Below are 72089 nucleotides of genomic sequence, written 5' to 3' on the forward strand. Positions count from 1 at the left end.
ATATAGTGCCTATAAGTTACGGATATTCGACATTACCATGCATATTTTGGTTGGCTGTCTCTATTTTAAATCATTTTCGTAGGTTATGAAGCCAGGATATTCTTCTTCTTCCTGGACCTCGTTTTTTATGCACCTTCAGTGGTGGATCCAGAAATTTTTGTCGGGGGCGGGGGGTAGTCATGGATCTTGAGGGTGATTTTGATATAGAATTTAGATTTTTGCACCTTTACGATTGATAAGATTTGTGCCTCATGGGTGCAAGGGCGTAAGGGAACCATTTTCTCAATAATTATTTTAAGCGATATATTAAACCAATGAGAAGTTTTAAAACCCAAATATCTTACGGGTGCAAAGAAGGGTACAAAATTAAGGAGTCTTATACTGAAACCAAAAAAATAATAATTTAATCCACATACTCTATAACAGTAAAATCAAGTGTACAAGACTATTAAACCAAAGGAAAGTTATTAAAATATAAATACTGAAAAATCAAGGACTGTCACTTGATGCCACACCTAGATTCTCCCTTATATATTCATTCTTAATTTTTCCTCACCCATACATCTAAGCATTCTCATTTCCGCCATATGCGTTCGTTGCTCCTCTTTTTTTTAACTGGCCCATCATAGCTGGTCTTATTGCAGAATTTTTCTTTCAGTTTTTTTTTGCACAACAAAACCACTTGCTTCCTTCCACATAACCCATCCCACCCTGACTCTATTGCGTGTAACTCCGTCTATTTTTAGTCGTTTTAGATACTGCTGATCTTAGGTGCTTATAACTATTTCTTTTCACAATCATTTTACTATAAACGGTTATTATTTATTTTATTTATACTTACTTCATTTTTAAATAAACATTCCGAAAACTCTGTTTTATCTCGCTCAGTTTCTTTAGAGCTTGTCTCCACTGTTCCAGCATCTGTTCTAAATTCCTCTTAGCATCATTATCAGCATACACTAAGCATCAGGAAATGTTACCCTGCAGTTTGCTATTATCAGATCACACACTATTGGATAAATAAAAACTAAGCAACGAGTTCAGGCGTATTCCTATTTTTACATAAAATGTATCAGACTCTTCCACTATTATATATAATGCTATAATTCTATTAAATAAACCTGTTAGTCAACTTGTTCCCATCACTTCTAAAGCCGTTCATACTTCTCCAGAATTATTATCTGTTTTTGTGCTACCACTCTTTATTATTGTAATTGCTTGAAACAGTTTGTTTTTTGTTACCAAAATAACGAACCCCGTTTGATATTTTGGTGACCATTGCTGTTACTGCCTCGGTTAGCTCAACTGGTTTTCTGTCAAATTCTTGATTTAATAAACTAAAAAAATACTTTTTTCATCGCTTTTTGATATTCTTTTTGTGAACTAATATTTCATTATTTTTATCTCAGATACATCTAATACATCCTTCTACATACGACAATATCTCGTTATTTTAACTCCTGTCTAGTTTTTCTTGAACGGTTCTTTGAGCAGACAATTATTTTAGGGTAGTTAGTAATACATATAGATACAATCAAGAAGCTACTAAGAGTCCTGACATTATTAAGGATATAGATCCTATTGAATGAACACTGTAATTCTACAACCATATTTAGCTGATGGCTATATTACTGTGAAAGCATATAATAGATATAGCAAATACTGCTACTACTTCTAACTACTCCGTTCTCTGCCATTTGACTTATTGTTCCATTATCCTTTTTTTCCTTGCACCCATTAATTAATGTGGTTTATTCTGCATAGGTCTCTAATCTGACTACTGGTTGTTCTATCTAGAAGTGTTTTTCCCGGTTATTCTTCTTAGGATCATTATTTACTTTGTCTCCAAACACCTTCTTGTCGTGTTTGTGTCTGGTATTGTTTCTGCCATATATGTTACGACAGGTAGGATTACAGACTTGTATATGCACGCTTTTGTTTCCGGTTTTATTTTCATGTGTCTGTTTCTTCGTATTGAGTTTCTTCGTCGTTAAGACAACTTATTGCTCTGCTTGTTTTGCTACTTGTTTCCTCATTTTTTCTCCAATATTATTGTTGCTCGATAAGTTTATTTCCGGATATTTACATTTCATTACTTGGTGTGTCATTTGCTTTTCAATTTAAATCTTGCTTCTTACTGGCTCCTTTGATTTTTCTAACCTTTTTGTTTTATGTGACGAAATTTTAAATGTAACTCACAATCTACTCTTTTAAATCATTTTCATTCTCTGCTATTAGAACTGCGTCGTCAGCGTAGCATATTATCTTTATCTTTTTGTTTCCTGTTTGGTATCTTTTTTTTGCTTTTACTTGTTTTACAACCTCGTAAAGTACGAGATTCAATTTAAGTGATCTCAATGAATCCCCTTGTCTGATTCCAGTACTAATGTTTATTGGTTCCGTCGTTTCTTTTTGAATTTTTACTTCGCTTGTTTCTTGCGTAAATATTCTCTATTATTTTTGTGATAGCCAATGGCATTTTCTTGTTGTATAATAGGTGTATCGCAACCGATAGCCTCACTATATCAAAAGTCTTTTCTAAATCTTTCTTTCTGCCATTTGGTTGAATACTAATATCGTTACAGGATCTTCCGCTAAGGAGACCTTATTGTTCGTCCGATATACATTTTTGTTAGCTTATGTGTTATTATTTTTATTAATAATTGTTGTCGTTTCCCTTATCATAGTTTTTGTTATTTGCATTAATTCATTTAATGATATTTCTGGAGTTCCAATATTCCGTCCCTAGTATATCTATACAACCCACTTATCATTGTTATTCAAATGTATTAAATCTTTTTTTGTATGTCTTCGTTAAAAACCATGTTTCAGCGGATCACCCTCTGTAACAGATAATGGGAGTAACCGAACAAAATTTGATAGAAGGAAGCAATAACTGGCAACGGAGCAACCGGCGCTTATATAAAAATAATCTCGCGAATACTCAAATGTTTATAAATAGATGACTAACGTATTTTTGTTCGTACGTCGTTATAGAATACGTTCATTCAATTGCAACAGTTTTCAATTAACGTCTATTCGTGTTTGGAATTCTTATTTTATGCACTCATAGGTGAAATACGTCCTTATACTTTCTTGAATATCTTTAAAAACTTTTAACCTTATAAGAATTAATGCAAGTGATATACCGTACAACCAAATAATATAAGATTGTGTAAAATGATTATACTTTGAGTGCAAATGGAATATTTTATAATCAGCTTAAATTTAACTTTTTGAAGCCCTTTTAAATGAAAATATTGACATAAATAAATGAATTGGTTGCATAATATGTAAGTCCATTTCAAACAGGTTTGTAGAAATAAATTTACTCAATCTATTTTATTTAGCTAGGGCGATCGGTTTGGATCACTACAATTTTCTGGCTGTCTTTAAATCTCCGTAAAAGTTAAACTAAATTGCCGAAACAATTACATAGCTATCATAACTAAAAGAGTTCTATCAGGTGTGTTGCAAAAAGTGCCAATATTAGTTATGTATTATGTATTGTAGGGTTTTTCTCTTGTCTAGGGTTTAATAATTATAGGCCACGGGTCCATTCGAATTATAACCTTAATAGCAAAAATATGAATACAGCCTTCAGCCTTCGTGGTACGTCGTCTAGAGATAAGATGCCGTCATACGCATATCAACTCTTCGTCTTGCGTGCTCTACTTATATTACAAGTACTCGACGTGACTCGACCGTCGCGTCGAGCCCCCTTCGACCTATTATCTACAGCGTTTGCAGCGTTTTATCACAGAATACTCATGGAGTATTCTGTGGTTTTATGTTTATTCAGCAATGCTACTTAACTCTGACCTTCGGCTCGCGTTTCGTGATAAATGGAAGTTATTGGTAACGGAAATAATATTTTGTAATAAGTTTATTTGATGACGAATGCAATCCTACACAATCCTATAGTATGGTTTAAGGAACTACATGAATAGTACGTACATGCCTGTGCAGGAATTATTGTAAAAAGGGTTGTACCTATAACCTCTTTACACGCCCTTTTTTGCCGAGTTGTTCTTTTAAAGTTATTCTCTTCCTTTTGTTTTCTTTTGTAGATATCTATTCTTTTTTGTGTTTCTCACCTTTATGAACGACACCGCCCATAATCTTTCAGTAAAGAGCAACGGAGCTTTCGAGTCGAGCCAATTGTGTACCGGTGTTCTAAGACCAATTCATCAGATTCTACATCACTAGCTATGGTACACAATATAAAATCCATTTTTCGAAAATTTAAAAAGTTCGAAAAATACTTTGAAGCAGATAATTTAATTTTAAATATTTTTAGCCCATTCAGCGCTGACTTTTTTTCAAAGGTAAAATTTTTCTGTTGATATTTTCTCTAATTGGACACCTAGGGTAAACCATACAGTTATTGGACACTTAAGAAAATTTCAACTTTAAAAATTCGTAATTCACATTGTTCTCTGCAGATTGAATTGAAATTTATACAAAAGGTAGTCTAAACAGTTTATTACAATATGGATAAAAGGATTTAAAGAAGGTGTTAAATATTTTTTGTCAATATATATTTATTAAAAATAGTTACAAAAATTATAGTTATTGGACAGTTTATTTAGTTACAGGACACTCAAAATTAGTTATTGGACGACTGCTTTAACACAATAAAAAACTAGAAACAAATGAAAATTACAGGAAAAACCCAAGATTTCTGTGCGGTATGGGGTACCTATATACAGTTGACACAATTAAATTTTATAAATGCTTTTGTGCTTCTTTGTATTGAGTGAAAAGTTCGTCAATGTCTTCATCCTCACTGTCTTGGTTACTGTTATTAGCATCAGAATCACTATTCTGGAGATTGAAACAGTTGTGACATATAAATAGATCACCATCGTTAGGTATATGCTGTCTATGATTAACAGGAATACAAGATTCGTGATAATAAAGATTACAGTCATCGCATTTTAATTTGTTCAATTGAATATCATTTGAAGAAATAAAACATTTGACTTTTTTTGAATTTTTTTTCTTGCTACACTGGTTTATGGTTAATTTTTCTTCTCTTTTCCGTTTCCTTTCTTGTTTTTGTTTTTCCTGCTCTTCTTTTATCTCCTCCTTTTTCCGTAACATTTCTTGATATCGTGCAGATGTAATAGCAAAAGGAAGTCGTTCCGTGTTACGTTTATTTTTTCTTTCCGGTACAGTAGGAGAAGTTAAAAAGTTACCCAACAATTCGTGTTTAACAATAATTTTACTTGTAGAGGGTAAGTCATAAACATTAGTTTTATATTGTTGAAAATGGATATCATTGGTACTGCTACTCTCAGAAATATTTACATTTTCAATACCACTCTGTTCTGATGTTTTTATTTCAGTATTTTTAACGGGAGATATGATAACCACATTTTGAATAATATTAATGTTTGTGTCTCTATTTTTTAGAACCATTGGGTTATCCGAATGTTTTGGATCATGTTCAAAAAAATTCCAAATTTTGAACAACAAATTCAAATTATCATCGCTAGGTAGATTATTCTTTGGATTTTCTTTTAAATTCTCTAAGCTATGAACTTTTTCAGGACCTAAGATATTTACAAAAGTATTATAGTCCATCTTGGGTTTCTTTTGATGATCTGAAATGATTAAATTTTTTACTACTTCTTTGCCTAAACATTTTGTGTAGTCAATAGCATCTGCATTAAATGGAAACAATCCGCAAGCCTTGAAACCATTTACTACTGTTTCAGTTTTACAGCTTTTTTTTATAGCTTGCTCCAATATAGAAGCAAATACAACTTTATTCACTACCCCTCCTGGATGCTGTTCTTCGTATTCTCTCACTGATTGCCGCCAAGCTTCTTTTAATGGACGGAAAATATAAACGTCACAGGGTTGTAAAATCCTTGTGGCGTTAGGATAAAGTGCAATCACTTCAATCTGCAGTTCATTACACAATAGACTTAATTGGTAACTTAAGTGACTCTTGTGCCCATCTACAAAAAGAATAACTGGAAGCTTAATATTATTTTCAATTAAGTGTGGGTAAAAAACATTCGCAATATACTGATAGAATGTCTCTGCCGTCATCCAACCATTATCGCTTCTGCCCACACCCCATTTAGGATTAATACCTTTAGCAACCTTTTCAGGAATACGTTGATAAGGATAAATAACCATAGGCACGCAAATTTTACCGTCTGCTGAAAACGTAAACATCACAGTGACGTTTTCTTTTGAAGAGCTTTTTTCAACGTTATAAACATTTTTGAAACCTTTCATAGCAAATACTTTTCCAGTAGATGGGCATATTTGAAATCCTGACTCATCTCCATTGAAAATTCTTGATGGATCAGTTAGAACTTCTTCTAAATGTTTTTCTTTAACATAGGTTTCAATATTTTTAAACCAGTTTTTGATGTCTCGTTCAGATACACAAGCGCTAGCTGCCGTCACACCTTCACTTGTCCTTCTAGAAACCCCTGGATGTCGCTTCAAAAGTCCCTAAAAAAAATCAAACGATGAATACAGATTAAAATACATTTTTTTGGTGACTTACTTTTAACCATCCATCTCCAGGTCGATTATCTTTAAAGTTATTGGGGCGCGGATTTTCGATTAAAAATTTTTGCACGCTGCTTTTTAAATCGTTAGCCTTTTTGGGGAAACCTTTTGAAGCAGTTTCTTGTATCCATCTGGAATATTGAATGTAAAATAAAATAATGCTATGGGTTAACCCTTTCGGTCACATTTTTTTTTAGTGTAATGAAATATATTTTGTTAATAATTCCAAATTATTCCCAGTTATGGTACTCTTTTGTAAGGTAATGTCTTTTAGTAGGAATATTAGCATTTTTTTTTTTAATAAAATAGGGTCTGTTTTTGATGTTGTCAATTGACAAAATTGTGACTAACTGTAATATTTACTTAAACGAAGTTAAAATCCTTGTGTCGTCAATTGACGACACAGTGACTGAAAGGGTTAAGATAAATTAAATGAATTTACCTAACCAGAGTATTCTCCTCCTCGCAAGCTAAAATAGGAGACGGTCCAAGTGTATCTTTATGTTCCGGATGTTTTAATTTAAATTCTATAGTGGACTTCGGAATTCCATATTTTTTTTCAGCTGTTCTATATGATGCAGTGCCATTTTGGACATCCTTAACAGCTTCTATAAGTTTCATCTTATAATATTTTCTAAGTTTAGGCATTTTACTACAATCCTAAAAAATCCATTTTTAGTGATTGGACGGTCAAATTTAGTTATTGGACAGCTGTCCAATAACTGTCAAATCAATTACTAAATTTTTGAATAAAATCCTTTATAAAAAGGTTGCTTCAGAGCAAGCAGAGTTGCTTTGACAAAGTCCTCGTAGACATACCGTCTCAGGACTCGCAACTAATGTAGAGTCATATGTCGCCCTGTTACCAATCCAACGGTAACTTTAACATCTTAACTGTAAATTAGACATAATGTAGATCAAATCTTATTTAATAATTTTTAAAGGGTTTTTACCCACATATTTAGTGGCTACATCCATGTATTAACTTGACACTGATGATGGAATATTTATTCCGAAAACGTTTTGTCAATGCAACATAGCCCAACTGGGTTTTTTATATACCTTTTTATAAAGGATTTTATTCAAAATTTTTAATATATGGTATACAGCCAAATACAGGAACTTTGTTTCCTTGTGAATTACTAAATTAATTTTACTGCTATCTTCAGTTAATTATACGTAAATCCGTTGAAAATTGTAGAAATATGTGGTAAGTGTAGTTCTCTAGTGATTGGACAGGTGTCCCATAATAGAATTAAGCAAGTTTTCTAGTTTAGTTATTGGACAGATGTAATTAAATCTGAATTAAAATCCCTATTACTGTACCAGATCTACCTTAGGGACTATAAGTGCCTTTACTACACCCTTTTAAATAAAAATACAATCTTACCTTAAAAATACCACGTAGTTTTAAAAAAAAGTCAGAGCAGTTGCTTAACACAATGCTTAAATGTCACTTCACTCACATAACCTAAAAATATTTACCGCCAAAATCACAGAACCCGTTAAAGGCAGAACATAGACATAAGAATGAACGTAATATAGAAACGAGTAGTGCCACCTAGTGAAATATACTCTTGTTGGCACCTGCGGACATCTTATTCTCGTAAGTTAACACTGTAATGTCCAATAACTGTCTCGTGTCCAATAACTGGCATTTTACCCTAAATAATACTGAAAATACTTTTTATAAAATTTTTGACCCCCGACTTTTCATTTTACAAATTGGTGGCTGCCATCAAGAGGTTAGTAAGGCATAAATAAACATAAAATTATAAATATTTTATTACAGAATAAGCATGTATAAAATGTATTGATTTATTGACGTCTTGTATGATAACTTTTGAAACAATTTCTGTCTTTCAACAAGCACAGAAAGACGTTACACTTTTCACACATCGTGCGTGATCTTTCGCTGCATCCTTGAAAAGCGTAACGCTGTTCGTGACCTTTTGTAGGAATTGGCCAGTGATAAATTTCATCATATCTCACTTCGCTGACAGGTTGTTGCTGTTTCATTCGTTTGGAAGGTTATAAGTTTGGAGGGTTATATTCCCCTGGTCCTCCAGGGGAATCTCTCGGAGAACTCCCATAAAGGACGACCTCTTTTCGGTGTTCTCAGTAGAGCTTTAGAGAAAGCTAAAGCTTCTGAAACGTAAAACGTGAATTCCAATAAATCTATTTTTTTATTTTTAGGTTTTTTTATTTTTTAATTTTGTGGATCCTTTGCTTCATTATAGGAGTATAACGAATGAAGAAAAAAATTGATGTGTCCTTCCAAAAAAGGAAACCGAGAACTGCAAAAGATTGGGAATCTCTTTTGTATTACCTACCTGATCGTGTTTGTTTTACAGTAATGAAAATCTCTCATATTAAATAAATAATATATAGGAAAGCACAAAATATACTCTAGTAGCAAAATTTAGAAGTTTTATATTTTTTATTAAAATATTTACAGTGTTAATTACAAACTTAAAAATAGTTATAAGTTTTTTAAATTAAGATATATGATTTATACTAATTTATTTTCTTAAACCAATTTTTGCAGATGTCATAAACTTAATATGTTAAAAATAAACAACATATTTTCATATATTCTATGTTAAGCTACTATATTCCACGGTGTATAACTTTCAGGTTCTGGTTCTTGAATCTGTAAAAGATAAAATTTATGAATATTCAGACAAAGATTAAAACTTATACTTTTTTTATTGATGATTGTATTGATGTTTATTCAGTACAAGCTTATTTATTACAATAAACAATAAAAATTGTTTCTGACTTAAATGGCACCGAGTGACTTATTGAAATGAACCGAGTTTACACCACAAGAAGACCACTATACTGTGTACTGCCTTTAGTTAAATGATGTTCTCTTAGTAATATCTAGACCCTTCCTGTCGAAAAATACATATTGTGACTATAGTTTAGCTAGAAGCTCTTATGACATACGCTGTCCGGCTCACAGCAACTCCTTTCTAATGACAACTATTAAAAAATAAACTAAATTTTACATAATACTCAACATACGGTCCACCAACAAATCCATCTCAACAAATGGCAAATTGAATATTGAATTGAATTGAATATTATATAAAATATAATAATGATCCTGGATCGACTTGGAACTGGACCACCACAAGCATGATTGCATCAGTTTAAATGGCTGTGGTACTGCGATGGGAAAGGCAACGGGAAATTACCCCATTAATATTCCGTAGTTCATTTACTATGGCACTGAGATATGATAAGAAAATATATACTGATCATGGTCCTCCGACACCAGGATTCGTCAGGATAAGACAAGCTTCCCAAGCCGTTATCTAACGAAATCCCTGTGATAACAAAAAAGAATAAAATCAGGCATCAGAATAGGCTATGGAATGTGAGAAGTTTTTACGATCTCAGTAAGACACAAAACACCATACGTGAGATGATCATCACCATCATCACTGGCTCGACAACTCTTTTTGAGTCTTGGTCTGTTCCAGGATTCTTCTTTATTTTGATCTGTTTCGTGCTTTTTTTCCAATTTTTTATTTTTATTGTTTTTATATCATTTTCTGTTTGTTCTATATAGCTGTTTCGGTCTTCCTGTAGTTCTTTGTCCTTCTGGCACTTTTGCTTATCTTGTTTGGTATTTCGCCTTCTTCCATTTTTTCCACATGTTCCATCCAACGCAGCAGTACTATTTGAATGGATGTTACGATATCCTGATCGTTGTATATTTTGGGTAGTTTAAAGTTGTATCGTCAAATTTCATTTTCTTGTGTGTCTTAGTATATATGTCTCAAAATTTTTTATCTGTTCTTAGGTACGTAATTAAGCCATGATAATATTTATTGATAATAAATATTCTCTGCCTCACTTCCTCTGCAACGTTATTGGCAGACGTTGGGATCCTAAATATGCAAAGTTTTTTATTACCTCAATGTTGTATCTTCCTATTGTTTAATTGTGTAGCTGCCTTATTTCTGCACTTTTACTTGCATGCATAAATATGTAATGGTACAATAATACCGCTATTCCACTCCGCTGGTACCTGCTTATTCAACCATATATTTGTTATTAGCTAATATATGTATGTCTGTCTCTAGTAGTCTATCTGTTCCTTCCTATAGTAGCTCCAATGTTAATTGACCAGATCCAAGTGATTTATTGTTCTTTAATTTTTCTACAGCTGTTATTGGTAAACTCTTTTCCCTGTTCTCTGCTTGGTCTATATCAGGGTATACCAGGATTCCCTTCTCTCCTATGTCCCTTAAGCTTTTTCTTAAAATGTTCTGTCCAACTTATTAGTCTTTCTTGCTCTTCTGTAAATATATTACCTTTTTTCTCTTTACACACCGTTGTTTTCAATTTGAATGCTTTCTGCTTTTGTTCGGTTACTGGTAAAATTTTCTTGTCGCTATTGGCTTACTTAATTCTTGTAAATCTTGATCTTTTGACGTGACAACGTCTTAAATTAGGTTGTGGCTCGGAGTCACTCATGAAAAAGTGTAACGCCCGCTCACGTCTGTTACGATGAGTCACCGAACGAGAGAGAGGCCCGCCGGACCGGCGAATGCCTTGCGTCTCTCTCCCACTCAAACATGATCGGTCCGCTGCGCGCGCAGCACTAGAGAATTAGGCGCGTTGAATCGGTGCGTGCTTCACACACACACACACGCAGTGATCAACCCTGCCCCTAGGAACATGTGTATACCAATGTAAGAATGGGATCCACATGTCCGAAGATCAAACCGGTCACACCTCGCTAGTCGAAGTGGTACCTATCTGACCCCCAGGCTTTTCCACCACCCCTCCTCATCGTGTGACTTACGTGAGGAGGCTTATGATCTGAAATTTACTTAAGATGCCCTGGGTAATAGGACATCCTCGGTTTTTAGTGAATGTGGTTATGCCACCTAAATGTAGGGGTAGCCACATCTAGGCTTTTCTCCCTATTTACTTTACTGACTCAATTGATTTTACTCTAGCTTTACGTCGGGACTTGAGTCCCTAAAAAAAGAAAAAGGAGCGTGTGTTCCGACCATAGAGCCATCAGCCTGAGCTGATGACTCTATGTCCGGAAAAGAGTGTGTGCTCGGTCACTCAGCCGCCGATTTGGCAAAATAAATTTTGTTCTCCTCGCCGGCTGAGCACCCGAGAGGGGTCCGGCCACCAAGCCCATGCATGCCGCACATGACCTCAGTGCTCGGATTTCGCGAGTAGATCTTTCATTTCGATCTGCCTTAAGGGCCTAGTCCGCGGAGCGGTATATAGAAGGCCTGGCGGGCCCCTTCTATATTTGCTATATAAGGTAAATTTACGTTAAACGGTTTAATGAAAAGTATGAATGTATCAATATGAATTTACGTTATTTAATCAGAAAACACTTTTTTTTTTTTTTTTTTTTTTTTTTTTTTTTTTTGTGGACTTCCTTGTGGCGTCGGGACTATAAAATGCCTGGGCAACAATTCTTTCCTTTTTTCCTTAATCCTATTTGTGTGCGTGTATTGGGGTGTGCATTCCCAAGTGTATAATGCTCTCACACACCCCGGTGTATATTGGACTTATAATTACCTAAAAACCTAAAAAAGAAAAGCGTACCCTCTCGCCAGAGTTTTTTTTTTTGGTGTGTTTTCTGATTGACTGCATTTCTTTGTTCGTTCTTCTTGCAACCATCTCATTCTTTATTTATTCGTTCGGGTTCTCCCTATATCGAGCTATCTGTTGTTTTGGTCTTCTGTGTACCGTCCTTGTGTTTTCATTGTAGTTAGTCAGCTCTCTTAACCTTCTGCTGGGGTGGTTTCTTAGTCCGTTAAAAATTTCATATGCTCTCTCGTCTAGCGTGCGTAGGATTCTTGTTTGTCCTGAGTCTCTATATACATATCTCAAGGGTACGTACCTTGGTATCTTAAGGGCATCTCTGACTATTTGATTTTGAGTAGTCTGTATCTTTTTCCTGTTTGTTTTACAGGTGTGTCCCCACGCAGCGGATGCATATGTTAGGACTGGCAGGATAATACTATTCGCAACCCTGATTTTGGTTTTAAATCGTAGTTTACTTTTCCTTCCAATAAGTGTTGAGAGCTGACTTTTCAACGCTTTGGCTTTGCGTATTTGCTGATTGATGTGCTCAGTGAACGTTAGCTTCTTATCTAGATGTACCCCTAGGTATTTAGCCTGGTTGGTCCAGTCTACTGGGGTGTTTTCGATTGTAATTTCGCGATTTGGTACACTTCTTCTGTGACTAAACATTACAGCCTGTGTTTTATCTGGATTTAGGGCTATTTTCCATTTTATGCACCATCTTTGGAATCTGTTTAGTGCTCTTTGCAGATGATTAGCTGCATGATCCGGGTTTCTCCAGCTAACAGCTATTGCTGTGTCGTCAGCGTAAAGACTCAATAGAGAGCCTGGCTCTTTTGGCGTGTCGGCCGTATAGATGGTGTACAGGTACGGCGACAGCACCGCTCCCTGAGGCACACCCGCCTCCAGGGTCCCGACTTCGGATAGGGTTGCCCCTATTCGAACTCTGAACCTCCTGTTGGCAAGATATGACGCAAGGAGGCATGTCATCGCCTCACTGTAACCAAATTCATTCATTTTATAGATGAGTCCATGGTGCCAGACTCTGTCGAAGGCTTTGCTGACGTCCAGAAAAGCTGTAGCTGTGTACATTTTTTCATTAAATCCTTTGGTGATGAATTCTGTAAGTCGTAGTACCTGTAATTCACAGGAGTGTTCGCTTCTGAACCCGAATTGAGCCTCTGGTATGGTTCCTAGCATTTGTGATTCTTCATTGAGTCTTTTTAGTATAACTCTTTCCGCTATCTTGCTTATAGATGATAATAAGCTGATAGGTCTGTAATTTTGCGGAAATGTGCCGTTTTTACCAGGTTTTGCAATCATTATTACGTGTGCCTCTTTCCACCTATCTGGGAAATATCGTAGTTTTAGCATGTTGTTTATTATGTTAGTGATATAAACAATAGCTTTTGTTGGTAGATTTTTCAGCGCCCTATTTGTGATGTTGTCGGGTCCTGGGGCTTTTTTGGCATTTGTCATTTTTATAAGTTCCTTTATTTCTTCGGGAGATGTATGTGTAATACCTATTCTGCCCTTTTTCCTTCTAAGTCTTCTCGCTGTTCTTTCTACCTCTTCTTCAAAGTCTATGTCATCGTCGGGGTCTTCGTTGTTTCTACACGCCCTTTCTAGTTCGTCCTTCATGACTTCGGCTTTGTCGATTTCCGTATGGACAATCCCGTTTACTCCGTGTAGGGGAGGTATGGGTTTCTTGTCCTTTCGAAGGATTTTAGATAACTTCCAGAAGGCGGATTTGTTAGGATTTAGCTCATCGATATAGGAGTCCCAGCTTTCATTTCTATGATTTTGAAGTTGTTTTTTCACTTCCCTGTCTAGCTCATTTGCAATCCTTTTGTCTTCTACCATTCTTGTGCGGTAGGCTCTTCTTCTTTTCCGGTTTTTCTCTTTGATTAGGTTTTGAAGTTCTATACTTATATCCCTGAATCTTCCTTTTTGTCTTGTGATTGTTTCGGTTTTGGAGCTGGCATCGATAGCATTGTTTATTGCTTGTTCTAGTTTTATTACACTGTCTTCTAGTTCTGTAATATTATTAATTGTTGGGATGTTACCGATGTTCTCGCTCACAATTCTTCTAAAGTTTGGCCAACTTGTTTTCTTTCTGTTGTGGGGCTGCAAATAGTTCAATTCTGTTGCGCCCAGGGTCAGGACGATTAGGTTATGTGTCGAATCGCCTTCATTTAGAGAGTGTATCTCGTATTGTTGACCCACGTTGTGTAGGATTGCAATGTCGAGATACGTAGGGAGTTCTCCGTGGAAACATGTCGGTTCTGTTGGTCCGATGACATATGTGTTCGGTCTGTTCTCGAGATGGTTGCAGAGATATCTTCCGTTTCGGTTGGTCGTCCTGTCAAACCAATTGGGAGATCTAGCATTTAGGTCTCCAATAATTATAGTTGGCTCTTCTGAGTTCAGTATTAGGCTCAAATCTTCGTTGAAAATCGGATCATGTGGTCTAACGTAAGCTGACACTATTTTTAGTGTTTCGTTGTTGGCCTTAAGTCGAATAATTGTGGCTTCCATTGTCACCAGTCCGTCTGGTGTTAGGATGTGCTCGTGTTCGAGTCCCCTTTTGACTAATATAGCTGTTCCTCCTGATAATGCTCTATGATCCGTTCTATAGATATCGTAGCCTGGAAATTTTGTTTTTTTCCTTTCCACTAGTTTGGTTTCTTGAAGAGCTACGATATCGAGCTCTAATCTGTTTATTATTTCATCCAGAAGGTTGATCTTTTTGAATATTCCGCCGGAATTCCATGACCCAATGCGTAGATCTTCGTTTTGGTTTGCTAACATTTTCGGACGGCTTCTCCAAATGCAGTCATCATTTTTGTTGCTTTGTCCATCATGGACATCATTTCCATCATTTTGTTATTATACTCTGTATGGAAGTTTGCGATGAGGGTAGCTGCGTCCTGTACCGACACTTCTTGTGGTTGTGCTGGAGATTCTGAGGTGGTTTCAGCGGATTTTTTCGCTGCCTGTGCGTAGCTGACTCCTTTGTGTTTGGAGCGCTGTTTATGGGTCTTCCTACCGGTCTTGTTGGGGCAGGTGTTTTCTTTTTGGGGGCCTTAGAGCATCCTCTATAATTTGCTGTGTGCGCTTCACCACAGTTTGCACATTTGGGGTCGGTTTCCCGGCTTTTCTCACAGTCGTTACTGATGTGGTTTTCTCCGCATTTTACACATCTGGATCCGCAATGGCAAGCCTTTGAGCTGTGATAGAACCCTTGACAGTTATAACACTGTAGGGTGTCTTTTGTGATTTTGAATTCATCCTCCACATAGATTCGCATGTAGCATATATCAGATATTTTTTTAATTTTTGCAACGTCTTCCTCTTTGAGGGTGACGATGAAATGTGGCAGTACTTTTTTATCAGCTTTTTTGGAGATCATATTGATCACCCTTGTTGCTTCTATTCCTTTATTGTATAGTTCGTCTTTAATTGCTACTGTGCTAGTAGTAGCAGATAGCCCTTTTATAATGACTCTTTTTAGTTTATCGCTATCTATGGGATATGCGATGAATTCTATTTTTGGACTGTGTTCTTCTAGGATGTGTACCATTCCTAGGTAATCTTTTCTGGTTTTTGTGTTAATAACAATCGATCTGCCTGATCGTGCAAACTTATTGACTGATATTATGCCTTGGTTGGCTGCTCTCTGCAGGATTTTTTGGTGTTCTCCTACAGTTTTTAGGATTATCGCCGGTGGTTTCGGCTCTTTTACTATAGGCTCCTCGCTTGTTTGCGGTGAGTCTTTTGGTACGTCGTTTTCTTTTTCAACTTGGCTATTTTTGCTCAAGTTATTTTGGGCAGTTTTCTTTTTCTGGCTTCTTTCATGAGCCTCTTTCGCAGCCTTGTTAAATTCGATTTCTTTCCGCTGATTTATTATCTGCGTCTGCTTTTCGGCGACGCTTATTTTTGTTTTCACACTACTGTCTGATTTCTCAGTAGTGGTGCCTGTCTTTTTTCCTTTTTTGTTTTGGACTTGTGTCCAACCTGCAGGTTCTTTGGTTGTTATGATTCTTTCCGGCTCTTTAGGCTTGCCTTTGCTACCGGATGGCTTTACGGGGGGAGGTGAACCGATTCCTAGTTCCACTAGCTTTACAACGTCATTATCGAGGGAGGCTTTCCACGGGTCGATTTCCATTATTGACTCTTCTTTCTCCTTGGCTGCTGTTAATGCCATTATATGTTGTACAAGTTTTTGTATCTCCTTGTCCTTTTCTTTGTTTTCGTTTCTCAGCTCAGTCATCTGAGCGAGAAGGTCTTGGATTTGTTTATTTGCCTTTTCCTCGCGGATACGGCTTTCTTCTTTAAGGGATTTGATCTGTTCCGTCAGTACATTGACCGACCTTAAAAGCTCATTGGCTTTTTCCCTTTCCGCCATTTCTCTGGCCTTTTTCTTTACTTCTTCGTCTTCCGAAGAGTCTTCTTTGGGCCTTAGCCTTTTCATTTTCTTGCCGATTTCGGGCTCGGCTTCATTTTTGGAGACGTTGTCCACGGCGGGTTGTGTCTCTACTACAGTTGGGGGTGGGGCTTCGCGCGATTCTGCAGCTGGGCTCGGCTCTTCGTCGATGGCGTCCATCGTATTGATATCGTCATCGGTGTCGATTTCGCTTTTTTCTTCCTCCGACTCGGGCAGATAGGAGTCATCGTCAGATATTACGATTTCTATGTCGTCGATCGCGGGATTAGTCGATTTAATAAATTTATTATATAGCTCGACCGAGCTGTCAACAGAGGGGTTTAATGATTCGGCTAAATCATTCTCTTCTTCTTCTTGTGTTGTCACCTGCGTGACAACACTTTCTGGGGGGGGGGGGGGAATATCACTCATATTGCCGTAAGGCAGTGAACAAATAGTTCATAAGATATAAGAAAATTCTACTTAGACGACTCTGTTTTTTTTCCACCGACTGACCGCTGTCAGTACGGCTTACTGGGTGCCGTCCCAGGTACCTCGCGGTAGTTCACTCCCTGTATTCACAGTGAGGGATCCTCTTCCTGTTTCTCACACCTCAGGAGCAGGGGCCGTTTCTGTCCGACCTTGTCAAATGTCAAGGCCTTACAGTGTCATCCCTGACGACACACTGAGGTGATCCCGAATTCTTCGCAAACGCGAAGCTATTATAGCCTCCGCGAGGAGCCTATAAAAAAAGCTCCTCGACGGTTTAACTAGTAACAACCTCGCATCCGCTTTTCGCTAATATGTAGGACAAGTGCCTATGCCACACTCGGTGTCTTACCCACCGGGAGCTGAAAAGCTCCGTTGACAATAGGTCAGTCGCCCCCACCTAAGCACGCTTCTCTCTCACGTCCGTACTGTTCGGCTGCTCGAGTCGAACTCGGTGCGTGCTTGTCAACTACGTTAAAAGGAACAACCATCGACTTGACTTTCGCAAGACACATTACAGCAGAAACACTTCCTTTCATTTCATATTTCTCCTATCATCGTCCTATCCTCAACAAAATCACTCAAATAGAAATTAGGTAAGTTTAAGTTTACATGTACAATGTTTTAGTAAACAAAATATATTTCTATAGTTAAAATTTGTGCAATTCTTATTTTCATTCAATTCCTTGTTCCTATTGTGCAATTTAATAATATTCATATCAATAAATATTCTACCGAGAAAAAGACGTTGTCACGTAAAATCTTCGCCCGTAAAACCGACTTTACAGGCAACCGATTTTTTTGTTCCTATTTTCTCTCTTATTTCTTCAATGAATTTTCTTTTCTTTTTCACGTAGTTGTTTGTTGTACTCTGAGTTCTAGCGTATCGAGTAGAAACATTGACCCTTACCAGAAAAATAATCAATAAGATTAAAGACAAAATCTTAAATCAAATAGTTAGGAAAACTGGTTTTACGGACGCTGTTAAAAGAATTACAATGCTGAAACGGAACTGGGTATAACATGTTGCCAGATTCACTGGCAATTGATGCAATGGAATTATTTACGGGAGGCCCATGTTCAGCAGTGGACACAAAACTTCCAATGATGATGATAAATGTACTTTAATTTTTATTTTTAGTTTTAGTTAAGTCATTGCTGTAATCTTACCTTAGACGTTATTTCATCTAAACATGCCATCCTAATTTTGGCTGCAGTCACTGGGGGATCTAATCTAAAATACTCAGACGGTACATTATTTTCTTCTCTTGCTGCTTTTATTGCATCTTTAATAGCGAACATCACAGAACTTGCTAAGAAGAGAGGTGGTTCTCCAACAGCCTAAAATAAAAATTTACATATGGATATAAAATAATATGAATACTTAAAAAAAATAATAGGTGATTAAAATGACCCACAACGTCCAATTGTTCTCATGTAGGTGCCGTTTTAAAGAAATTCTAAAAATATTGAAGTTCACATCTAGCAAAACGTGGCTTTTGTATGTTGCAGAAGAAATTTGAATTATTATTAAGGCAAAAAGAATAACATAATTGACAAAATATCACCTTTTAAGAATTCGTATTTAAAGATCATTCTTAGACCACGAAGGAAATCTTTCACATCGCCTTTTACAACATCGTCTGTCGGGTGAACATAGGATAAATTTGTATTCCTCATAGAAGTGAATTCGCCCAAAAGAATGGTAAAGCAACTTTTAACATTCTCGTTAAAATACCAAATTTTTAAATAAAAATATTGAAACTATGTGCCAATACATAAAAGTTATTAAATTTGTAATTTAGCTGGCTATCTAATTAGCTACTGAAATTTTGCAACGAAGAATAATTAACTTTACACAGTTCAATTTAATTTCACATCATTATTCACAATTTTTATGTTTTAATTTAAAATACACCATAATTAAACTGTTTCTGATGTTAATTTCATGTTTTTATTTACAAATCAATAATAATAATAAGGAATTTTTAATAATTTTTACAGCTGCTGGCTGCTGTGAAGAATTTGATTGTAATTAAATATTTGATTACAATCAAGTTTTGATTAGAGTTCGAACAATCGGCCATTAATCGTCGAAGAAACGTCTTGATAAATTCTCATTTTTGTGATCTATGAATCTGGATCGTTCGCGCAGTAATTAGGTGTGAACAAAAATAAAAAACTGACTTTTTAATCTGGAGATAATCCAAAATACCAGATTTTCGATTTCCTTCATAAGAAAGCCATAAACACACCATTAAGGTTAATTAACTACCATACTTGTTATTTTGACAATAAACTTCTTCTTCTTTTTTTTTATGTAGACATGTCTCTGTCTGTTTTTCAATGTGCCTTCAGTAAGTTGTCGTTCTATCGTTTTGTGGTCTTCCTTCTGATTGTCTTCCTATTGGGGAACAGTCTCTTGCCATCTTTACTACTCTATTTATTGACGTTTCAATCTCCACTTCGAAAATCATTCTCAAAATAAAAACATTAGTATATAGTAATAACTTTAAAATGCCACAAGAAAATAGCTTCAGAACAATATTAAGAAACCAGTTCTTGATGTTGTCCACCTTGCATCTACGACGTATATCTGTACTTCTAGCTCTATCCCATAGTGTCTTGCCATCAATTTTTCTAAGTGTTTTCATCTCTGCTGTCTCTAACTTTATCTTCACTTTGAGATGGTAGTATTGCGTCGTCTGCATAGATTATTTTAAGTTGTATTTTTCCATTTGGTATCCTTTTTTAGTTCTTCTTTTTTTATTATTTTATCCATAAGCAAGTTGAACAATAGAAGAATCTAGGGAATCTCCCTGGCTTATCTCATCACCAGCTTCACCAGGGGCAGTAAGTTCTTCTTCTACTTTTAGTTTTATTTTGTTGTTTTGGTAGATATTTTCAATCGTTTTAAATATTTCTATAGGTATAGGTTTCTTTCTCTATTCCTTGCGTACAATAAGTGGATTACGTACTTTAATTTGACCCGATTAAATGCCTTCTTAAGATCCACGAAACATAGATATGCCGGTTTTTTGTATTCTAATGATTTCTCCTGCACTTGCCTCTTCATATACATAGCGTCAGTGCATGGTCTTCTCGACCTAAAACCTTGTTGTTCTTCTGCTAGTGTTATAATTTGATTCAGTTTATTTATTATCACTTTGGTTGTTAATTTTAGTGTTTAATAAATTAATTCCTCTGTACCTCTCCGGGTTCATTTTGTCTCCCTTTTGAAGAGAGGTATTATGATGCTTAATCTCCATTCTTGAGGAATTCTTTTTTACTAGTTGATTGGTCAGATCTGGTCTTCCGTACTTTAGGAGTTCGTCCGATATTCTGTCCTCTGCTGGTGATTTTTTAATTTTTAATTTCCTTATTGCTTCGTTTACATCTTCCTTCTCAATATTTGTTTCTTCGTTTGTTGTCACCTCTGGTGTTGGTGGTGCAGTAATGCCACCTTTAGCAAATAGGGATCGTAAGTAGTCTGCCCATGTCTCGTTCAGAATGTGTTTCTATTTAATAAACTTCTATGCAATAATTTTTCTAAAATTAATGATTACACCATAAACAAAATTATGTTATGTGTATTTAATTTAAAAAATTATAATTCCAAGTAAAAGAGAAGAGGAGAAAGCAAGAAAGAGAGCGACAAAATATTTTTACAGAAGATAATAAGAATTTACCTTGGAAGAATATACTGCTCGTGGATTTCCAACGCCTTTCAGCAATGAGACATTAAATTCTACAGGGATATTTCCGAAACTCGGTATTTTATAGGTACCTGGGCCTCTGGTTAAAGTATCTCCATTGGATGAATATACCATTTCTTCGAGAACGAACAAACCATAACCTTGCATAAACGCTCCTTCAATTTGTCCTATATCAATAGCTGGGTTTATACTTTGACCTAGAAGGGAAAATAATTTTCTGGTAATTAATATATAATAATATTTTATCGATTTTTTAAATTATTATATAAAAATAAAAAGATTTTTTCCTTGGTGTTACTTTAAAAAATATTCAAATTTTTTGTAGTTTTGCAATGTTTGATATAATACGGGAACTATTGTAAGCTTTAACGCTCCATGTTATCGAGAGAATTTTATAAAACTTCTGCCTTATTTATGTAGTAGTGTGGTGAGTAGTGAACAGTATAGTGAATTGCGTTCCAGAAGACTAAGACCCCAGATGCACTGAAGAAGACATCAGAGACAATTTTTCGAAAGCTCGGCGTAGTGAATATATTAAGGAGGTTTGATATTAATTTTTGTAGTAATATTAATTCTACCTTTAGTAATATATATATATATATATATATATATATATATATATATATATATATATATATATATATACATCCCGCTATCCTTTAGAACTCTTTTCACGTTGCAGTAATTTAACATCACCAAGAATTGCTATCATTTTCTATTTATAAATTGTGTATGTTCGTTTAGGGCACCTTTGTAGGCTTGGCACTGTTGTCGGTTTTTTAATATTCCGATTTTTTTTATATATTTAATTTTTACATCAAACCTACGTTTTAACATCGAGCGGTAAAATCACTGTATTTGGCATCATTTTAGAGCCAGTAGATGTTGCCGGTATTAATCCTTAAAATAATATTTTAGATACCTAAATATCGATCGCTTTGGGTTCAAGTTCAAAGAACGACATTGAAACTACCTGCTCACAAGTTGCAGTCTCAACAGGTTTTTTTCTTGGTTTAGATGTTATATTTATTTAACCTAGATATTTTTGCCCAGAGAATCGTGTAGGGGAATATTTTACATAAATTTTAATTTACAACCTGTTTATTCGAAGCTATCGATGAATAGTTTGAGATAAATATTATGGTTTTATGGGATTAAGGCCTTTATTATTGGTTGTGATTGTGATAATGTTTGAAATTTTGATTTCCATTCCGGAAATCGTTCTCAAACAACGTTTTTCTGTACAAAATGTGTATACACATGTTTACATAATTAGTACAATAAACAAAGCTATTGTAAAATAATAGTGGAATTTAAAAAAATTAAATATTAGTTAATTAAAAATGTAATTTTCATCTTAATAACGACCAATAATTGTGGCTTAATCACATAAAAAAATAATATTTGACTTTGACCATGCCATAAGAAAGTAGTTCACGGAACCTCGCTAAATAATTTAAAAAAATCTTATACAGAAATTTAAATTCTAAATAGTATGAGGGGTAGCTGACGAAAAATTCGTAAAGACGTACAGTTGATTTTGCTTTGTTTTTTTAAACAATCTTAAAAGGCAAAAAAAAATAATTTTTTGCTTATAAAACGTTTTGTATACATTCTAAAGAAAAATAATTCAAATAATAGTTGTAGACCATAAAAAGTTTTTTATGTAGAGAAATACCAAATTTAAATACATAAATAATTGATATAATTCCAAAAAACCGTAAACTCTATGATATTATGTTTGTAGTAATTTATAAATAATGTTAATAACTTTGTTTTTGGCCTAACGACAGGCAATTATGGCAATTGATGAGTTATTAAAGTGTGCTAAATATCAAGCAGATCAAAAAATATTTTACAATTTATTCAATTTGTTTATGACAGAAAGCGATTATTTAAACAACTGTACTTGTCCAAACAGTATGACTCTACAAGTATTTTGTAACTTGCAATCGATTCTTTTCGCTTTTAGTTTTAGGGTATATTAAAAAAACTTTAACATATTATTAATTTTTTTATTAAAAACTAGTTTGAATAGGGGACTTTTTAGTTTTTAGACCACTTCACGTTTTTTCAGTTTCTTTGACAAGTGAGGATTATCTATTCGCTTATTTCTTAATATGGGCTATGAGCAATTATCTAGTCAAGTCAACACTATTATAGAAGTTACCCATACTTTTTTAGTAGTCATTCAGACGGTTCATCTTAATTGTCCCCATATGGAACATAAGTCCGAGAAAAGTCTTAAATTCTGTTTGTGTTGTTTCTTTCCAAAACGCAATTCTCGATTTTTCTGAACGACTTTGTGCAAATATTTCGTCAGAGTCAATCGGAGTCACTTCCACCATTCATTTAATCTACATCGTCCTCGCCAGATGCTTCTAACAATGATTGTAATTCAGCAGTGGTCAATCTACGTTTATATTCACATTTAGATTTTTTAGATGTCGAAGGCATATTATTTACATCCATCTTTTTATAAATACTATAACTCACTTTTACGGAGGTAATTAACAATTAAAATGTTCTACTAAAACTATCAACTTACGACTTCCAATACTATAAGGCCACTTGAGGTATAATACGTTTTTACTCAATAATAGTTCCTGTATAAGTAAAATTGTTTTTTAATGTGCTCCATTGAAGCACACTATAATTGGTTTCAAATGAGTGTAGAGTAATAAATTATGAAGTGTCATAAAATTTGCCTGAATTTCGGTGTCGTCATGGGCGTAGGCAAATGGACGGATGTCAACTTCGTCGTCAAAAATTGATGTACCTCAAAATATCATATTTTGGATATTTTGTGATAACCAATTTTATTTAATTTTTCGATTAACTTATTCTTCAAACTCGTATTCCATTATATGGTCATTAAAGCTAATTACATTTTTATTTATAAAAACAAATTCACTTCCTTACTGAACGAATAAAAGCATTAGAAGAAACTGATAAGGGTATGACGCACCTCCTAATATTACTAAGAACTAAAATAAATCAACATGAAGACTAATAACGCGTAATGAGGTTTTACTTACACTTTCATTATAATCCCTCTTTTATTTTATTATTATCATTCGACATTCGACATTCGAGTTAGTAATTGTTACTACACCAATTAAACGTACAGTAATATTGTGATATAGAAATAGTGAAAAAGTTATAAAATGGCGACATTTACTCCAAAGAAAAGAGGTGTAAAAAATTCTCCGCTATCTGTTAGTGAAAAAGTTATAATTTTAAATGTATATGATTGCATAAAACACAATCACCCTAGTTTGTCTGTGCAAGAAAGTGTTGAGCGATGTGCCCGAATGACTGGAATTGGACAGTCCACGATTTTTAAATTATTGCGAGAAAGAAAGATATCAGGCCAGTTAAGTCCATGCAAGAGAAAATCAGGAAGACCAATAAAAATCTTAGGTGAAGACACCAAACGTGACATTCGAAGAAAAGTTCATTCGTTTTATTTTAAAAAGGAAATACCCACCCTTGACAAAATACTAATGGAGATAAGCCAAGATAACGATATTCCTTTGATATCCAGAAAACTTTTATGGAAAACTTTAAAAAGTATGAATTTTTCCTGGGAAAAGCACAATCGAAAGGCACTATTACTGGAAAGTGATGAAATCATTTGCCGGAGACGAAAATATTTGAGAACCATAAAACAGTACCGCAGAGAGCACAAGAAAATTTTTTATCTTGATGAGACGTGGATAAACGAAGGTTATATAGTCCAAAAAATGTGGCAAGATAAAAATGTAACAAGTGCTCGCCAAGCTTTCATAGAAGGCCTTTCGACGGGTATTAAAGTGCCTTCGGGAAAAGGGAAGAGGCTTATAATTGCTCAAATTGGAAGCGAAGAAGGATTTTTAAAAGAAGGTTTGTTAAGCTTTGAGTCGTGTCGGACGGGAGATTATCATGAGGACATGAATTCGGATGTCTTCGAAGACTACTTCGGGGAAATGTTAAAATTTCTTCCAGCTGATTCGGTCGTGGTTATGGATAATGCAAGCTACCATTCAAGGCGCATAGAGAAGGTACCAACTTCAGCTTGGAGAAAGCAAGAAATTATTAACTGGCTGTCAAATAAAGGTATTCAGTTTGAGACGAATTCAATAAAGAAGGAACTACTAGCCGTAGTAAAACAACATAAATCTCGCTTCATAAAATATGCCGTAGAAGATGTAGCAGAAAAGTATAAAGTAACTGTGCTACGCCTACCGCCATATCATTGCGAATTAAATCCCATAGAACTTATATGGGTACAAGTTAAAGGATATGTTGCAAGGCACAATACCACATTAAAAATGAAAGATGTCAAGGTATTGTTTGATCAAGCCATTATGGAAATCACATCAGAAAACTGGCAAAAAGCAATCCAGCATGTTTTAAAAGAAGAAGATAAAATGTGGGAACTGGACAACTTGGTCGATCAGGTGGTTGACCCTATAATTATAACACCAGGGGATAATGACAGTTCTTCGGATGAAGACTATAGTGATGTAGAATTGTAATAACGTATCCAGTAAAGTTTTTGTAGTTTTTGTGAATAAATTGATTTAAACTCCCCACAAGTGTTTCAATATGTAAAGTTCATTCGTGTGTGTTTGTGAGTATTTCCCGATTTCGGTTCGTATATATTTTATTGTTACATTTTATATTTTTTTAATAACACTGTTCTGCTGTATTACATTTTTATTTCCTTTAATATGATTTTTAAGAATGCATATTCTTTTGTCAATTAACCCACTAGCGCGCCTCTGGCTCAGTGTTTATCTGTCGATAACAATGGACTAATCCCTTAAAACAGGGTGATACCTACCTGCTCTTTATGAAACGACAGAATTTTGCAATGCGGACGGAATTTATTGACGGATTACCCTGTAGCGCTTTTGAATACTTCATGAGATTTTATTACTCTACACTCATTAGAAATAGATTATAGACATATTTCTGCGGTATTAAATGCGGTATTAAATATTAATTCCACTGCCACTTTCCGGTAACACTTCAGAATTTTGCGTATTGGGCTTTGGTAAGAAGCCACTTAATCACTAAAATCAACACTCTTTTTCACCAAGTTATAATCGAGAATAGTTTGTGGTTTTAGTACTTGTGTATAATTTTTCTTTTCATCTGATTAAACCAAGATATAACTATTATGTTTAAATGTTGTAAGGATTAAAACTGGTCTTTTGTCGACCCATTTTATTACTTGTAAAATCAATAATGGGGTTAAGTTTCATTGTAAGTAACTGGTTGCAATTTTTTTAATCGAGATTTTGGTTTTACATGTTTTTATAGTAAAACATCTGCACATGAATAATTCGTTTCTTGAACAATGATTTCAATTCATCGACCAATAGTCTAAAATAAGGTTTTATTACGTCGTCCGGAATATTATAAACTGGTTCTTTTTCACAAATATATTGGAAATATGGTTTACATTCTATATTTAGAAAAATCTTTTACTGCAACTCTTGTTCCCATAAGACCGTATGTTATAAATAAATATATTCCTATAAGAATTATCTTGAAAGATGAAAAAAATACAATAAAAAAGTGCAATATTAAGTGTTATTTTAAAATAATAAGTCATTCACGGGCGTACAGTTAAAAACAAAAGTTTTCAATGTTCTATTGCTTGATTATTATTATCTGGTATTCTGAAAATGTTGACATTTTTTCCTGGTCTGATCTCCCTCAACTAACGTCATCTTTCTTAATTGGTGGGTTGTATTGATCAGGTCTCTTTAAGTGTTTTGTTGCTATCCATAGTGAATGATCTTCTTTAGACAATGTACTAATGTAGTGTTCAAATGTGGCATTGCGTACATCATGTAGCGCTCATCTTAATTGTCTGATTATCTACCTCTTGCTCTTTATTTTTCGACTATTAGTTGTATAATATAATTCGGAGTGTTATTTGTCTTTTCTTGATTTGGAATTGTTAATCGTGTAGCTCCATATGAAATAGTAGGAGATGAAAACGGCAGCATATTCATCCATAAAAAAAGGAAACGCGATAAAGATATCTGAAACAACTGTTTTATGTTATAAGAGATGAAATAGTCCGAAATTACCAAAACAGGTGAACAGTGCACTATAAAGAGGAAGTAAAATTAGCTATGAAACAGTTTGAATGAGAAAAAGAAGTAAGCTTAGACCAAATACCAGCAGGAATTATTCAACTGAAGAAAAAAATTAAATCGATAACAATATTCACTCCATTTACAGAAAAGGCAGTGACCCGCAATTATTTTAAGAACTTCTTTAATAGCCTCCAGTCAACAATTTCCTAACCATGTTTAAAAAACGTACGGAATGCACTGTATATACTAACCCAAGTCGTCAACATACTTGTTGTTGCAGTTATGTATTACGATCAACTTAAAGGTTATGCACGACTCCCCTTGTATAGGTACACAGGCAAGCACATGCGGGAGAAAAAAGATTTGTCATACCGTTACATTATGTCAAATTTTAACGTTGAATATTTTATGGTCCCCTTTGGGTTATAAACCGAATGATCGACTTTTTCTCGCACAGATCCCTGCTATGTAACTTTACAAAGCGAGTTTGCTGGGTATTAAAGAACCGTCTATGGCATCATATAATTTTACGCTAATATTTCACGTTCTGCGACGCATTCCACGTTTGACACATTGTCTTTTTTAGTTTTCTGTCATTCTATTTGTTAAATCCTATCTCATTCTCGTCACAGCCTCAAGGAGCAGTAAATGTGTGTACTGAACGGGAGGCATATGTCTAACAGTGAACGTTGGAGATTTTTCGAGTTTATCATATCTTCTTCTTTGCGTGCCTCTGCTATCGGAGATTGGATGTCATTAGGGCGATTCTAATTTTATTTACTGCTGTTTTGAATAATTCGTTAGTGGTACAGCCAAACCACTCTCTTAAATTTCTCATCCAGGACATTCTTCTACGGCCTGGATTTCTGCATCCTTGGATTTTTCCATGCATTATATTTTGTAGGAATGTGTACTTTTGTCCTCTCATCAGGTGGCCAAACTATTCAAGTTTTCTCTTTTTTATATTCAGTATAACTTCTGGATCGTTATTTATTCTGCGTATTACCTCTTCATTTGTAATTTTATCCACCCAACTTATTTTTAGTATACGGCGGTAGCACCACATCTCAAAGCTTTCAAGATTTTTAACATTCTTCTGTTTAAGAGTTAATGCCTCAACAACCGTAAAGCAAAGTACTGAATACATACTAAGTAGTTAACTAAAAGTGGACGTATGCAAAGAGATGTATGACGTAATCGTATGGTATTCGCTAATAATCCTGTCACGTAATATGCCACACACTTCTGTGCGTTAATTCGTTTACGCAACTAAGCCTCTTTTGACATAACATATATAGGAGCAAAGATATATACCTATAGTCCTTTTAGTGTTGATGTATTTGATTTGTACGTCGTAGTCTTCTATTAGTTAAATGGTACCATTTGAGGTACTTTACGTCACGATTGGACTAATAGGATCGAAGATACATAACTAAGGCCCTTTTGCCAAGCTACTCTATTTAATTTTTATATCTCATTGTATTATATTATTTAAATTCTATCATTTAAGGTACGAAACGTCATGATTGGACTAATAGGACCGCAGATACATAACTAAGGCCCTTTTGACAAGCTGATGTATTTTATTTTTCTATCTTATTGTATTCGATTGGTTAAATCCTATCATTTGAGGTACTGTACGTCACGATTGGGCCACTAAAAACAAAGATACGTAACTAAGGCCCTTTTGACGTGATGCTGTATTTGATTTCTATGTCATTGTATTCTATTGGTTAAGTGCTATCATTTGAGGTATCGTACGTCACGATTGGACTAATAGGACCGAAGATACATAACTAAGGCCATTTTGACATGCTACTCCATTAAATTTTTATACCTCATTGTATTTTATTTGTCAAATCCTTTCATTTGAGGTACTGCACGTCATGATTGGACCAATAGAACTAAAGATACACAACTAAGGCCCTTTTGACATTGTTCTGCATTTGATTTTTCTATCCCATTGTATTATTTATGTTAAATCCTATCATTAGAGGTACTATACGTCACGATTGGACTAATAGGACCGAAGATACGTGACTACGGCCCTTTGGACATGTTGCTGTATTTAATTTTTTTATTTCATTGTTTTTAATTGGTTAAATCCTGTCATTTGAGATACTGTACGTCACGATTGGACTTATAGAAACGAAGATATATAATTAAGGCCTTTTTGACATGCTGCTATATTTGATTTTTCTGTCTTATTGTATTTTATTGGTTAAATCCTATCATTTGAGGTGCTGTACGTCGCGACTGGATGAATTGGAGCGAAGATACAATAGGTAGTTGCAATATATCATAACCCGTTACTTTTAACCAAACATGATGCCAGAATGATTTGTAGATGAAAAATATATATATATATATATTCTTAAATTTACTATTTCGTCGTGGGTAATATTATATTCAACAACGATGCCAAATTTCTGATGCTAAAATGATTGATAATGAAAGTGGGATATACATTTTCATGTATATAATGGCAGCGAGTAAACGGTAAAACCCTGAACTAAATATATATAATATTTTCACTGTACCATCATTTTAGACTCAAACATTTTCTGGAATAAACTTATATAACTCAGTAAGGGATAAAAAGAGAAAGCGGATATTTTAAAATACCAACACGGTATCAAGACTCTAATCAATGAGATGGTTAAAATTCTTGTAACAAGTACGGGAAAACAGTTATTAAGGTCTTGTAAAATAGCGTCGATATACAGATGCTACTTTGCAAGACGATGCTAAATTGATGGTAAAAGCATAATGTATCGATGCGAAAATGATAGTAGGATGTATATATATATATATATATATATATATATATATATATATATATATATATATATATATATATTATATATATATATATATACATATATATAGTATACCATATATATATATATATATATATATATATATATATATATATATATATATATATATTATATATATATATATATATACATATATATAGTATACCATATATATATATATATATATATATATATATATATATATATATATATATCCATACAAACTAATTCATAGCTTAATTATTTTCAATCCATACAACCTAATTCATACAACCCATTCATTCTTTATATCCATATCCATACAACCCAATTTTTTACCTATATCCATAACAACGTCTGTCCTTAACACTTTATGATCACCAGTAAGCGTATCAATTTCTGCTTCGCTGCAAGCCGCCCCATATGTGAAGTAGTTAAAGAGGCGGCCTTCGCCAGTTTCAAAGTTGTATCCCAGGTCAGGAGTTTTGTGAAATCCAGTAGCAGCTAGGCTTACTCTATCCAAGTATGCAGTTTTAATCAAATCCTCCCAGGAAGCTTCTGGATTCGCCTCTTTGTAAGGTTTTAATCGCTCGTTTAATTTATCACATGCATTCTAAAAATATAGATAGTGTATAATAGGTAAATAAAAATATACATACATATTTGGAAATATCAATTATATAAATATTATATATAATATAAATTATATAATAAAATATACTAAAAGGAATCAACAAAACAGTAAAATTGTTTATTATTATATAGAGAGTAATATACTTCTCTACTTACCACTACGGCCATTCCATTCAAATCTGATCCAGTACTAGCTGCTGTAGCAGAGGTATTTGGAACTTTATCGGTGGCTGTCTCACTGATATGGATATTTTCAACTGGGACTCCCAAAGCTCGGCTAGCGACTTGAATCATTTTCGTGTGCAGACCTTGACCCATTTCTATGCCTCCGTGAGAAATTAATACAGATCCGTCGGTATAAATTAAGACTAGAACGCCAGCTTGGTTTAGGTATGTACCTGTAAAGCAGATGCCATACTTTGTTGGAATGATACTAATACCTCGCTTTTTGTACTTATTTAATCTGAAAAAAAAAAATAAAATAAAAGAAAATAATTTAGTGTCAATATGATAATAATTATGATAATAATTCAACATACCTATTAAATTCTCTAATATTTCTCCTTCGCTTATGAAAGTTGGAAGACTCCATACATTCTCTCCAACATTGACGCAATGTACAGTTCTCCAATTTTTGATTATAATAGGTTATATCACCTTCATGGTACATATTAAGTTCACTAACTATCACTGGATCTATTCTGAGATAATCGGCTATATGTTGGGCAATATTTTCGGCCAAAAACATACCCTGGGGACATCCGAATCCTCGGAAAGCTGTATTGGATGGCAGATTTGTCTTACATGGTATTCCGATTACTTTGCAAGCTGGTATGTGGTACGCGTTTTCAAAATGGGTTACTGCTCTATCCATTACCTTAAAGATACCAATATTAATAAAAAAATTAAGAAAATTTTAATCTTAACCCTTTGTGTACTGGTGGGATTAGCGTTAAGACACATTTTAAACAATTTTTATGCTGTAGCTTGGTGTTTCTTGCGCTTAGACACAGTCAATACGTGGATTGTCGAGATCTCCTCCAACGACTCGCACATCAAATTTTGTTTCGCTGACCGTGGGTAATATTTTTATAGTGGTATGTTTACAGTGGTTTAGCACGTGGTTGATGGTGCTGTAATATTTATTCAAGTTAGTTTTACAAGATTTTTAATAAAATGGCCGGTAAGTTTTTCTAAAAATATATTGCATGGTATATTTACATACATTTTACACCTTGTAATTATGGTGGTGGCAGTGCTGGGACACAAGGCAAATGCATGCTTTTTTGTATATACATATATATCGGTTTCAAAACGTCTTGCGTCGTTGTCCGATGCCTAATTTCCACGAATTTCTATCATTCCATTGTTCTTCGGTTAAGTCTCGGGAGCTCATTGCCTTTGTTATTCCCTCCTTCCATGTTCTTTTTGGTCTTCCTCGTTTCTCACGATTTGGTGGTATCCATTTCATGGCGATTTTTGGTAGTCTTGTTTCTGGCATTCTTTGAACATGGCCATACCATATAAGTTGTTTCCTTTCTATGTCTGTTGCCAGTGATCCATCTACCCCCATCCGATTTCTTATTTCATCGTTTCTAATTCTGTCTGCTCTAAATATTCTGCTCTAGATATGCTTTTTTGTTCCAGGCAAAAATAAACATTCCTATGCCGATTTGGAAAGTAGGTCTCAAGAGGAAATCTTTACTCTTATTGAAGACATTCCATCTGATGTAGATTCAAATATTGATGACAGCTCCGATGACGATGAGAAAACAGATTTAACAATAAATATGAATCAAAGTATTTTTGATATAGAGTCTTTGCCGATTATCTTTATAGACGTCGTTTCAGTGGAAAACCAACTTGAGGACGTCTTAGAGACAAATCAAATTGAAGCAGATGAGAGTAACGATGATAATACTCCGTTGGATATAAATTTGTATCCTTTTAAATACAATGTGGACTAGAGAGTTCCAAAATTGCATTCCCTATAAAAAAAATTAATGAACCAGTCAGCCCCAATATACCAGACAATATTGATTCTCCTATGGATGTATTTCTTCAACTCTTTACAAAGGACCTTATTAATATTATTGTCTTTCAAACCAATCTATAAGCGGTCCAAAATAGCGACGGAACGAGAATAGATTTACACAAACCAATGCAGAACAAATGCGAGTATTCTTAGCAATGAACTTACTAATAGAAATAAAGAGACTTCCTAGTCTGAGTTACTACTGGTCTTCCAGAGCGGATCTTCGAGATGTGTATATTAGTTCTTGTATTCCTAGAGATCGGTTTGTGTGGTTGCATTTAAACGACAATTCTCTTCAACCTAAAAGATATGAGGCCAACTATGACAAACTATATAAACTTAGGCCTTTACTGAATCATCAATCAGAATCGTGTTTTGCTTGTTAGAATCTCTCAGAAAATCAAGCAATGCACGAGTCAATGATAAAATTTAAAGGACGTAGTTCCTTACGTCAATATTTACCAATGAAGCCCGTAAAAAAAGGCTACAAGATCTGAATCAGGGCCGACGAATCCGGATTTGTATACTAGTTCGACGTTTATACAGGAAAAGTTGCTGATACGACAGAAAAAAATTAGGAGTTAGAGTCGTAAAAGATCCTACTCGTAAATTGGTAGGAAAGGGTCATAAACTTTATTTCGACAATTTCTTCAATTCTGTGGAACATTCTGTGAAAAACTTACGCGAAGACATAAATTACGCGTGCGGAACAGCAAGAAAGGGAAGACAAAACACATCAATGGATATAATAGCAGACAATCAATTAGCAAGAGGGGAGTCGGATTAGCGAGTTAGCAAAGATGGTACAGTTTTTATGAAATGGAAAGACCGAAAGGATGTTTTGTTTATAAGTAATTATCATAATCCCGAACATATTGGAACAGTGTCTAGGAAGAGAAAAGATGGTACTATGGAGGACATTGTTTGTCCAATAGTAGTCAAGGACTATAATACTAACATGGATTTTGTTGACAAAATGGATATGCTAAAGTCAATTTATGAAGTTGACAGAAAATCGAAGAAATGGTAGCACCGGATCTTTTGGTATTTTTTGGACGTGTCGCTAGTAAACGCCTTTATTATTTTCAAAAGTAGATCCGATGGACAATCGCTTACGTTGAAGATGTTTAGGTTAGCAGTCAGTTAGTTAGCAGGTTAGCAGTTTAGGACTTATTGGCACCCAACCTGACGTACCAAGAAGAGGATGCAAAAGAGCTAATAACACTGAAATAAACCACTTCAAGCGCACGGTACACTTAGAAATCCGATTTAATAAATGTGCACATATGCCAATTCACATGAAACCAAGGAGATGTGCCCTTTGCAGCACTCGAAAAGGACCACACAAATCTTCCTGGAGCTGTTCAACATGTAATGTAGGACTGTGCCTTAACGACAAAAAAACTTGTTTCTCTTTATACCATTCAAAATAAAGTTCTACTTTTGAAAATATTTTATTAACCGACGCCTAGTGTCCTAATACTTATTACACGGTCTATAGCCTTTGTTAGCTGATAAAAAAATAAAAAATACAATACATTGTTATTAAAAATAATGATTTTATATAAAAAAACCAAAAAACTTCTTAAAAGTTAAAAAAAAATAATTCCGGCGTCAAAGGGTTAATCAACAAAGTGGAACAAACCAGAACAAACCTAAACTAAACATTATACAAGTTTATACTTCAACTGCGGACAAACCAGAGAGTGATATTAAAACTTTTTACGAAGACATAGATAATATTTTAAAATCCATTAAAATGCTACATGCAGATTTTATATATTTAATGAGCGGATTATAAATTATAATAATTAAAAATATTTAACTAAAAACAATAATATACTTACCGATTCAGATAAATCTCTTGAATAACCTCCATTCGAATACAGCTCCGCATCACAGCCCAAAATTTTGCCATTATCATCAAAAGCTACTTTGTACTTGAAATAGTACGGATGTCTTCCTCCGGTTGTGATTATATCTTCATCTCTATTCAGCATACATCTGATAGGTCTATTAAACATCTTAGCCGCTATTGCTACTGGTACAGCAACAAGAGTTGCTTTAGGACTCTTTCCTCCAAAAGCGCCACCTAGACGTTTTACTTTAGCTATAACTTTATTTTGGGGAAGCCCAAGCACCTGACTTATTAGTTTCTACAAAAGATACTCCAAATCATTAATTAGACACAGTCTTATTGATCGACAACTTTCGTACATTTATTCTAAAAATAATAGAATGTAAAATAAAGATACAAAAACGAATATTGCATAGTCAATAGTACTTTTATTCGTCATTTATATTTGTAGCTGTATGTGTAACAAAGAAGAAGAAAAAGAAATTCAAGGAAAACTTAGTTAAGAAAAAAAAAATGGATGACAGCATTATCTGGATGACACTTTTATAATTTGGAGCCAAAGTGAAGATCTAGTTCGCCATGGATATAAATGAAAACAAACAGGCTGCATTTAAGATGTTTAAATATAACTCAAAACCAACAGAAACTAATGATTTTCTTACAATATATTTAAATTTGACATATCAAATAAATTGGTAAAATATTAGCCATACATTACATAATCGTCTTTTAAAACCACATTAAAAATGTATTACAAAAAACATGTGTGATCGATTTAACCACAAATCTAACAGACCATTGCCTACAAAATCAGAAAGCAATGTTTCATACGTTCTTTGATAGTTTTGCAAAACCTTTACTTACCGAAACTTGAGTAGGATTTTGGGTAGACGAAAAGATCTCCATTTCATTATCTTCCGGTTTAGGAACAGCTATACAGCACTGAGTTTCCAAATAAAAATGTTCCTGGCCACCCATTTTACATTCTCCCTCCAGTTTATGTGGAGCTGTTTTGAACACATCAGTAAGATCTCCTTTCTCAATCAATGGAGTAGCTTGGAAAAAAGATTTGTGTCTAATAGCGTCTTCTGTACTGATTATGACAGGTTGTAGTTCTTCATAAACTACTTTAACCTTTTTCGCTGCTTTGTGTGCAAGTGTTTGGGATTCAGCAACTATAAGGCCTATTCTTTGTCCCACTGATGTGACGGTATCGGAGTAAAATATGTTTTCGTCGAGAAAAATAGGACCTTTGACGTTAGGGAAATTTCTTTTTACATCCTTGTCGCTTATGAAGCCATGGACTCCATTCATTGCTAAAGCTTCTGATGGATCTATACTTAAAATATTTGCGTGAGCTTTGGTACTCAGAATAAAAGCACAGTACAACTCTCCTTCTATATAAGGAATATCATCGTTGTATACAGCTTCTCCGGTTGCTTGTTTCAAGGCAGACATGTGAACAATTGGTCTTTGAAGACCATCAATTTTATTTTGAGTTTCTGGTACTAGTTGAAAGTATTGCGAACTTTTATAGTCATACTCGGGAAATCCAGAAGCACCACTGACTTCTCTATTTTCTAAATCTACATGTGGAAGGTACTTTTTCAGCTGTAACGATATATTTAAAAATGCTTTGAAGAATAGACTTAAAGCAAGCGATTTTCTATATGAAACCATGCCACCAGGTGCATCAGGATCCAATGGTAAATCTTGTAGTAGTATGTTAAAGGCTAATTCTAGAGTAGTTTTATTCCAAGGTAAACCGTTTAGTTTGCCTTCAGTTTTTGGTGCCGATACTGTTTTAAAAGACATTCCACCAATACCAAAATTTATTTCCTCGATTAGATCAGACTGTGGTTTGAAAGAAACATTCACTGCTTCATTAACTATTGCTATATCATCTTCCCTTCGTCTAGCTTGCTTGAAAGCCTCAAAATACTGATATTCCTTTGTGTATGGAATATAGATGGATAATAATATTTCTTGTGGTTTAAGAATACTTTTTCTATAGCCTACAAAAAAATTGTTGTCCAAGATAACTTTTCTAGTTCCGTTTTGTTTGCTAACAAGCTCCAACTTTGCTTTTGCGGCCATTAAAATTGGAATCATATCTGATATAGGACTACCAGTCATGATGTTGCTACCCAAAGCTCCTACACTTCGAATTTGTTTACCTCCAAACCAATTCATCATCTCTAGTATAGATTTGAATATTCTGGTTTTGTGTTCAGGTTGAATTTTAATCTGATTTTTTAAATATTGCTCGATTTCTACAAGCGTTGCTGATGCTCCTATTCTCACACCTTTAAGCGTGGGTTCTATAGTCCTGAGTTCCGGTATCTGCACTGGTTGGATGATTACAGGATAAATCATCTGCTTAAACTTGGTTTCAATACCCACTTCTGTATTTCCTACCACAAGCTTAGCAGCAGGATAACGATCTTTAAGATCGAGGAGTTCATGTAAGGTTGTAGGCCGAAACCATGTTATATTCTCGCCCTTAAAGACTAAGTACTGTTTATCATATTTTTCGCATAGTTTTAGCTCTGGAGGAAATATGGGTTCTTGCGATGGATGATAAGGAACGAATTCGCTAGGTTGGTAAAGTGCTTCTTCGTCTTCTTCTTTGCTGATACCATTTTGTAATTTACAACATTTTTCTCCCATTCCACATACGTCGTTGCCGTTTATTGCTGATATTTTGTTGCCGTTCTGGATTAGTTCCCATTCTTCAGTAAATGTTTTATAACCTGTTAAAAAAATTAGTATTAAACACTTCATTATGATACACAATATCACAAAAAGTTATTTAAAAAAATGTAGGCAATGATATTCTCTGGAAATAAAACACTGAAAACTTTTGTTTTCAACACTTCCACAAATTTTATTATAATTTACTATCACTACAGCTGTTTAGACAAAGTGCCTTTCTCAAGTGAGCTATTTCTGTTTGCGGCTAACACTTCATAGTCTTTAACTAAATAAGTTGAGGAGGGAAGAAGTGTTTCTCGCAAGTTGGTCATTCAGAATTATATCTGTATTTTTTAATTTGTTAATATCCATAGATTCTAATAATGATAGCTTAAGGCCTTTATTTGAAATGTGAAGAGTTTGAAATTGGTTATTAGAAGAATGATTGTGATCTAGAAGGTGCAGAGCGTAATTAGAATAAGTTTTTCTGTTATTGAAAGCCCTTTTGTGTTCTGCTATTCGTTTGTTAGAGGTTTTACCCGTTTGACCGATGTAAGTTTTAGTGGAGTCGCCACATTTTAGTTTGTATATACTACTGTGTAAGTTCTTTTTCTTGTGGCTCTTAGGTACTGGGTTTTTCTCTGGTGGTGGAAATACTAATTTCAGGGCTTCTTTATGTAATATTTGATATAAAATTTGATTTAGCGTTTGTACGTTGAACCCATTGTTTACTGCTATTGGTTTAATGAAATTTAATTTTCAAAGTTGTTAACAAAGTAACATGTATTATTATTTTTATGTAAATAGAGTGGACACAAGCAGTAGTGTAGACACCCAAAAGAGAAACTAGAGCATCATTTCAACTATGGCAAAATGAAAGAAAAGATGTAATAATGCAAAAATGTGCTTGGGTGCAAGGAGACTTACAGTCTGCAAGTTTTTCGTTTCTAGAAGAAGATTATTCTAGGTATGAAAATCTATTATGTCTTGGTATCTTAAGTATATTTTTTGATGATGAGACAGTAAACTACTTAGCGAAAGAAACCCAACAATATGCACAATTTGTAAACCAAACTGACACATGCATTACATCTTGAGAAATAAGTTGTTTTATAGATATTCTCCTGCTATCGGGGTACAATTCATTACCATCGAAGATAATGTATTGAGAGACCTACGATGATGTAAAGAACACTTTAGTTTCTAATTCATTTAGACGAAATAGTTTTCTGCAAATTCAAAGGTTTTTGCATTTCGCAGATAATACAAAGCCTAATGTTAATGACAAAGCATGGAAAATTCGACCATTGATTGACAGAATAAAAACAAAATGTTTTGAAAATTTTGTTCCAACAAAAAATCTATCATATGATGAGTCTATGATAAAGTATTATGGTCGCCATCAATGTAAACAATTTATACCAAATAAACCAATCCGCTTTGGTTATAAAATGTGATCGTTAAATACTTCTACTGAATATCTGGTAAACTTTGACCTATACCAAGGAGGAATTCACGATCAAATGAACAATATGATAAACTTTTTGGCAAGTGTTCACCCCCTTTGGTGCGAATGCTTGAAAGATAAATCAGTCAGATTTACACTACAACTTACACGTTGACAACCTTTTCTCAGGACTTAATTTATTTAGTTACCTACGAGTTTTGGCGTACGGCACAATTGGAACAATAAGGAAAAATAGAATTCCACCTAACTGTCCCTTGGAAAAAAAAGGAGTTTTCTTAAAAAGATCGTGTCTATTCACAACAAGCAATAGAAAAAAAAACAGCGGTGTATTACTGGTGCGATAAAAAGATAACTCTGTTGTTACAATGGCCTCTACGAATTGTGGTGGTTCAGCAGTGGGCATGGTAAAAATATTTTCTCATGAAGAAAAACGCCACATTCAAGTAAGTCACTGTATTGCTGAATACAATAAAATTGGGGGGGGTGCCGACTTGACGGATCAAGGTGTTTCAACTTAAGTAGCAAGTCGCAGTAACAAATAGTATTATAACATAGTTGTTGGATGTTGCAGTCCATAATTCATGGCATTTATATAAAAAGAAATAAAATAGATATATCCTTGCTATCGTTTAGGAGAGCCTTGGCCCAAGTTCTTCTTGCAAGATATAGAAGTCCTCTCTTATATACAGGAAAACCTACATACATACATAGACAGAACTTGCCAGATCTTCGTTTTAATCGCATCGACAATTTCATTACACCAAGCAGAAGAAGGCGACGTGCTAATGACGGATGTGCAACATCTGGACGAACAATGTGCCAAAAATGCAACGTTGGTTGTGTGTTAATTGTTTTATAGGATACTACACCAGACGGTGAAAATATTCTCAAATAAATATTTAAAAAAAAAATTAAAAATTTTGATTTCAACGATCCTAAAAATTCCTTAAGCTCCCAGCGTTATCATATGGTAACACCATACATTTTTTTTAGAAGACATGAAACCGAAAAGTTTGTTTTTTTAGATTAAATTATTAACATTTTCATATAATTAACCATAAAAGTAAAGATTTTCAAAAAAAAATTGGGCGCTAATGGGTTAATAATAATTTTTGCTAGAATTTATTAGAAATAGAGCATTTTTATGACGAAGTACCACAATAATTCTTGGATAATATAAAGGATAGAGACATCACGATTATTATGGGCGATTTTAACTCAAAAGTAGAAAAAGGAGAAGTAAAAGATATTATTGGGCAGTAGGCTCGGATTAAAAAATGAGAGGGAAGATAGATTGCTGGAGTTTTGTCTAAAGAATAGTTTAGTAGTCTCAAACACTTGTTATTACGGGCTTGAGCTTTGGTGCAGATATACATTCATACCTCTGGATCTTTCTTAAATCGTAGATTGTCTCCAGTTTGAAGCCACCGTTCTTAACAAAGACCGCACTTAAAAAAGAAGAATAATTTCTTATCCAGCTTTTGGATATTTATGTTAAATTTATATTGTATTGATATATTGATAATCCGCTTTCCTAGTACAAGTAATACTTGTATTACTTACCTTCTATTATAGGTCTGTAGCCAGTGCATCTGCAGAGATTTCCTTGAAACGCCACCTCCATGTCTTTCATAGACGGCCTTGGAGAATTTCTAAGTAAAGTGTACATTGACATGACTATACCAGGTGTGCAAAATCCACATTGCGAACCGTGAGCTTTGGCAATTCTTTCTTGTACAGGGTGTAGTCTGGTTTTTGTTGACCCTATTCCTTCGACTGTTGTTACTGCCAAACCGTGCATGGAACATATTGGAGTCAAGCAAGCGTTAACTGGTAAGTGTCTGTATATTGGAGTTAAGGTCTTGAAGTCTCAATATTCAGTATTTATGATAAAAAAAAACTTAGTATATCTATGACATGGCGGCAGTAATACAATAAAAATTATTTTAACACTACTAGCTGTTTATATAGGAAATATAGAAATAGCTGGTTAATTAAAAATGGAATTCGTCGTGTAGTCAAGCGTGGGTGTGCTCGTCACAAAGTCTTGTTTAGTTCTACCAGAGAATAATATTCTCTGGTTCTGCCCTCTTCGTAGGAATAAACCGCTCTTACCTAGAGGTGATCGCTCTGCAACAAGTTCGAGGGTCGAGTGCATCGTAGTAAATTAGATTATTCTTAATCTTTAAAGATTTTATCTCAAATGTTCTGGAGTAAAATTAATGGTTTCCCGAAAACCAGGTTTTCCCAAAAAGAAGTACTTCACAGACTTTATAAAAATATAAATATAGCCAATTTTAACGCGGGAATTTAAAGATATGAAATTAGCTTTTGAATAAAGTTATATGTTAAAAATATTAAGAATAGAGCATTTATTTTATTTAAAGGATACATGATTTTGTTTGTCTGTCGATCTAATTTGGAAACCATTACTGTGCATGCTCCACATCCTCCTTCTCCACATCCAAGTTTGGTACCACATAATCTTACTAAAATTTGAGTTAAGGAAATTGACTACACAAAATTGAAAAAGTTTTTACGGTTAAAATTATCGTATTCAGCAAATTTAACAGTACCAAATATAACCATTCTATTTATTCAATTATTCCTATAACATATGTCAAATAACGACTGTTGAAAATTGCACCGAATAAAACGTTGAATAAAAAAATTGAAAAAAGAGAATTTAAAATTTTTGTTAAAACTCCGCATCGGAAAACTATAAAACATTGCAAATGATTTACGGATGATTGCCTATCCCATGACAGCATGGTGTAAAAGTGTTAAGGTGTCGTAAGGTAAATCGTCGGAAAAAAAGGATCGGTTTCCTAATGCTTGCCTTATATACTCTACAAAGGCCTTCCGTTTTGATAGGTGAAGGATCCTCTGCTTCAAATACATCTCTCGTTGATTTACGTTGTTGGTTATAGTTAGTCTTAAGAAAGACTAGCTAATTTTACAATAAATTGATATAAGGTTGAATGCTCGAATAAATGAACTTTGAAAAATTAAAGGGAAATATCGAGCACAATTTTAATAATCAAATCTTGCCCAAGTACTTTCGCTTTCTACAGCATCATCAGGGGCATTCCGTCAAATTTGGGCTATCCAGCAAGCGCAGAATGTAATAAACATGAAATTAAACATAAATTGTACATAACACCACACTAGAACAAGGACAAACAGTTTAAAATTATTTGAAAAATATTCTACGCTACATTCTTCTCGGCAACAGGAGAGAGAATGAACTATTATCCGTCTTTTTAAATATTCCGTCTGAAAATAGAATCACTGTTCCACCAAAAATGTTTTTGATGGTCACAAATATCTTTGAAAGTTCTGTCCAGTCCCTGTAATGACCTCTTGTGAACCAATGTACATTCATCCCAACCTTCATTCAGTTGCATACCCGTAAATTATTTGCCATTGCTCTATTTTTGGCGATGTTTCAATCTGGAGTTTCATTAATTTGTATGTTGAATGGTAATTTCAAGACCAATCATGCATTTCGTCCGCTTTCCAATAAAGTTGCAGATATTCCAAATGAATCCAACACTAGGAACCAACATTTCATTCAATTTATTTTATTCTATTTCATACTATTTTATTCCATCTTAATGTAACTACTATTTTAATGGGAATAGGCCACAATTGAAATTTAAAATAAGTTTAATAACGTTTCATTTCCACTTCGGAAGTCGTTCTCAAAATACAAACAATAATAAATTAAACAAATTTTGTTTTTTGTTACCTACTTGGTGAAAAATCCTTCTGATTTAATTTTATCCGACTCATTTATATTGACAATTCAGACATACATTATACATTTTAAATTTGACGACTAACTAAAACTAAAACTTAAACCAATATTGCTGAGTTGCCATCCTGGAACAGCCCCAACATTAGACAAAGCCATAAGAGAGAGAAATACGTCAGGGAGAAAAGCCATCACAATGTTAAACAGCATTTTAAGGGACCAATCCATCAGCAAAGAAAATAAAAAGAGGGTATATCAGACTATAGTAAAAATTATCACTTTGTATGGCCACCGAAAGAAAGAACACTGGCAATGCTGAAAGCGACGGAAATGGATTTTTTGAGAAGAGTTGCAGGAAGATCTAGAAGAGAAAGGATTACCAACGAACGCTTAGAGAAATAATGGGAATCAAACGAACAATCACAGATGACCTAACAATAAAACAACTTATCTGGTTCGGACACATACAAAGAATGGATGAACAACGAATACCAAAAGAAATATTAAAATGGCAACCAGAAGGAAAAAAAACGAGGTAGACCGGGAAAAATTGGAGCGAAGGAATAAATAAAGAACTGAGAGAGAGGGCTATAGAAGAAGACCTATGGAACAACGACGGACTAAGTGGCGATTGGAATTCGGAAAACGGCCGAGAACGTTATAAACCGACAAGTAGTAGTAGTAGTAGGAGTAAAAGAAAAAACTGTAAGTATAAAAAAGTATTTGGTAAAAAAAGGATACAATTGCTTCTTAAGTAATGCAATAGTGTCCATTCTGGATCGACATTATCATCTTGTACCTAAAACAATAAAACGAAAGATAAATAAAAAAATTATATAATTTTAAAATAATACAGGGTGAGTCATGAGGAACTTTACATACTTCTACCATATGTAGAGTCCCTCAGGGAGCATATCATGTGGCCACTAAAAAATGTCAACTCCTCTTCTTTATTAATTAACAGGGTGATTTGTGTAATTGACCATTTATACGGCTCATTTGATTTTTTTAATTTTTGCATGATACAGTACACTACTATGAAGCAATCGACTGGTATTAGCTAAACTAAAAAATTCCAGGACTGGCTTTGGAAAAATTAATTTAGAAATTCGTATTAAATATTACACCCTGTATAATTTTTTTTTAAAATGCAATAAGTGATTTTCAAACTACATAAATAGCCAATAAAAACGACATATGCGACAATGTTGTCGCACTTTTATTAATTTTTTAGTGAACGATCAAATCCTACCAAAAATAGAACAACCATAATGAAGTATCAAATTATAAGGTATTAATTTAAACAAATGTTATAAATTTCAAACATTTTAATTAAAATGAATTCCTACAACATAATTTAATACGTAGAAAATTAACATCTTTACTGTCACTTTGTATTATCTCTACGATAGAATCAATTGTTTTTCAATTTTAAATTTTTACTCATAGATCGTATTGGGGCATTATTTTCGATAAATAATAAATTAAATTGATTAAAAAGTCAAACCTCTTGTATGTGTTAGTTTTTGTTGATTGTAAATGATTAAAATTTTATGTCAAATAATAATACATTGCATCAACTGTACTAAATAAAAATAAATCTAAAAAAGTTTAAAATGAAGGTTGGCGTTGACCGTTTGACGTTTCTTGATATTTTATACCCATTGTCATTATTGTCATTATCAATTGTTATTTATGTGTACAAGAATACATATTTCTTCTGTCATATCTACGTTAAGTACATTGTGTTAGTTTTGGTAGAGCTTTTGTTACTTTCGTTCAAAATGCCACATCAGTTTTCGACCACAGAATATGCAGACTTAATATTTGTTTATGGATTCTGTAATGGAAATGGGAGGGCTGCTAGTAGAGAATATTGCAGGAGATTTCCTAATCGTCGAACTCCCAGTCATCCAACATTTGGGTCAGTTTTTAATTATTTGCGAGAAAATGGCACTTTTCCTAGTGGAACAACAGAGCGACATGTAGATGAAGCGCAGGAAGATGACATTATGGACGCCGTTACTATGAACCCTACAATAAGCACTAGACAAGTAAGTCGAGAACTCAATGTTACTCAATCAAAAGTCTTACAAAAAAATAATCTATACCCATATCACATTCAAATTGTTCAGCGACTACATGCTGGAGATGAGATCGATAGGTTGGAATTTTGTAGATGGATTAACAATAATCGACCAACGCTATACAGGACACTATTTACAGATGAAGCCCAATTTACCAGAGACGGGATAAATAATTCACGAAATTCACATGTGTGGGCAGAAGAAAATCCCCATGCTATTTGAGAACGTCGTTCTCAATTAAGGTTTTCTGTTAACGTGTGGATTGGTGTCATAAATAACCAATTAGTAGATCCTCACTTTTTTGATGGTCCTTTAACAGGGCAGGTCTATTTGAACTTTCTACAAAATATTTTGCCGAATTTGCTTGCCAACGCGAACGTTGCTGTCCGAGGGATGTATTTTCAGCATGATGGGGCACCCCCACACATTTTACTGGCAGTGAGACAACATCTCAATAATGTTTATGGCAACAGGTGGATAGGACGTGCAGGTCCTATTTCGTGGCCTTCAAGATCCCCTGATTTCAATCCCGTTGATTACCATATTTGGGGACGATTGAAGCAACTAGTTTACGCAGTGAATATTAATAACCGACAACAATTAATTGATAGAATTATACATTGTTGTAATACTATTAGAAACGATCCCGAGAGTATCCGTAATTCAATACGTCAATTAACAATTCGGCAACAAAAATGTGTACAGGCTGCAGGGTTCCATTTCGAAAATCTATTTTGAATTATTTTTATTTTGTTACCATTATTGTATCTTTTCCAGTTCTAATTTATGGGTTTATCATAACTATGTACATATTTTTAGTTTTTTTTTTTTTAATTGTTTTTCGTTATTGTTAGTAGTTACTGTTTTTTGTTGTGCAGTGACTCAGTTTAGCATTTCAATTAAAATGTTTGAAATTTATAACATTTGTTTAAATTAATTACCTTATAATTTGATGCTTCATTATGGTTGTTCTATTTTTGGTAAGATTTGATCGTTCACTAAAAATTTAATAAAAGTGCGACAACATTGTCGCATATGTCGTTTTCATTGGCTATTTATGTAGTTTGAAAATCACTTATTGCATTTTAAAAAAAATATATACAGGGTGTAATATTTAATACGAATCCCTAAATTAATTTTTCCAAAGCCAGTCCTGGAATTTTTTAGTTTAGCTAATACCAGTCGAATGCTTGATAGTAGTGTACTGTATCATGCAAAAATTAAAAAAATCAAATGAGCCGTACAAACACTACAGTAAAATGAAATAAATGGTCAATTACACAAATCACCCTGTTAATTAATAAAGTAGAGGAGTTGACATTTTTTAGTGGCCACATGATATGCTCCCTGAGGGACTCTTCATATAGTAGAAGTATGTAAAGTTCCTCATGACTCACCCTGTATTTATAATAACATTATAAATAGGCTGTTAAATATACTTTTGTTTTCGTTAAAGACGGAAATTTTATAAATATTATTTTATTAATAAACATAAACAATTATATCCATCCAAAAATTTTAGTGCTAATCAAATTACTATTTTTTTACGCAAAAACTTACTCTTCGTAAACATTAAAATTAAAGGTCACTGAAATTAAAAATATAAACAAAGATAATATTAATTATATGAGTAATATCCAAATATTTTGTAAAGAAAAATAAAAATAGAGTTAATACTAATAATAAAAAGTACGCAATTGCAGACAAGTGAGATCTACAAAGGAGTATGGACGTCTCTCGATGATGAAATAACGATTTGGACCATGTCTTTATTGAACAAAAGCATCAATGGAGCAACATGCATATTTTCCGAACAACTGGAAACATACCAAAATTAGTCATCTACTAAAACCAAAGAAGGATGCAAGAAGATCAAAAAATTAGAGGCCAATATCACTAAAGGAATCACACAAAATATTGGAAAGGGCCATCTATAAAAGACTACAAACATGCAGAACGAAGAAGAGTCATTCCAAAAGATCAATCAAAAAAGAAAAAAAATATTTAAACAACAACTAGTAAAACTGGTCAGTGACGCAAATATTAACTTAAATAGAAACAAAAGAAGAGGTCATACTGGACATAGAAAAAGCCTTCAACACAGTTTTTAAAACAGCCCTAAGCTACAAGATGCAATGAGCTAGGCTGCCTAGCTTAGTGTCAACTATATAAAGCTTAAGAATACCCGTTAGAACAAAAAGATAATACAATAGGCGGCAGGCGGAACAGTAGACGCGAACTTTCATACTATGTTTTTTGTATTTTTAAAATTTAAATAATATTTTAAAAATTGAAAAGAGTAACTTTATTATTTATTTTAATATAGAGAAAAAAGTAATACAACACCAGTATAGAAACTTCGCCTGAAAACATAGCATGTGATTTGTCTTTCAAAGACATGCAATGATGACAATAAAGTTCTCCTGTTAATGATCCCATAGTAAATCAGAAAAAAAAACAGGAAAAAACCTCATGATACCATTCCGACATGATAAGTATTTGGTTTGGATTTATATTTTTTGTTAAAGAAAATGACTTCAAATAGAGATAACATCACTAACGAGGAACTAGAATGGTTATTTACTTATTAACTGTATGAGTTTATTACAGATGGCATTTTCAGAAGATCAACCCGACAATGAAAAAGATGATATGCTATCTGGTACCACTAATTTAGTAACTGATTTTTCGATGAAATGGATACATAGCCCAAGATTTCAGGACAAATTCAAAAATTTTAATTTTGTACACAATTTTGTATCAACTTTTCTTAACATGGAAGAAGCAGCACCTGTGGAAATGTTTTAAAAAATCCAGAGAGCTTTCAGTAGAGGAAAGTGTGGTAGGTATCAAGGAGCGCTCAACTTTAAAACAATACATGCCGATGAAACCTGTTAAACGAAGCTTCAAAATTTGGGTTACAACCTGTGCACGAACAGGTTATATGCTTCCATTTAAAGTTAAATGATGGAAAGGAAACAAGTCACATTGAGGCTGCATTGGGTGAAAGAACTGCTCTGTATTTGAGCAGGCCATACTATTTCAAAGGTTATGCTTTATACTTTGATAATTTTTTTTCACAATTGAATTGCTGTCCAATTTTCTTCATGAGAATACCTTTACCTCGGAACTTTCACAATAAATAGAAAACATTAGCCCAAGAATCTTTTGCTAAATGATAATCAATTGAAACTGGGTGAATCTTATTTTGTAGGAGATGAGTACGGTAGAATATTGGTTTATAAATGGCATGACAGAGGCTAAAAGTGTGTGGTCGTAATTAGTTTTCTTCATTGAAAGTTGATGTTGATTGAACAAACGAAGGAAAAAAGACAAAGTGGCCTGTCCACAATCAGTAGCTAAATATAACAAATTCATGGGCGAAGTATCGATACCTTGTTTCCTACTTCATGTCATGAAAAAGTCGTAAACGGTGGATGAAAATTTTCTTCTATCTTATAGATTCTGCGATTGTAAACGCATATATAATGTACAAAACATCAATGCTCGCTAAAAAAAAGCCGTGTCTCATTTACAATTTCGATCAATACTAGCCAATGAACTAATTGGTACTTAATTTTTCCGACAGAAAACAAAGATGTGCGTCAACTACTGCAGGCAAAAACCAAATGCATTTGAGATCAAAAAGATTGAAAACAAAATTTGAGATCTACCATAAGTATACTTTTTTAAATAAATACTAAACTAAGTTTTCTTTTTCAGAATAAAGGTTACCATGCCTCGCAGCAAAAGCGGAAATAAAAACGACCTATTAATCCAAGCAATATCAAGTGTGCAGTAAAAAAATTCTCAATGGTGAATTGTCCATACGGGAAGCTTCTCGCTATTATAATGTGTCTAAAACAACACTTATTAGGCACATGACTAAACATAAAAATTTAGAAGGTACGGCGGAGTTTTGTTATGAAGCGAGCAATAAAAGTCAATAAGTTTTTTCAATTGAAGAAGAATATAGTTTGAAAGATTATTTAATAACAGCAGCACGCCTTCACTATGGCTTGACAAGAATGGAGGTTCGTTGGTTTGCTTACCAATTCGCTCTTGCAAATGATAAAAAGTTTCCATCGTCATGGGAGCAAAATAAGAAAGCCGGTAAAGGACGGCTAAGATATTTTCTAAGGTGTTACACAGTAGAATTATTACTTCGAAAACCGGAGCCTAAAAACCTAGCATGATCCACCTCGTTTAATACAGCCAATGTCAGCTTATTTTTTACAAATTACAAGAAAGCTCTGTCTCGAAATGAATTTTCGCCACACAAAATTTGGAACTGTAATGAATCTGGTTTTACAACCGTCCATGTCCCTCCTAAAATAATTGGTCCAAAAGGCATAGAACAACTTGGATAGATGACAAGTGGAGAAAGATGACAGAATACTACTGTAATTGTGGTAGTAAATGCCTCTGGTACTCATATTCCACCTATGATGGTGTTTCCTAGAGTACATTTCAAATCCCATATTATGTTGAAAGGAGCTCCTGTAGGCACAGATGGAGGTGCCAATTCATCTGGCTGGTCTAATGAGTCACTTTTTTGCAGTTCCTGGAGCATTTTAAATGTCATGTACAACCATCTATTGAAGACCCAGTAATTTTACTTCTTGACAACCATGATAGTCACGTTAATATACCAGTTATTTAGTAATGTCAAAACAATGGCATACCATTGGTTACTTTCCATCCTCACACAAGCTTCAGCCGCTCGATAGGACTGAATGCTTTACTGCAGCAGGGTAGCCTATAAGTATCTACGACGTTGCAGAGTTACTAGGGAAAGCATTTCCAAAAGCTTTTTGTCCATCAAATATTCTTAAAGGATTTGAAGTATCGGGGCTTTATCCCCTTAATGAAGACATATTCCAAGAACACGAATTTCTTACCTCTTACGTTTCGGATCGTCCACTAGAAAACAACAACAACGGTGTTAATGCTCAATTTAAAAATACCGAGAACTTTAATGTTCAATCTAAAGCTTCAAATGGTTCATGTGATGTAGCCTCTTCAAGTGTTGAAAACTATTGTAATATTCTAAATAACCGAAACCAAATTAATTCTCCTCCGACATCTGTTGCTGTTACTCCAGAAATGCTACGTCCATTTCCTAAAGCACCTCCCCGAAAAATGGTCAGTGGTGGAAGACCACGAGGGAAATCTCGCATATTGACAGACACTCCCGAAAAATATGAAATAGCATAGTTAAAAAAAGTAAAACCAACTACTATTAAAAATAATAAAAGGCAAGGTTTTGGAGATTCTACGCAAAAGAGTTTATCAAAAACAAGAAAAACTTTTACTTCTAAGGACACCAAGAAGGAATTATCATCAAGTTCAGAATCCGAAAATAAAAACTTATCCCTTAGTAGTGAAAGCAGTGACGAAGAAAATTGGAAGGAGCAATTCAAAGAGAGGAAGAAGCAAGACTGCTGGAGAACAAGTTTGCAAATGCTGATTTAAAAGCTGGCGACTTTGTATTGGTGAAAGTTCAGGGGAAAAAAAGGTTCCGTTATTATTTAGCTGAAATAATACGTTGTGACGACGAAAACGAACTAAAATAATTACGTCGGTATAAAAACACCGATAAGTTCTTCAATGATGCAACTACAAGCTTTAATTTTCTCGAAGAAGATGTAATTGCAAAATTACCTCCTCCAATTTACGTTAGTGGAACAGCTCGTCAAGCTCAAATGTTGAGATTTGGAATAAGTTTTGGACAATATGACGTTGAATGACCACAAATATGTTTAATTTTGCTTTTTTTCTTTATAAAAATAATTTTAAGAGTTTCGTTTGAATAAAATTTAGATCTGAAAGAAGCAGTTTATTAATGATTGTCGAAAATGTTAACCCTGTTTACTATTTTCATTTTTATGCATTTTAAGTTGTGATATAACTATCTTTTTACATCATTTTGGTAACTGAAATAGTGTTCCAAGGTACAATACTAGAAGGTCCAAGGTACAAGACCAAATTGTACCTCGGTCCATTCTACACCAAATTAAAAATGATTAAATTTATGTATTAAACATATTTCTTTAAACCTTTTAAATAGATTGGTGCTTAAGAAACATATTGCTAATTTGCTATGTTAAATCCCAACTCAATACGTTAAATAGTAAAATAGTTACAGGTCATTCAAAAAAGTGTCCCAAGGTACAACTCTCTCCCTTACCTTGTGAATGTGAACATTTTTATTTATGTGAAATATCAGTACCATTAAATGTTGAAATAAGTAAACATCAATCGTATATCAAAAATAGAGAATTTGATGGATTCGAAATATGTAAACACGCATAGAAAAATAAACATAGAGTTCAATAAAAAGATTCAAGTATTGTTCTGAAAGACATACATAGATAAAAGACAAAATCAAAGAAGCGGCTCTAATTGTGTTAAATGGAACCAATATCTGGTTACCCATAGATTTTTCGATGTTTTTTCGTCATGGGAGCACCAACGGAAGAATTTTACTGTCAGCATGGTATTTTTTTAAAAACAAATCACATGCAATGTTTTTGCTGACGGGTATTCTTAAGTTAAACTTGATTTCATGTAATTGAATAAATTTTCTTCCAATAAAGTCGTCGAAGGAACGCAACTCAAAAATATTGACAATATCATTTAAGTCGTCTACTTTAAAATGTATAATATATGTCTGAATTGTCAATATAAATTACTCAAATAAAATGAAATTATTAGAAGAATTTTCCTCCATGTAATAAAAACACAATTTGTTTAATTTATTAATGTTTGTTCTTTTGAAAACGATTTCCGAAATGGAAATCGAATCGTCAAATGAACTTATTTTAAAGAAAATTGGTGACTTATTTTCAATAAAAATAGTAAATTGCATTAAGATGCCACAAGAAAATAGCTTATATTACAACAATATCAAAAAATAAACGTAGAAAAAAAAAACTGAGAAATATTTGTAAATATGAATAAAAGGATAAAAGAAGTTGAAAGAGTATAAAAATAAATACACTTATATATTAAAAAAGGTTTAAATATATTTAATAGGAGAAATCCTAGAGATAACATTTTTAAAAATAAAAAAAAATGTTTTGTTAAACAATTTTTTTAAAATAATTTTTTTTATTTAAATTATTAGATTTTATTTTTTAATATTTGTTTAAGTTATTTGAAAACTCACTCGCTTTCCATTTACAAAAAACACCAAAGAACTGGAGCGGTCTTCATCTACGTGTACCACCATTCTTAACAATTTAACTTTCGCTCTGTAGTGTTGATAATAACTATTGAATTAATTATTTATTTGTCTTGTATCCTATATATCACGTGATGCATTTCAGACTAAAGATATGAGAATTTACGGAAATAATTTGCAAGCAATTCTACGTAAGATTTTTTGACCAATTGCGTGTTTTCTCATGAGATAATCAAATCGTCCTGATAACAAAATAAGAAGTAAACACAATATAAACATATTTTTGGCGTGGTCAACTCGATTCTGCCTCTTATCTCGACCTTTTGCTAAGTCGTTTGTCAACATTTAAACAAAATTTTGTCTTTTACGGGACGGTCAATACAATAGAAAAAAATCTTTATTTGATGTAAACATCCAAGAAATGAAGTAAATTCAAAACAACAATCTTGGATCAAATAAATGATAATGGATATCATTGAATGAATAAACGGATGAAATATCAATGAGTCAAAGAAAACCTATGCGCACAATCTCATAAAAACTTTTTCCTCGTCTTATTTTTTTTACTTTTTTTAGGTATATTGCCTGTTATTTTTCAACATTTTTATTTATTGCTTTTTATTCTATTGTAATATGGCCCCCATTCAATGGTGTTATTTATATAAGCGTGTTCCTGTTGTCGTTACTTATTGATCTGTTTATCATTATCAATAGATAGTATTGAATGGTGAAGAAAATTTGGGATGATGATGAAGTACTTTAGTATTGTAGCTCAATTAAAAAATAATAAAATTTTATTATTATTTAGGTACTTGTGACTTTAAAACTCACAAATATTATAAACGCATCAATTTACAATATGTACTTCGTGGAAAACGGCTAAACTAATCATGATTCCCAAACCAGACAAACTAGTAAATAAAGTAGAATCGTACAGACCAATATCTTTAATACCGATTATCTCCAAATTATTTTAGATGATATGGTTTATAAGAATATAACACATACTTGGCCATAAACATATTATTTCGTCTAATCAATTTATCTTCCGTAATAAACACTCAACAATGGACCAAATTCATCGTATAACAAATACTACAGAGAGATCTCTAGAAGAGAATAAAATATGCTCAGCTATTTTCCTAGACATAACAAAAGCATTCTATAAAGTGTGAAACGAAGTTCTGTTACTGAAACTCAAAAGATATCTTTTCATCCACTAAGTCTAGCCAGTACTAAATGTTTTAGATCAACATTTGGTACCTGAAAATTAGGTAGCAAATATGTGTATGATGGTGAATTACTTATTAAATTTACTCAAATAAACGGTAGATATCGAGCACAGTTATTTTGGCCTCAACCTCTTTTGGAACAATCAACTTCACATACACATTCAGCTAGAATGACTTTTCCCCTTTTACCCACAATTAAACCATACTTTTTTTTAACTTTTATTTGAGTTAATCCCGTTTTTATCAAAATTGACTTGTCCCCTTTTTCACACACAACAGCGATATAATGGACTATATATAAATAACCTATAACATAAATAACATAAAAACCTGCCTGATTTCAGCGGCCTTAGAAGCTCTTGGAGAAGACGACCAAAGGAACACCCATCAGAATATCAAATTAAGGGAAGACACATTGAAATGCATAAAAGAAAAGAAAAAACTACACATAAAATACCTAAACACCAAAAAACAGGAAGACTTAGACCTATATAGAGCGAAAAACAGAGAGGTAAAGAAAAGAGTAACAAATGAAAAGAACGAACGATGGGAACAAGCATGCACAGAGATAGAACGACATATCGGAGGAACGAGAAATTCAGAATCATGGCGAATATTAAAAGCACTTCAACGAAATAAGACAGAGAAAACCCAGATCGGCAAAATTAGTGAAAACGAGTGGCAAGAATACTACGTAGAACTACTTACAGAAAACTGTCCCCAATTTCAGGAAGAGAATATAGAACATGCAGGAAATGGGGCATACGACCAGATAGAAATAAGCCTGGCAGAAGTTAAGAGAGCAATCAAGACATTGAAGAACAAAAAAGCCAAAGGACCCGGAGGAATACCAAACGAACTAATTAAAAACGGAACGGAAAAGTTATTCCGCATGCTACATAGAATGTTCGAAAGAGGACTAAATGGAGAAGAAATACCTGCGGAATGGACACAAGCATACATCACATCCATACATAAGAAAGGAAACAGGAAAAAATGTGAAAACTATAGAGGAATTAGTATAATATCGTCGGTAGGTAGACTTTACGGGAAAATTATTAAAGAAAAACTAGAAACTGAAATAATAGGAAAAATTGGAGAAGACACAGTAGGAAAATCATGCCTAGATCATACGTACACATTAGAACAACTGATAGAAAAGAAAATGGCAAAAGGTAGACCGGTCCATCTGGCCTTTGTTGATCTAAAGAAAGCATATGACTCAATACCTAGAGTCAAATTATGGGAAGCAATGAATGATCTCGGAATCCGACAAACACTAATAAAAGCAGTTAAAGCACTATACAAAGAAAACAAAGTAGCTATTAAATGTGGAAATAAAGCCTACAATCCATTTAAGACGACAAAAGGACTTCTACAAGGCTGTGCTACGTCCCCTACTCTGTTTAAAATATTCTTTTTTAATTTAGTTTTTGAAATAGTAAAATCAAGAAATAAATGTTTTGAGAGTCGTAGGACATTGCATTTTTTTTTTAAATTCGCGTAAAATTGCGAATATTTCGAATAAAAAAAATTAACTTTCTATTATGTTAATGGGTCTGAGTTATCTTAAATTTTTATAAGCTTAAAATTACAGTACTTCTGTAAACCTACGTCACATTATTTAACATAAATTTTTTGGTCGTTAAATAATTTAATTTAAGCAAACGACGTAAATAAAATATTACACTGTGAAAATTTTATGATAATAGCAGTGGGTAACAAACATGGCACGTCAGGACAGTTAACCTCTTAAAGCTGCGATCTGACCGAACGTGCCGCGGCGTTCTTTATCGGCAAAGAGAAATAGAAAATGCATAATAGAAATAGGAAATATAAAAAAAATACCGAATACCGTTTTTACCCTCAATATTTGTGGTTTACGATACCTCGAATAGGGCAAAACTGTTTATTTATAGCAAAAGCGTCCAGTTCCGTTGTTTGTTAGTAAAAATTTCAAAGAAATTGAAAGTTAATGTATAGCACGTACTTTTCCATACTGATGTATAGAACCCTTCCGATGTGACTAGGGACAGGTACGGCTAGTGTCGTAGTAATTTTACTATTGAGTCGTCTAACGAAGTGTTGGAATTTTTATCATTGGATAAATTATCCAACTCTCTAAAATTTTTACTGGCAGCACTGGTGGATTAAACCCTCGATCTCGAGGGGACACGCTAAAATTGAATAGTTGTCATAAAGTAAATATTTGTTAATTTCACACCAAAATAAGGTGCCAACCGTATTCTCTTTTCATTTCACTAAGTTGTATTTTCTGTTATCTTTGCCGACGTGAACTGGCGAAGAGCGTCTTCTTACGTTCTGTGAGATACCGGCCTAAGCTGCGATCTGACAGAATGTAGAGCGTCGTTCGTCATCGGCGAAGAGAATAGACAATACGTAATAAAAAAACAAAATATGAAGACGGGAACCAACACAACGTGGAATACCGTTTTCCCCTGTAAGATTTGTGGTTTACCATCCCTGGAATAGGACAAAACTGTCTATTTATTATCAGCACGTTCAGTCTCGTTGTTTGTCAGTAAATTAACACGGTTTAAAACAAGTTAGAAGCTGATGTATAGCACGTACTTACCTCTCCAAACCTTTCGACGTGACGGATAGGTACGGTCAGTGTCGTGGTAATTTTACTATGGAGTGGTCTAACGAAATTGTATAAATTACTTAATTTACCAAAATTTTTACCGTCAACACTGGTAGATAAGACTAAAAATAACCCTCGACCTCAAAGGGAAACGCTCCATTCGTGGTAGTTATTACCGTGTTATCTTTTCATTTCCTAATATATACATATTTACTGTTTCTCTTTGCCGACGTGAACCAGTAGAGAGCGTCATTTCACGTTCTGTGAGATCGCAGCTTCCTAGCATGTTTCGACGTTAGTTTATGAAAAACCAATGAATGTTATCAAAATCCGTTCATTTGTAAATACGAGCCCCTCGGAACAGAAAAATTATGACAGCAAATATGACACCTTCAATATGTACATAAAAGTAACGATTTGATGCCCCAAAAAAATGAAGAAATCAATTATTTTGTCTTTGTATGTATTATCTTTTCTTTAAGAATGATTAATACACAACTAAATAATTCACATTCCACTAACTAAATGTTTTTCCCTTGTTCTGCTTGTTAAAATATACCATAATAAATTATCGTTAAAATTAAAACAATAAATAAGTTAACGAATAAACTAATTGTTCAAATAAAAAAGTTTACTAATTGTTTTTTAATAAATTAAAAAGTAAATTAGCAAATATTCAAAAACTGTTATCAGTTTTTACCAAGTTACTAGTTATTACCTACAAAATTCTAATTTAAAAGGTTTTTTTTAATTATTAATTGATGTGTAAATAAAACACTTGGTGGTTAAAGGCTGGTTATATCCTTGCAAGGTTCTTTTCTCTTGTTCCTCAACGCCCAAATAGTGATATGTTGTCTTATTGTTATCTACTATACACGTTAAGGCAAACTAGCGGACCAACTCGACATCGAGTTTTTTAAATGAAATTTTTATTTTATTTATTTTCATCAAATGTCGACATGAATATCATTTAGCAGTTAATTTTGCATGCTGATCACGAATCCGGTGTCAGATTTGCTCTATCTTGACGTTTTATGCGCGTTTCGGGTCATTTCCGGTGTACATATTTAGATTCGTCTCGACGAGACCTTTCGATCCATATATACATTGTGGGGTCTAAAACTTAAAGTAAATTTTAACTTCCGGTCATCTCAAAACCGCAAGTGAATTTTTGTACCAAAAGTATATCTTGACAATCTCATACGTAATACTAATAATATTCCGAAAAATATTTTAATTATCTAATATGGTTTTTGAGTAAAGTGGTGAACAAGAAAAGGGCTTAGCGTTTTAGTATATAAGATTTAATACAATAATAACTTAATTTCTATTAAAATTAACGTATTTCCATTCTAATGGAGTGACTAATTCCTATCAGCGCCTAATTAACATATATTTTCTGTCATTCTACTCACTCTACTTTCGAAGGAAAGGCTGAAATCTCGAATGTAAGATTGAATTCGACCAGCAAAAAGGAAGAGGCTAAGAAACCTCTACCTCTCAAATTGGATTGAAAAGAACATCGAGGCCCTAGTTAAAACTAGGCGAAAAATATATTGAAAAAGCTTGGAAAAGAATCGAGTAAAACTAATAGTATAACAACAGGATTAGACGTATACAAACAAGGAGACAATAAAAGAAGGCCTAAAAACTTTAGAGAAGTTCATCTAAATGAGGAGCTAAACATACAAAGGACAATAAAATTAGGAAAAAGTGTTAACTACAAATAAAGAACTCCTGAATGTCGCCATAAATTCGGACAAAGCGATCCTACAGCAAATATTGAATCATATTCGGTCAATGTCTATGAGCTAGTTAAATGACTAGTCTATGAACTAGTTAAGTGTTTTAGAGCAAAAAAAAGTTTATTTTATTGTTGTAATAAAAATATGTAATATCTAATTTAATTTAATGATTAAGAAAATGTTTTAAATTATATTTTGATTTAATATGTATCTTCCTTTTATATAATTTTTTTGTATTAACTCCAATTAAAATTACAATCTATCCAACAATAAAAAATAATAAGTAATTTGTTTGTTTATATAGCGTCTAGAGAGCCTCTTTCAGTGGAGAGTTCCTTTTTTTTATTTAACAACTGTAAATGTTACTAATTTAGTATCTTCTTTTTCTTCCTACTTTATAAATAGGCTTAATGCCTGTTTTACTTGGGTTTTTAGCCTCAATTGACGCTGTCTGACCATCTTTTCCTCGGTCGTCTCAATGATCTTCTTCCATTTGGCGATTTGTCTCTTACTATTCGTACTATTCTATTTTCTGTCATTCTTTCGAAGTGTTGATTCCATTCCACTTTTCTTTTTTTGGTCCACGCATTTATTTCCTCTACATCACATCTCGCTCGTATTTCCTCACTTCTTACTCTGTCTCTTAGAGTATGAATAGTTTAATTAAAGAGTATGTAAGCTAAAAGCAATAAAATAATAAAACACAATCACAACTACATATCACATAATTCGGGTAGAATTTAAAATACAGTTGGTGTTGCTTAAACATTAAATCTGTTTGATATATGATTTGGTTTAAAACGTTTTAGTCTACGCACTTTATTTTATCATCGAATAACTGCTTTCGCGAGTACATTGGAATGCACTTTTATCCGTTCACCATCTTTGACACTGTAACTTGTTACAACTTCTATTACCGAAGGCAATTCCCTATCTTTTTCTATGGAGGGGGATGTAACATACCATGGAGCATTTACTATATGTAGGCCTTAACTTTTTATTATGGAAGCGTTGGAGTATTGCAAGATTATAATTGCTAGCCCCATAGTTGTATACCATATGTCCATATGGACTTGAGAGTCGCCTTCTATATAAGCAGTTTGTTATCCAATATTAATTTGGACTTAATTTTCTGATGCTTTTGTGAAATTAGAGTCCATGGACGACAGTATTGCGGTGTCGCCTGCAAAAGTAGCAACTTCTGTGTTACTGTCGAATGGGGTGGAGCTGAGTGTATTCATCGTGTTGCTTTACCAGAAAGTATATATATATACATATATATATATATATATATATATATATATATATATATATATATAAATATATATATATATATATATATATATATATATAAATATAAATATATATATATATATATATATATATATATATATATATATATATATATATATATATATATATATTTCAAATTATTTTTTCGACCGTACTGTTTTAATCTCTGTACTGAATCTCAAAATTGCCGTTTTCACTAGCATTTATTTATAAATTTGTTGATGATATAATATGCAGTGTACCATCCAACCATATTCAGACAGTACAAACGATCTTTAATTCACTCCATCAAAATATTCAATTCAGTATACCTTTTCTAGATACCAAAGTCATAAGAACTAATGATAACAAAATCATATTAGATTGGTATCAAAAAGATACTGCTTTCGGCAGATTTATAAATTATTATTCTAATCATCCTAGAAGTTAAAAATTTAACACAATTGTATCTATGAAAAATCGTGTAACGACAATCTGTGATCGGAGTTTCCTAGATGTCAATTTAAAGAAACTTTTTTGAAATGTTTTTAAACAATGGCTACCCAAAACATATATTAAAAAAACTTATTTATAACACTAACTTTTACAATAGAGCTTTAATAAATAATCCACAACCAGTTTCATATAAAAAAATACCTTTCATAAAAAATTTAACAGACCAAATTGTCTCACTTTTCAAAACATTTCCGAACATTAAATTAATTAAATACAATCCACTTCTAAATTCAAGGTTATTCTCAAAAATAAAAGTTAAAACTCCAAATTCATTAATGAGTAATATAATTTATAGAATAAATTGCAGTCAATGTCAAAGTTGTTATATTGGTCAAAGTCAACAGTGGCTTAAAAAACGTGTCACTCAACACAAAAGTGACTGTAACATACAAAAAAACTCTTGTGCCTTAGTAGACCACCACTTGAAGACAGGACATAACTTTGACTTTAATAATGTAAAAATCTTGGAACAAGTTGATAATTATAAAAATCGGCTTTTCCTTGAAATGGTACACATTAATAAAACTCCTGAATCTATCAATTATAAGACAGACACCAATCATTTAAGTAATATCTACTGCAACATACTAAACAATATATAATATGATAGATCTTAACCTTTAAACACAAACTTAGTAATCCTCTAGTAACTGTACCTATAATTTTATTACATTCCTAAATATCAGTATTGCAGTAACTGTCCTCGACGCATAGGTACTGCCTGCCGAACCACCATCTACTGGGCGACCCCAGCAGAAAGGCAAGCCAAACCACAACAGCTGGAATTCCATCAAACCCCATCCCAACAAGCCGAGCAGTCAACCCAAGAGGACAATGAAATATTAGACAACCGTTCACGTCAGCCGACCACCGAAGAAACCGAAACAGCGGACATCAGTACAGGCACACCCGAAGAAGAAGAAGAAGAAGAAGAAGCCTACGGCGTTCCATTACTAGAGACGATGGAGGACGTCGACGAGGAGGAAGAACCTAGCCTGACAACAGATGACATGCCAGACGCCGAATGCCTTCTACTGATAGAGACAATGGAGCACGGCGACGAGGAGGAGGACACCGACCCCATCCTCGACGGTCCGGTCGACATACCACTCCGAGAGGAAATCCGGAGAAGTCACCGGACACACAAGAGAAAGAAACGACTTCGAAGACGCGAGCAGCAAACCTCAAGGATAAGGTCCCATTACGACACGTGGAGATATCAAGGTGAATTGAGTAGCCTTATACCTTCACGACGTCGTAGGACCTCCTCAGGGTGAATAAAGTAGCCCTGACGGAAGCAGACGAGCCACCCGGCACACCTGGACCACCTGGGCCTACTGGACCATATACAATTAAGTTCAAATATCTTAAGTACAATATCTTAGTTTTTTTTTTTATCTTAAGTCTTTTACATTATATTCTTTTAGGGTAAAAATTTTATTATTGTATTTTTTTTTTGATTCTTAAATTGTATTTTTCTATTTTTTTAATAAATTTTCTTAGCACCGTTAGGTCTTTCAGAGGAGGGGGGATGTCCTCGACGCATCAAGGAATTTGGATATCGGTTAAAATACTTGGGAATTCCAAGGTTGGCCAAATCAAAATTTCTAATTGATTCGATGCAGGGAAATTCCACTTTCGCTACGTAAAACAAAGGATTTGTTTTACATAAAAGCAGGTAGATTTTCTCTCATCGGTCAGTCGAGCTTGCCTCTTCTTACTGTAGACCTAGTCGGTGCTTTATTGTATCAACTTGAGCTATTGTTTTATTTCTGATTTCCTGTGTACCTTTTTATTTTAGCATTTGTCGTATATTCAGACCTTTTCAGGTTAGAATATTACTATTGTTCATGTATTGATTTATTTACTATTTTATTTGATTATTTTTGATTGTTTATATTTCTTGTATTTGTGTCTAAGTAGTTCTTTCCGGTAAGTTAAAGAACTCTTAGAAATATTTTTCTGATATTTCGTATACTTGTCCCTGTTATTTTCATTTTCACGCTAAGTCGTTTCTTCCGTAAGTCAAGAAACACTTAGCTATATTTCTATATCTTTTCCGCATTTTATTTTCTTATTTTCTATTACAAGTTGTTTCTTCTGTAAGTCAAGAAACACTTGTAAATATTTGTATTCTTATTTTTGCATTTTATTTTTTTCTATTCTATATTACAAGTCGTTTCTTCCGTAAGTCAAGAAACACTTGTAAATATTTATATTCTTCTATTGCTTATTTGATTCTCTTGTTGTTTTTCTGTTCTAAGTTGTTTCTTCCGTAAGTCAAGAAACACTTAGACATATTTTCACATATTGTTTTATATTTACTTATTTCATTTGTTTATATTCCTCTCTTAAGTTGTTTCTTCCGTAAGTCAAGAAACACTTAAGAACATTTCTGCATTCTTTTACCTTGTGTATTTTTACTCATATTTCTGCATTTTTCTATTCTTTGATCTTGTACATTTTTACTTTTCATTCTAAGTTGTTTCTTCCGTAAGTCAAGAAACACTTAGAAACATATTCTTTGCACTACATTTATCATACCATTTTATTTTATTGTTTACCAAGTTATTCCTTCCGTAAGTCAAGGAATACTTAGATTATTTTACCTGTTCTGTTTTCCATTTTTGATCTGTTATTTTGTAACTGTTCCTTGGAACCGTTACCTGTAACAGATACTTGTCGCTGTAACGGTTATTCTGTAACGGCAACAGTACTGACCCATTTCACTAGCGACAAACGAAGATGGTAAACACCCGTTCCAATTCCGGAGACAGGAAAAAGTCCGAAGAGCCGGCGATGGGTCCTACAGGCCCAAATGCCCCCTCACGGCAACATAACTGACTACATACCATCAATTACATTTTATAGATCAATTTATCGTGTCCCTGATTCTTTCTCAATTCTATTAATTCCATCTTTCCACTGTATAAAATGAATAATACTGTCATAGTAATTGTTTATTTTAACCTACTCACTGAAAATTGTACAACGGGAATTCACTCTATAAAATATTGCGGTTACCATAACTCCTAAATAAAATCAAACAAATATGTCATTTATTTAGATATGCCAAAAAAATTTAAATTTTCATTCTTATAGTTGTAAGTATTAAAATATTCATTTTGTTTACATATAATCATTAATTATTCTAATAAATTTACAGTTTTCTCCTGAAGAAGTCACAAAATCGTGACGAAATATTGAGACTGAACAAATAGAGTTTTATTTCCTGACCGATTGCTGATACTATAAATCAATATATATATATATATATATATATATATATATATATATATATATATATATATATATATATATATATATATAAGAAATACTGGACATTATGGACTGTCGATATAAACAAACAATACAGTTTATTAGGGCTGCAGTCAGTAGGTTTGGCCGGGATGTTATAGAAACACTCTTTTGACTTTTGGTCGAGCTTTCGGAATTCTTTTATTCCTTCTTCAAGGCACTGTAATTAGAAGAAAGTGTAAATATTTACAACATATCTCAAATTGTCATTACAACTTACTAGTCGTTGAGATTATTTTTCTAAAGCTACGACACTCAACATTAAAAACACACATATAAAATATAACATTTAAAATAATGGACAATATACATTTTAAAATTTAGTTGGAAAGTTAAAATTTTAAAATTTTGTTAGTGACATCTTTTCATGGTGTGTTTTGACTGATCCATAGAAAACAGAAAAAAAAAACAAAAAGTGTGATTAAAAAGTAATTAGGAGTTCTTTCTATTATATTAATGGAAGTAGTATCTTAAACCTGTCTTGATAGTATGCAACATGTTTTGTATGCAGGTGTATTACGGTGTGTATATGTAAAAGTAAATCTTTATTTTATTTTTGATGTTTTGTCAGTAAGTAACAATAAATGTGGCTCAATTTATCTATGTCTGACTTTTTATTTATACAAGACGTATTAGATTTTATGAAACACATTTCCAAGAAAACACGTTTTGAATGGTTTTTTTCCTTAGCCAGAATACAGGAATCCTCGAAATTAAATTCATGTTTTAAAGGTAATGCATGTTCTGTGAGCGCACATGAGTTTATCTTTTTGGTTTTTATCACATCGTAGCGACATAAAATATCGTAAAATATGTAAATAAATATGTACTAAATACTTTCCCAAACACTAGTAGATCGGGCAGTTTTCTTAAATAACTGGGCCAATAGGTTGGTTGGCCAGTACTTAACTATGCCGACTTGTTATCTAATATAACTGCAAGTAATTTCTTGCCCTTAGTTGTTACGACCGTAGAACTCCATTGTGTATGTTTAGCGTCCCAGTCTCCACCTGCTAGATATCTATTACCTAACGATCTGAGAAAATCTTCCATTGTTCCATTTTGTTATGTTTTGGCAGACAGTATATGGCAGATATTACTATTGCCTGTAGATAATCTGGTTTATATCCTTTCACCATGTGATGTTTGATATTTCGTTTAATTATTAAAGCAGCCGTTATTAAAATTATTAAAGCAATGTTCGATATGATATGTATCATAGCCTGGTAGTTTAAAATAGCTTTTATTTGTAAAATGTGTTTCACTTCAAGCGTTATATCTAAATTATTATTTGGTATAAAAGCACAGATTTCTTGCTCGTGCTTGCATAGGCCGTTCCCGTTCCATTCAGCAATTTTAATTAGGTGAGTCATTTGAATATTTTATTGACGAGAGTAAAAATCAGATTCATCATTGTAACATTTTGATTTAGAAGTTCTTTCATCATGTATTTTAAGTCTGTCATGCTAGTTTGTTGTACGGCTAGATTAGATGTGGTTTGGTAATTTATTTGAGGTGTGTGTAGTTGTGCTCTTTGGGCGTATATGATTTCTGGATGAATGTTGGATGTTCTATTGATATTTGGATGGTCGTTTTTGATATAATTTAATAAGTTTTTTTTTTATTTTAATTATTATAATTTAGTTCGTCCACCATTAATTAGCAGTAAGTATTAAAATTGTATATTTTTTAAAACTTTTATCTTTATTTCTATTCTTTTTTGTTCTTATCTATTCTATTCTATTCTATTCTATAAGTGATATTAATTCACTAAGTTTGGGAAGGCTTGAGTTTGTTCGTATAGTAGGTAAATGGTATTTACTCTTTTTATGACCGATGCGAAAATATGCCAAATCTGGCATATTCTTTTCACAATATTAAGACCTGATTACTATTACTTCATTAAAAAAAATTGTTATTTTATGTATAACTTGGTTTTTTCTGAGACAATTATATTTCGAAATAAACTATAATAACAAAATTGTTTACTCCGAAAAGAATTGTTTGTTAATTATTAGTCGATCTAGAGCTTAGATCTTGTAATAAAATTTATAAAAACATATTGTAGTTTATAAACAATAAATGTTTATACATTAACATCTCAAGTAAATGTTTTTCCCCTTTTATTATTTTAAATATAACAAATAATTTTCGCAGAATGAACTTAGCTCGAATGGGTTATCTTTTGGTACTTTACTTTTTTTTGTTAAACATGTTCAATAACCTATTACTTAATTTACTCAAATAAAATCAGTGTCATTTTTTCATTTTTGTCAATGTTTTTTAAAATAGCAGGACCTAATTTATTGTTAAGTCTTTATTAATTCTAATTTATTGTTCTTATCTTAATTTACTAAAGGTTCAATATTTATAACACTTACAAATTTAATTTATTTAAATTTTATTTATATTAATTTATCTTACAATAATTTATATATCCGAGCGTCACATTTAAAATACCCGATCGCGATATCTTCTTTTGACTGACTTCCTTCACACACACACACGCAGTGATCAACCCTGCCCCTAGGAACATGTGTATACCAATGTAAGAATGGGATCCACATGTCCGAAGATCAAACCGGTCACACCTCGCTAGTCGAAGTGGTACCTATCTGACCCCCAGGCTTTTCCACCACCCCTCCTCATCGTGTGACTTACGTGAGGAGGCTTATGATCTGAAATTTACTTAAGATGCCCTGGGTAATAGGACATCCTCGGTTTTTAGTGAATGAGGTTATGCCACCTAACTGTAGGGGTAGCCACATCTAGGCTTTTCTCCCTATTTACTTTACTGACTCTATTGATTTTACTCTAGCTTTACGTCGGGACTTGAGTCCCTAAAAAAAAAGAAAAAAGAGCGTGTGTTCCGACCATAGAGCCATCAGCCTGAGCTGATGACTCTATGTCCGGAAAAGAGTGTGTGCTCGGTCACTCAGCCGCCGATTTGGCAAAATCAATTTTGTTCTCCTCGCCGGCTGAGCACCCGAGAGGGGTCCGGCCACCAAGCCCTTGTATGCCGCACATGACCTCAGTGCTCGGATTTCGCGAGTAGATCTTTCATTCGATCTGCCTTAAGGGCCTAGTCCGCGAAGCAGTATATAGAAGGCCTGACGGGCCCCTTCTATATTTGCTATATAAGGTAAATTTACGTTAAACGGTTTAATGAAAAGTATGAATATATCAATATGAATTTACGTTATTTAATCAGAAAACACATTTTTTTTTTGTGGACTTCCTTGTGGCTTCGGGACTATAAAATGCCTGGGCAACAATTCTTTCCTTTTTTCCTTAATCCTATTTGTGTGCGTGTATTGGGGTGTGCATTCCCAAGTGTATAATGCTCTCACACACCCCGGTGTATATTGGACTTATAATTACCTAAAAACCTAAAAAGAAAAGCGTACCCTCTCGCCAGAGTTTTTTTTGTGTGTTTTCTGATTGACTGCATTTCTTTGTTTGTTCTTCTTGCAACCATCTCATTCTTTATTTATTCGTTCGGGTTCTCCCTATATCGAACTATCTGTTGTTTTGGTCTTCTGTGTACCGTCCTTATGTTTTCATTGTAGTTAGTCAGCTCTCTTAACATTCTGCTTGGGTGGTTTCTTAGTCCGTTGAAAATTTCATATGCTCTCTCGTCTAGCGTGCGTAGGATTCTTGTTTGTCCTGAGTCTCTATATACGTATCTCAAGGGTACGTACCTTGGTATCTTAAGGGCATCTCTGACTATTTGATTCTGAGTGGTCTGTATCTTTTTCCTGTTTGTTTTACAGGTGTGTCCCCACGCTGCGGATGCATATGTTAGGACTGGCAGGATAATACTATTCGCAACCCTGATTTTGGTTTTAAATCGTAGTTTACTTTTCCTTCCAATAAGTGTTGAGAGCTGACTTTTCAACGCTTTGGCTTTGCGTATTTGCTGATTGATGTGCTCAGTGAACGTTAGCTTCTTGTCTAGATGTACCCCTAGGTATTTAGCCTGGTTGGTAGAGTCTACTGGGGTGTTTTCAATTGTAATTTCACGATTTGGTACACTTCTTCTGTGACTAAACATTACAGCCTGTGTTTTGTCTGCATTTAGGGCTATTTTCCATTTTATGCACTATCTTTGGAATCTGTTTAGTGCTCTTTGCAGATGATTAGCTGCATGATCCGGGTTTCTCCAGCTAACAGCTATTGCTGTGTCGTCAGCGTAAAGACTCAACAGAGAGCCTGGCTCTTTTGGCGTGTCGGCCGTATAGATGGTGTACAGGTAAGGAGACAGCACCGCTCCCTGAGGCACACCCGCCTCCAGGGTCCCGACTTCGGATAGGGTTGCCCCTATTCGAACTCTGAACCTTCTGTTGGCAAGATATGACGCAAGAAGGCATGTCATCGCCTCCATCCATCCAATGGCGCTACAGCCCAAATCGGGCCTTGGCCTCCTTCAACAGGCTTCTCCAACCATCTCTATTTACCGCTGTTCTTTTCCATGAACGCGTTCCCAGGCAGTTCATGGCATCCTCATCGACTTCATCTTCCCATCTCTTTTTAGGTCTTCCAACAGGTCTTTTTCCCTGCATTCTTGCATTTAATAATTTTCTGGGGATTCTATTCTCATGCATGCGGACCACGTGCCCTGCCCATTGTAATCTCTGCAGTTTAGTATGTTGTGCTAGAGTTGGTTCGCTATATTGCTCGTATATTTCTCTATTGTACCTAATTCGCCAGTTGTTGTTTTCACTTATTGGGCCCAGGATCCTACGTAATATTTTTCTTTCAAACACATCTAATGCATTGGCAGATTTCTATGTCACCACCCATGTTTCGCAACCATAACTTACTATGGGCCTGATTATTGTTTTATAGACCCGGAGTTTTGTTTTCCGGTGTACGTCTCGCGATTTGAATATGTGGCCCATCGCGAAATAGGCTTTATTTGCCAGCACAAGCCTTCTATTTATTTCCGGTTCTTCTTCATTGCTTGCGACCAGATCCATTCCTAGGTATGTGAATCTATTTACATGTTCTATATCGTCAATAAAGTGTTGTTGCACCGGTCTATTTGATCTGGTTTGTATGAGTAGTTTTGTTTTATTTGCATTTATTGCTAGCCCTACTGCTTCTGCACTCTGTTTCAACTCAACGTAGGTTTCTTCCGCTGCATTCATTGTTCTGCTCATGTCATCGCCTCACTGTAACCAAATTCATTTATTTTATAAATGAGTCCATGGTGCCAGACTCTGTCGAAGGCTTTGCTGACGTCCAGAAAAGCTGTAGCTGTGTACATTTTTTCATTAAATCCTTTGGTGATAAATTCTGTAAGTCGTAGTACCTGTAATTCACAGGAGTGTTCGCTTCTGAACCCGAATTGAGCCTCTGGTATGGTTCGTAGCATTTGTGATTCTTCATTGAGTCTTCTTAGTATGACTCTTTCCGCTATCTTGCTTATAGATGATAATAAGCTGATAGGTCTGTAATTTTGCGGAAATGTGCCGTTTTTACCAGGTTTTGCAATCATTATTACGTGTGCCTCTTTCCACCTATCTGGGAAATATCGTAGTTTTAGCATGCTGTTTATTATGTTAGTGATATAAACAATAGCTTTTGTTGGTAGATTTTTCAGCGCCCTGTTTGTGATGTTGTCGGATCCTATGGCTTTTTTGGCATTTGTCATTTTTATAAGTTCCTTTATTTCTTCGGGAGATGTATGTGTAATACCTATTCTGCCCTTTTTCCTTCTAAGTCTTCTCGCTGCTCTTTCTACCTCTTCTTCAAAGTCTATGTCATCGTCGGGGTGTTCGTTGTTTCTACACACCCTTTCTAATTCGTCCTTCATGACTTCGGCTTTGTCGATTTCCGTATGGATAATCCCGTTTACTCCGTGTAGGGGAGGTATGGGTTTCTTGTCCTTTCGGAGGATTTTAGATAACTTCCAGAAGGCGGATTTGTTAGGATTTAGCTCATCGATATAGGAGTCCCAGCTTTCATTTCTATGATTTTGAAGTTGTTTTTTCACTTCCCTGTCTAGCTCATTTGCAATCCTTTTGTCTTCTACCGTTCTTGTGCGGTAGGCTCTTCTTCTTCTCCGGTTTTTCTCTTTGATTAGGTTTTGAAGTTCTATACTTATATCCCTGAATCTTCCTTTTTGTCTTGTGATTGTTTCGGTTTTGGAGCTGGCATCGATAGCATTGTTTATTGCTTGTTCTAGTTTTATTACACTATCTTCTAGTTCTGTAATATTATTAATTGTTGGGATGTTACCGATGTTCTCGCTCACAATTCTTCTGAAGTTTGGCCAACTTGTCTTCTTTCTGTTGTGGGGCTGCAAATAGTTCAATTCTAATGCACCCAGGGTCAGGACGATTAGGTTATGTGTCGAATCACCTTCATTTAGAGAGTGTATCTCGTATTGTTGACCCACGTTGTGTAGGATTGCAATGTCAAGATACGTAGGGAGTTCTCCGTGGAAACATGTCGGTTCTGTTGGTCCGATGACATGTGTGTTCGGTCTGTTCTCGAGATGGTTGCAGAGATATCTTCCGTTTCGGTTGGTCGTCCTGTCAAACCAATTGGGAGATCTAGCATTTAGGTCTCCAATAATTATAGTTGGCTCTTCTGAGTTCAGTATTAGGCTCAAATCTTCGTTAAAAATCGGATCATGTGGTCTGACGTAAGCTGACACTATTTTTAGTGTTTCGTTGTTGGCCTTAAGTCGAATAATTGTGGCTTCCATTGTCACCAGTCCGTCTTGTGTTGGGATGTGCTCGTGTTCGAGTCCCTTTTTGACTAATTGTTCCTCCTGATAATGCTCTATGATCCGTTCTATAGATATCGTAGCCTGGAAATTTTGTTTTTTTCCTTTCCACTAGTTTGGTTTCTTGAAGGGCTACAATATCGAGCTCTAATCTGTTTATTATTTCATCCAGAAGGTTAATCTTTTTGAATATTCCGCCGGAATTCCATCACCCAATGCGTAGATCTTCGTTTTGGTTTGCTAACATTTTCGGACGGCTTCTCCAAATGCAGTCATCATTTTTGTTGCTTTGTCCATCATGGACATCATTTCCATCATTTTGTTATCATACTCTGTATGGAAGTTTGCGATGAGGGTAGCTGCGTCCTGTACCGACACTTCTTGTGGTTGTGCTGGAGCTTCTGTGGTGGTTTCAGCGGATTTTTTCGCTGCCTGTGCGTAGCTGACTCCTTTGTTGGTCTTGTTGGGGCAGGCGTGTTCTTTTTGGGGGCTTTAGAGCATCCTCTATAATTTGCTGTGTGCGCTTCACCACAGTTTGCACATTTGGGGTCGGTTTCCCGGCTTTTCTCACAGTCGTTACTGATGTGGTTTTCTCCGCATTTTACACATCTGGATCCGCAATGGCAAGCCTTTGAGCTGTGATAGAACCCTTGACAGTTATAACACTGTAGGGTGTCTTTTGTGATTTTGAATTCATCCTCCACATAGATGCGCATGTAGCATATATCAGATATTTTTTTAATTTTTGCAACGTCTTCCTCTTTGAGGGTGACGATGAAATGTGGCAGTACTTTTTTATCAGCTTTTTTGGAGATCATATTGATCACCCTTGTTGCTTCTATTCCTTTATTATATAGTTCGTCTTTAATTGCTACTGTGCTAGTAGTAGCAGATAGCCCTTTTATAATGACTCTTTTTAGTTTATCGCTATCTATGGGATATGCGATGAATTCTACTTTTGGAGTGTGTTCTTCTAGGATGTGTACCATTCCTAGGTAATCTTTTCTAGTTTTTGTGTTAATAACAATAGATCTGCCTGATCGTGCAAACTTATTGACTGATATTATGCCTTGGTTGGCTGCTCTCTGCAGGATTTTTTGGTGTTCTCCTACAGTTTTTAGGATTATCGCCGGTGGTTTCGGCTCTTTTACTATTGGCTCTTTTACTGTAGGCTCCTCGCTTGTTTGCGGTGAGTCTTTTGCTACGTCGTTTTCTTTTTCAACTTGGCTATTTTTGCTCAAGTTATTTTGGGCAGTTTTCTTTTTCTGGCTTCTTTCATGAGCCTCTTTCGCAGCCTTGTTAAATTCGTTTTCTTTTCGCTGATTTATTATCTGCGTCTGCTTTTCGGCGACGCCTATTTTTGTTTTCACACTACTGTCTGATTTCTCAGTAGTGGTGCCTGTCTTTTTTCCTTTTTTGTTTTGGACTTGTGTCCAACCTGCAGGCTCTTTGGTTGTTATAATTCTTTCCGGCTCTTTAAGCTTGCCTTTGCTACTGGATGGCTTTGCGGGGGGAGGTGAACCGATTCCTAGTTCAACTAGCTTTACAACGTCGTTATCGAGGGAGGCTTTCCACGGGTCGATCTCCATTATTGACTCTTCTTTCTCCTTGGCTGCTGTTAATGCCATTATATGTTGTACAAGTTTTTGTATCTCCTTGTCCTTTTCCTTATTTTCGTTTCTCAGCTCAGTCATCTGAGCGAGAAGGTCTTGGATTTGTTTATTCGCCTTTTCCTCGCGGATACGGCTTTCTTCTTTTAGAGATTTGATCTGTTCCGTCAGTACATTGACCGACCTTAAAAGCTCATTGGCTTTTCCCTTTCCGCCATTTCTCTGGCCTTTTTCTTTACTTCTTCGTCTTCCGGAGAGTCTTCTTTGGGCCTTAGCCTTTTCATTTTCTTGCCGATTTCGGGCTCGGCTTCATTTTTGGAGACGTTGTCCACGACGGGTGGTATCTCTACTACAGTTGGGGGCGGGGCTTCGCGCGATTCTGCGGCTGGGCTCGGCTCTTCGTCGATGGCGTCCATCGTATTAACATCGTCATCGGTGTCGATTTCGCTTTTTTCTTCCTTCGACTCGGGCAGATAGGAGTCATCGTCAGAAGATATCACGATTTCTATGTCATCGATCGCGGGATTAGTCGATTCAATAAATTTATTATATAGCTCAATCGAGCTGGCATCAGAGGGGTTTGATGATTTGGCTAAATCATTATCTTCTTCTTCTTGTGTTGTCACCTGCGTGACAACACTTTCTGGGGGGGGGGGGGAATATCACTCATATTGCCGTAAGGCAGTGAACAAATAGTTCATAAGATATAAGAAAATTTTACTTAGACGACTCTGTTTTTTTTCCACCGACTGACCGCTGTCAGTACGGCTTACTGGGTGCCGTCCCAGGTACCTCGCGGTAGTTCACTCCCTGTATTCACAGTGAGGGATCCTCTTCCTGTTTCTCACACCTCAGGAGCAGGGGCCGTTTCTGTCCGACCTTGTCAAATGTCAAGGCCTTACAGTGTCATCCCTAACGACACACTGAGGTGATCCCGAATTCTTCGCAAACGCGAAGCTATTATAGACTCTGCGAGGAGCCTATAAAGACAGCTCCTCGACGGTTTAACTAGTAACAACCTCGCATCCGCTTTTCGCTAATATGTAGGACAAGTGCCTATGCCACACTCGGTGTCTTACCCACCGGGAGCTGAAAAGCTCCGTTGACAATAGGTCAGTCGCCCCCACCTAAGCACGCTTCTCTCTTGAGCACGTCCGTACTGTTCGACTGCTCGAGTCGAACTGAGTGACTTCCTTCAATGAAAGCTCCGTTATTATATATGAAAATACAGCTATTCGAGAGTTCAGGCGAATCCCTCTGATTATACTAGAAAGTAAATCGGCCGGGTCATCATTCGACCGGTTTCTGGAAACTTCGAAGCGACCGTTTCAGGTAGATTTCTGCCAGCTGATCAAAGGCTCTCGTAGAATCTACAACACATTAGTGAATAAACAACATGTTTACAGGTTTTTAATATGACTCATATTTTTACTTAACATTATGATTGTTATTAAGCTATTTCCTTGTGGCATCTTAAAGTAATTACTATTTTAATGGCAATAAGCCACAATTGAAGTTTAAAATTTATTGGCGTTTCAATTTTCACTTCGAGAATCGTTCTCAAAATACAAACATTAATCAATTTGTAATCTCGGAAACCTTTTTTGTATGGTGCTAGAAAGGTCACCAATGGAGACACTGCGGACGACAACCAGATGGTTGGTGGAGAGTGAGTCGTGGTTTCGAAACTAGCTTTTGG

At 34.3% G+C, this 72089-nt stretch overlaps 2 protein-coding genes across 3 annotated transcripts; both read right to left on the reverse strand.

Annotated features, from left to right (window-relative positions):
• Nucleotides 1-4728: 4728 nt before the first annotated feature.
• On the reverse strand, nt 4729-7185 carry LOC140442370 (uncharacterized). Its single transcript, XM_072533445.1, has 5 exons — nt 6980-7185; nt 6533-6668; nt 6432-6477; nt 5632-6353; nt 4729-4827 (listed from the first exon to the last, which is right to left on the reverse strand). The coding sequence occupies exons 1-5, from the start codon at nt 7183-7185 to the stop codon at nt 4729-4731; spliced, it is 1209 nt and encodes a 402-aa protein (XP_072389546.1).
• Nucleotides 7186-8964: 1779 nt separating this feature from the next.
• On the reverse strand, nt 8965-51481 carry LOC140441489 (xanthine dehydrogenase-like). 2 transcript variants are annotated; one of them, XM_072532243.1, is made up of 12 exons: nt 51342-51481; nt 42825-42882; nt 40719-40815; nt 39890-40167; nt 35029-36917; nt 34154-34462; nt 30811-31148; nt 30428-30734; nt 29978-30251; nt 20716-20939; nt 18197-18367; nt 8965-9190 (listed from the first exon to the last, which is right to left on the reverse strand). In XM_072532243.1, the coding sequence occupies exons 1-12, from the start codon at nt 51402-51404 to the stop codon at nt 9140-9142; spliced, it is 4059 nt and encodes a 1352-aa protein (XP_072388344.1). In that variant the 5' UTR covers nt 51405-51481; the 3' UTR covers nt 8965-9139. The 2 variants fall into 2 exon arrangements, with proteins under 2 accessions (XP_072388344.1, XP_072388345.1); XM_072532244.1 differs by lacking the exon at nt 42825-42882 and having other exon boundaries at nt 51342-51419.
• Between the last annotated feature and the right edge of the window lie 20608 nt (nt 51482-72089).

This window comes from Diabrotica undecimpunctata, chromosome 5 (genome assembly GCF_040954645.1).
Source record: "Diabrotica undecimpunctata isolate CICGRU chromosome 5, icDiaUnde3, whole genome shotgun sequence".
Lineage (NCBI taxonomy): Eukaryota > Metazoa > Arthropoda > Insecta > Coleoptera > Chrysomelidae > Diabrotica > Diabrotica undecimpunctata.

Excerpts from the sequence above, each read along its gene's own strand:
- LOC140442370 (XM_072533445.1), bottom strand. The coding sequence starts at position 7,185 with ATGCCTAAACTTAGAAAATATTATAAGATGAAACTTATAGAAGCTGTT. Across the intron at positions 6,354-6,431 it reads TTCTAGAAGGACAAGTGAAG|AAAAACATTTAGAAGAAGTT; the intron begins GTGTGACGGCAG and ends CCTATGTTAAAG. Across the intron at positions 4,828-5,631 it reads AATGTTTAGGCAAAGAAGTA|AATAGTGATTCTGATGCTAA; the intron begins GTAAAAAATTTA and ends TTCAATCTCCAG.
- LOC140441489 (XM_072532243.1), bottom strand. The coding sequence starts at position 51,404 with ATGGTGGTACACGTAGATGAAGACCGCTCCAGTTCTTTGGTGTTTTTT. Across the intron at positions 40,168-40,718 it reads CGACAGACAAACAAAATCAT|ACACTTACCAGTTAACGCTT; the intron begins GTATCCTTTAAA and ends TCCAATATACAG. Across the intron at positions 31,149-34,153 it reads CAAGAGATTTATCTGAATCG|GTAATGGATAGAGCAGTAAC; the intron begins GTAAGTATATTA and ends GGTATCTTTAAG.